Source organism: Jaculus jaculus, chromosome 1, assembly GCF_020740685.1.
Source record: "Jaculus jaculus isolate mJacJac1 chromosome 1, mJacJac1.mat.Y.cur, whole genome shotgun sequence".
Taxonomy (NCBI): domain Eukaryota; kingdom Metazoa; phylum Chordata; class Mammalia; order Rodentia; family Dipodidae; genus Jaculus; species Jaculus jaculus.
In genome coordinates this window covers 173,591,903-173,663,991 of record NC_059102.1, presented here as the reverse complement: position 1 = coordinate 173,663,991, position 72,089 = coordinate 173,591,903, and the positions used below count along the sequence as shown (strand labels likewise).

General features: G+C 38.3%; 4 protein-coding genes across 4 annotated transcripts; 3 read left to right on the top strand and 1 right to left on the bottom strand.

Moving 5' to 3' along the window:
- The first annotated feature begins 8 nt into the window (after nt 1-8).
- LOC101617449 (olfactory receptor 1052-like) lies at nt 9-947 on the top strand. Its single transcript, XM_004667636.2, has one exon. It carries the CDS (start codon nt 9-11, stop codon nt 945-947), a length of 939 nt encoding a protein of 312 aa, XP_004667693.2.
- A 23,423-nt stretch (nt 948-24,370) lies between these two features.
- LOC101617155 (olfactory receptor 8I2) lies at nt 24,371-25,303 on the top strand. Its single transcript, XM_004667635.2, has one exon. The coding sequence runs from the start codon at nt 24,371-24,373 to the stop codon at nt 25,301-25,303; it is 933 nt and encodes a 310-aa protein (XP_004667692.2).
- A 6,350-nt stretch (nt 25,304-31,653) lies between these two features.
- On the top strand, nt 31,654-32,595 carry LOC101609614 (olfactory receptor 8H3-like). The gene has a single exon (XM_004667756.2). It carries the CDS (start codon nt 31,654-31,656, stop codon nt 32,593-32,595), a length of 942 nt encoding a protein of 313 aa, XP_004667813.2.
- A 6,181-nt stretch (nt 32,596-38,776) lies between these two features.
- LOC101616868 (olfactory receptor 1094-like) lies at nt 38,777-39,748 on the bottom strand. The gene has a single exon (XM_004667634.2). It carries the CDS (start codon nt 39,746-39,748, stop codon nt 38,777-38,779), a length of 972 nt encoding a protein of 323 aa, XP_004667691.1.
- Nucleotides 39,749-72,089: the final 32,341 nt, after the last annotated feature.

The window sequence follows — 72,089 nt, the reverse complement described above, 5'->3', positions numbered from 1 at the left end:
GTCAGTTCATGGCTGATCAAAATATCAGTGTGGTGACTGAGTTTGTCCTCCTGGGCCTGACTCAAAATGCTGAGCTGAATGTAGTCCTCTTTGTGCTGTTTCTCTTGATCTACATCATCACTGTGGCAAGCAACCTGGGGGTAATCACAATGACTCTGGCTACCTCCCAGCTTCATTCAACTAAGTACTTTTTCCTCAGCCACTTGGCTTTCTTGGATTTCTGTTATTCCTCAGTCTTTATTCCTAAAATGCTGATGAACTACTTGACAGGACAGAAAGTCATCTCCCACCATGGTTGCCTCCTGCAGTACTCCTTTGTCAGCCTGTTCCTGACTACAGAGTGCTTCCTCTTGGCTGCAATGGCCTATGATAGATACCTTGCCATCTGCCAGCCACTGCATTATAAGAGTGTCATGACCCCCACTGTCTGTGTCTACCTGGTGGCTGCTTGTTACCTCCTGGGTTGTGCCAGCTCACTCACCCATCTGAGCAGCCTGCTCAGCTTGTCTTTCTGTGGGCCAAATGTCATCAACCATTATTTCTGTGATATTCCACTGCTCTTCCAGCTTTCCTGCTCTGACACCCATGGCAGTGAGGTTTTATTCATTGCTCTCTCTGGGGCAACATCGGTGAGCACCTTTCTGATAGTAAGTGGTTCCTACCTTGGAATTCTCATCAGTGTCCTGAAAATGCACTCCAAGAGAGGAAGATACAGAGCCTTGTCCACATGTGCCTCCCACCTAACAGTGGTGACACTCTTCTACGGAACAGTGATATTTACTTATCTGGGAACCAGTTCGAGCTATCCACAGGATAGAGTTAAAGTCCTGTCTGTGTTTTACACCCTATTGCTGCCAATACTCAACCTTTTAATATACAGCATTAGAAACCAAGATGCCAAAGAAGCCATGAAAAGAATAATCAAGAGGAAAATATTTGCTCAATGAATGTGAATTTCTAAGAAGAGACATTTGTTGATTGATGCACTGGACTGTCACAATGTTAAACACTTAAAGGACTTGTGGTGGGGGAAGGATCCATTTTTTTTTTTTTGAAAAGGCAACTTGTGTCATTTTATTACGTCCACAATATGATGGTCACATGCTATCTATGTGCTTATTCCCACAGCAGCACAAAATTTCTCCTTGCCTACAATTCATAGAAATACCTCCCAACTCCCAAAGTTTGACATTTGAGTAGAAGGCAAAAGAGTAGACATGGCAGAGTCATATAGTATACACATATGGAATTGGAAGACTCCTCTGCCCAAAGTAATAAACTTCTGAATTCCCAACCACCTCTAGACCAAGAATTTTTTCTTCTTTTTTTAAAATATTTTTTTTAAATTTTATTTGAGAAAGGGAAAGAGGAAGAGAGAGAGAGAGAGAGAGAGAGAGAGAGAATAGGCACAAAAGAGTTCCCAGCCACGACAAACAAATTCCAGATGCATGCACCACCTTGTACATCTGGCTTAAGTGGGTCCTGGGGAATTGAACTGAGGTCCTTTGGCTTTGTAGGTAGGCACCTTAACCGCTAAGCCATCTCTCTACCCTAGGCCAAGGATTTTGAAAAAGAGATTTTAGACTTCTACTGTGAAAACTGACCTTATGGAAAGTTATTTATAAAGCTAATTATGAGTCAAGGACATAAATTCTTCTATAAATTATTCAAAAATATATCTAAATATATTACCTGGCATGATTCACACTTTTGTTCAGGGTGACAATCTTCATATTCTTTGAGAGAATTGTAGTTCACATGTCTACAAATTGCTGAGCCATCTTCCCAGCCCAACCTTATTGAAAACTACTAACACACAATCCACATGTGCAAGAAAGTCTAATAAGGGAAAGCTTAGCCATACTTACACTGCATGGGAGAGTTAGCATGAACATGATAAAATCATTCCCACTAGGTACATGTGTGGTGAAGAGATATTAATTTTTCTTTAATCACACAAGGTATCAATTTTTTGGTAGTTACCATTGAGTATAGCAAATAATTAAATGCAGCTCAATATCTGTAAAAAGTTTATTGTAAATGTTGATAATTAACTGAAGATAATTTAATAAATAATTCTGTAGATGGACTGGAAAACATAAAATTGTTGTATTTTGCCAAAAGGTAAAATATGCACCTAGAACTATTGTAACTGCCATATGTATATTCCATAACCATGTTACTGAACATCTTTATTCAAATGCACCATATGTCTAAGGAACTCTGATTTTGTGACACAATTTGCTAGGTAAGGTCAGAGAGAAATGCTTACAATCCCAGTACTCAGGGAGCTAAGGAGAACTTGAGTTGTACACCAGCTAGAGCTACATGGTAATGCCCTGTCTCAAAAAAAAAAAAAAAAAAAAAAAACAACTGTGGGAGAATATAATGGGTTCTCATTTATTATTTCTTCTTCTCACTGAAGAACTTTATCTCCCACTTCCCTCCAGGAAGGTGGGGCCAGGGACTAAGGACAGGAAATTGGATGGCAACAGAAAGTGAAGCCTATCATTTTCAGGCTTAGTTCTTAAAGACATACTAAACAATCTTGTAGTTCTTTCCTACTATGCACACATTGGAGGATATATGTCAGTACATGACAGCTGGCCTGGCAACTATCACAGACAAGCATGTCAGCCAAACTTCATTATATTGTATAGGTTTAAGTAAACCACCATTTACCCCTCCAAAAAAAGAAACCATAGAAGATTGATCTTTTTCTTTTCCCTCTCTCTCTTTTCTCCTGCATACTTCCCTTCTTTCCTCCCTTGTTTTGTTCTTACCTTCCTTTCCTGAATCATAAACAAACCTATACAAAAAGCCGTGAAGAGTTTCAAAACTTGTGATGTTTATAACACTCTTTCAAGCCTCTCCTGAAACATCATTGCATTGTTTCAGTTATGGCACTTGATCAATTCATAGACTTTCTTTTTAAATTTAATTTATTAATTTTCATTTCAGTGAATACAGGCAGTTTGGTACCATTATTTAGGCTCATCTGTGATCTACCCCCTCCCATTAGACCCTCCTTGTTAATGAAAATGGGTCGTGCATTGTGGAGTTAGCCCCCAGTTATTAGTATGATAAATGTCTCTGCAAATCATGACCCAACACGTAACTCTGACATTCTTTCCGCCCCCTCTTCCGCAAGATTTCCATGAGCCATGTTGGGTTCATTTTTGGTCTGCTTCAGTGCTGAGGTGTTGGGGGCCTCTGAGGCTTTGGCTCTCTGATTTGGTAGGAGTTGATTTTTCTCTGCGTTGATCTCCTTCCCCTTTGTGATGGTATCCGGTTCACAGGAAAACATCACCCTTGCTAATTTCGCCAGTTGTCCTTAGTTTCAGTTGGGCCCCTTTTGAGGTATGTTGGGGCAGCTCTCTTCTTAGGATCTGCATCTATCTGGAAAAGAGAAGCAGATTCTCCAACGGAGAGTAAGTTAGCACCCGGAAAATTGAGATAACACTTACTTTTTTGATAGACAGTTTGATAGGTGTAGGCCCTCTTATACCCCGTGATTGAAGGTAGCTTGATATTGTAGAGTGGGCTTGTGTTTGGGTATGTTTCTGACTTGTTTCCCAGCTCCAGCTAAGGGTCTAGTACCACTGAGTGGATCAGTTAGCCAAATCAAGAGCAATTGATTCCTCACCATGGCTGTGTACCACTATTGCACTTGTGTGGGCATCACATCTGGTTATTTGTTGCTAATTAGGTTAAACAATGTGTTGCTTGGACAGATCTTGGTCATTTCCCCCAGTCGCCTATGTAGCACCTTCTGGCACTAGACACGCTGACTGTCTGGGGACTGACTCTCTCCTGGCTTCCAGCCATGTCATTCCATTTTACGCGTCAGCTGTGTATGGAGTCTTCAGCAATAGGGTCATATCACTGGCCTTTTGTGGGTCATCAAGTACTCTGACAAAAGTCTGTCATTGTTTTGGGAAACCTTGTAGGTTTCTCTGATCAAAAGCTCATTGTGGATGGTAGGCCCAAGCTGGAAGTGGGGTTTACAGGTCAGTGTCCACTAAGAAATTGAGGAAAAAGATAACTAATATACAAGAGTTAGAGAGGAGAGAGATAGAGGGGAGAGGGGGAGAGGGAGGGAGGGAAGATGTAGGAGATTTAGATCAGTCTTGATCCTACCCTCTCCAGTGTCTTGTGGTTCAGGTGTTTCCTGTAAGGGTCTAGTGAAGGTTCAGCCATTTGGTCTGTCTTTTAGGAAGTAGAATTTTTTGGTACCATTGCCATTTGGGTCCGGATTACTGTTTTCCACCCTTTGATTCCCTCCCCGCCCTCCCATCTATCTTATTGTCTAGTCCATGAGGTGCTTGCTGGGTATGTAAGGATCCATTTTGAAAGCAAATTATGTCTCAAGATATGTTCACTGCAGAGATTGAGTAGGATGTGAGCACACACAGAATCCCTGTGCAGCATGTTCAAATGGAACTCTTTCCTTCATCCTCTTGGGTCCAGTGTTTGGAAGTCTGTAAAGGAAAACAGGAAGAGAGAAATTGAGGATGAGGAAAAAATAAAACAAAGATATTTTCATACAAGTAGGGAAACACAAACAATCCAGATGACTTGTTAGAATCAGAGAACTGTCTGGCCAGTTTAGTAACAAAAATGCTTGCAGGGGAAGGACAAATGAGCTCTTAGTGGAACAATTAAGACATATGAAAAGTTTGCCAGATTGCCTGTTTCATGCTAATACAAGTGGGCTTTTCTGTATATATATATATATATATATATATATATATATATATATATATATATATATATATATATATGTGTGTGTGTGTGTGTGTGTGTGTGTGTGTGTGTGTGTGTGTGTGTGTGTGTGTGTATTTTTTTTTTAAATAAGAATCACCCACACTGCCAGAAATCTCAAAGAAATAAATAACCATAATTGCCAAAGTCTTCTCCTTCCTACTTCTTAGAAATATGTCAAATGATTGCTTGCAAAGAAATTACTACTAATTTAAATTTTCAATGCATTAAATAATCTCATCCTCTAAGAAGTTCCTATAAATGCGAAGACAACCTGCCACAAAGGGCAGGTAGGCAGAATGCCAATGGTTATTTCTATGAGACAAAGGAAGTTTCAGTTACATTTTGCTGTTAAATTCCTGTGCATATTGGGGCAGAAGCTGGTGAAATCCACAAAACAGAATGGATGTCATCAAATGGCTCTGCCTGATTGGTTAGTAGAAACTCACAAAACAAACATTATTTTTACAGATGTTATTAAAACATAGTGAGATTGAAGCCTGATACAAAAAGTAGAGAAGTAGGTACAAAGTTTACAGCCCAGAAGTAAAGGGGAATCTTAGAAGGAACCAGTAGAAACCTGGATAAAGCTTATTTCTTGCTGAAATTCAGATACCTTAAATGAAAATAACTTTAGGTTAGTGCTATAAAAATTTTGATTCTCTCAATTTTTAAATTAGGATTTTGAGAATAGAATGTGTGCTAAGAACCTAATGAAACAAGTTTCTATAGGTTGATTGATTAATTAGAGGATTTTCTGTTTTCATGAAGAACAGAGGAGAATGAGTAATAGAACAATTACACACACATCACACATTGGGTGTAGGATAGGTTATTAAATAACAAACTATATCTTTCTTTTTCACAACATCCCAATATGGGACCATTTTACATATGATAAAAATAAGGACTGAAACAACATTGAAATTCACTAAAGTTCAGGATTCATGAATGTCCTTAAATAGCTTTTCAAAAATGCTAAGTGGTTTTTAAACAGATTCTTACAACCCTACATTGCATAAGTTCATACATTATTTTGAGTCATATTTATTGTCTAGCTTTCTAGAAAGACATTGCAGCCACTGTCAAGTCTCAGTGCTTGCAATTGACAAAATAGCAAGTGCTCAGTTTGCTAACTGACACATTCGTAATGTGTAGTGAACGATGGTTTGAACTTGTAGAAATGATATTAATATTTACAAAATAGCTAACAGTTAAAATAATAATTTATAAATAAAATCTTTAAAAATGACTATGGACTTCTATTTCTTACAAATTGACAATATTTTTCTTCTATCTCTCTTTCTACTATTAAACTGGGTGTATTCTTATATAGCAAGATAAGTCAAAGCAAATTTTATTTCAGTTTCTATATGCCTATAGTTTCTTCCAGAACTATTCATTGACAAATATTTTGATCACAACTCATCATAAGTAAAATATATTTCTCTGTAAAAATACAGGCACTATTGGCAGCTGGAAAGATTGCGCAGTGGTTAAGGTGCTGGCCTGAAAAGCCTAATGATCTGGGTTTAATGCCCCAGTACCCATGTAAGCAAGATGAACAAAGTGGATCTGGAGTTCATTTCCAGTGGTTAGAGGCCCTGGTGTGCTCATTCTCTCTCTCTCTCTCTCTCTCTCTCTCTCTCTCTTACTCTCTATCTCTCTTACTCTCTCTCTCTCTCTCCTTCTTTGAAAATAAATAATTTAAAATATTTTTAAAATATTTAAAATACTGGCACTAGTATAAGTAAAATTTCAGAAAAGATTAGAATGCCTAACAAGGAATTCTTATCATAAGATTAAAGATTTCTGAATGATCTTTATATCATACACAAATTTAAATTTCATTCATATAATCAGCCATCCTTTTCTTGGTGTTAACTACTTATAATTTTATATCTGACACTGTAAAACATACCATGTAGAAAATATGCATGTTGATTGAAAAGGTTAATGAGTTTATGGGTCTCAGAAAGTATTGAATGCACCACATAAATTATTGGGACGTATTGGCTCTGGAACAGACTTAAACACAGAGAAAATTTCTCTGGGTTGTAAATAACTTTCCATACCACAGCCTGATAAATTAACCTGCTGAATAGGAATTATTGCCCCAAACAATGCAAATTGGTTTATTATTCAGAACTAGTCAAGGACTGGAGAAAATGCTTAGTGGTTAGGGCACTTGCCTGCGAAGCCTAAGGACCCATGTTTGATTCCCTAGAACCCACATAAGCCAGGTGCACAAGGTGGTGCATGTGTCTAGAATTCATTCATAGTGGCTAAAAGCCCTGGCACACCTATTCTCTCTCTCTCTCTCTCTCTGTCTCAAATAAATAAAAAGTTTTAAAAAAATGCTCAAGCCAGACCTAAGAATCATAATGGGAAAATGAGTCAGCAAAAAAGTAGCTCTGCTTATTCTTATTTTTTTTTTAAAACTTACACCATTTCCAATGAGTCCCTCTGTCATTTTAATGTCTTGTTCTTGTGTGCATGTGTATGACCACATTATATATATAATGTACAAACTTACCAGTACAAGAACCAATATACAAGAACAATAAAACAATGAAAATTAAAGAAATGAAGAACAAAATTATAGGCATTTGCATGGAATTACATGCCAGAAGTAATTATAGGAAATTATAAGTAGCCAGGTGTGATGGCGCAGGTTTTTAATCCCAGCATTTGGGAGGCAGTGGTAGGAGGATTGCCATGAGTTTGAGGCTACCCTGAGACTACACAGTGAATTCCAGGTCAGCCTGAGCTAGAGCTAGAGTGAAACATTACCTTGAAGAACAAAACAAAAAAAATTATGAGTAATTATAAGAAATAGAAATGGAGGGAGGAGGACTTAATAGGATGGTATTGTATATACGTTAGGAGAAGAATAGATTAATGTGGTTGAAAAGGTCCAAGTGAGGCCAGGGGAAAAGACTGAGTAAGGAAAAGTTGAGGGAGGGCTAATCAAATTCTAAGAGGATATAAATAAGTCATATGGAAGCCTACTTTTTTGGACAATGGTACACACAGGAACCATAGATTGTTACTAGAAAATTTTCACTGCCAGGGACAGGATACCTTCCAGTGAGTTGCTAGCCAGGGAGGTTCTTGATGGCCCCCAAACACTGCAGGCCATTGCCAAGGCCCTTGGTTTCCCACCAAGAATAGATGGTAAGACCATATTGCTGAAGACTCTACATACTTGGGCTGTAAGGTCAATGAGAAACCCTCCTGGAGCTGAGGTGAAAACCTCCTCCATGTAGACCAGCTGATGGAAAGCTGGAAAAAACCCAGGCTGCATGCAGTTCAATGGAGAGAGAAATCACCAGTGAAGATACCCAACAGTGGATACTGCAAGCCTTATATTTGGCCAGTTTAATTTCTACCTAAAAGTATATACTATGCTCACCAAACTGCCCAGTAAGCACTTCTCTTAAAATTCATACCCATATATTAATTCTACTCTCACTTTTGCATGTGGTTATCCAGTTTGTCCAGCACCATTTGTTGAAGATGCTCTCTTTTTTCCAGTCTATATTGCTTGGGCCTTTGTCGAATATCAAGTAGCTATAGTTGCTTGACCCAAAATCCGGGTCCTCAAGTCTATTCCATTGGTCTATACTCCAGTTTTTATGCCAGTACCATGCTGTTTTTTATTACTATGGCTTTGTAATATAGCTTTATATCAGGTATGGTGATGCCACCAGAGGTATTTCTTTTGCTGAGGATTTGTTTGGATATGCGAGGCCTTCTGCATTTCCATATAAAATTTGAGACCATTTTTTCTATCTCTGTGAAGAACACTGTAGGGATTTTAATTGGAATTGTGTTAAATCTATATATTGCCTTTGGTAGGATTGTAATCTTCACAATGTTAATTCTGCCTATCCAGGAGCATGGGAGGTCTTTCCATCTTTTCAAGTCCTCTTCAATTTCTTTTTTGAGAGTTTTTATATTTTCATTGTATAGATCTTTTACTTCCTTGGTTAACGTTATTCCAAGGTATGTTTTGTTGTTGTTGCTATTGAAAATGGGACTATGTCCTTTATTTCTTTTTCTGTGTTTTTGTCATTTGCATACAGAAATGCTACCAAGTTATGTGCATTGATTTTGTATCCTGCTACTTTGTTATGGAGTTAATCACCTTCAGGAGTTTTGGGATGGAGTGTCTCGGGTCTCTTACATATACAATCATGTCATCAGCAAATAGAGCTAACTTAACTTCTTCCTTTCCAAATTGTATCCCTTTTATTTCCTTCTCCTGTCTTATTGCTTGAGCTAGGACTTCCAGAACTATATTGAAAAGCAGAGGTGAGAGAGGACATCCCTATCTTGTTCCTGATCTCAATGGGAATTCCTCCAGTCTCTCTCCATTAAGTATTATTTGGGCCTTTGGAGCTTTGTATATTGTCTTTATTATGTTAAAATGTGAACTGGCCATGCGGATTCTCTGCAATGTTTTGATCATGAAGTGATGTTGTATCTTGTCAAAGGCCTTTTCTGCATCTATCGAAACGATCATATGGTTTTTATGTTTAAGCTTGTTTATGTGGTGTATTACATTGACAGGTTTTCATATGTTGAACCACCCTTGTGTTCCTGGGATAAATTCCACTTGGTCAAGGTGGATAATGCTTTTGATGTGTTGTTGGATTCAGTTAATGAGTATTTTGTTCAGGATCTTTGCATCTATGTTCATTAGGGAAATATGCAGGTGGTTTTCTTTTCCTGTGGCATTTCTGCCTGGTTTTTGGATTAGGGTGATACTAGTTTCATAGAAGGAGTTGGGTAGCTTTCCCTGTTCTTCAATTGTGTGGCACAGTTTTAGAAAGATTGGTTTGAGTTCTTCCATGAAGGTTGGATAAAATTTGGCTGAGAATCCATCTGGTCTTGGACTCTTCTTTTTTGGGAGGTTTATTATTACTTTTTCAATCTTCGTGAGTGTGATGGGTTCATTGAGGCGATTAATCTGCTCTGAGTTTAGCTTTAGTAGTTAGTAGTAGGAATTTATCCATCTCCTCCACATTTTACAGTTTTGTGAAGTAGAGGTTTGTGAAATAAGTCCTGATGATTCTCCCAATTTCACTTATGTTTGTTGTGATCTCTCCTTTTTCATTTTGAATTTTGTTGATTTGGAGTCTCTCCTTTTTTTGCTTGATCAAATTGGCCAGAGGTTTGTCAATCTTGTTTATTTTTTTCAAAGAACCAGCTCTTTGTTTTGTCAATTGCCTTAATTGTTTCCTTGGTTTCCAATTCATTAATTTCTGCTCTGATTTTAATTATTTCTTTCCTTCTAGAACTCTTTGGGTTGGATTTTTTTTTTTTGTTTTTCCAATGCCTTTAGGTGGCTGGTTAGGCTATTGATTTGGGATCTTTCTGTCTTTTTTATGAAGGCATTGAGTGCTATGAATTTTCCCCTGAGGACTGACTTCATTGTGTACCATAAGTTTTGGTATGATGTGTTCTCATTGTCATTCAATTCCAGGAATTTTTCAATTTCATTTCTTATTTCATCCACTATCCATTTATTGTTTAAGAGTGTGCTATTCAGTTTCCAGTTGCCGTTGGGGTTCTTGTTGGTTTTTTTGTTGTTGATTTCTAGGAATATAGCATTATGATCTGATATCATGCAGAGAATTATGTTGATTTTCCTAAATATGTGGAGGCAGTCTTTGTGACCCAGTATATGGTCTATTTTAGAGTATGTTCCATGAGCTGCTGAGAAGAATGTGTAGTCTGTGGCTTTGGCATGGAAAGTTCTGTAGATGTCTGTTAGGTCTAAGTGCTCTATGGTTTTGTTGAGCTCTCTTACTTCCCTGTTGAGCTTCTATTTGGATGATCTGTCTATTACTGATAATGGTGTGTTAAAGTACCCAGTTATGATGGTGTTGGTGGTTATTTCTCTTTTATTGTCAAGACGGTTTTGTTTTATGAACTGTGGTGCCTCTGTGTTTGGTGCATACAGATTTATGATTGTAATATCCTCTTGATGGATTGTTCCCTTTATAAGTGGGAAGTAGCCTTCTTTGTCTTTTTTGATTGTTTTGGTTTGAAGTCAATTTTATCTGATATTAATATAGCTACACCTGCTTGTTTTTTACTCCCATTTGCTTGGAATATTGTTTTCCACCCATTCACCCTGAGGAGGTTTCTGTCTTTAGTGGTAAGGTGGGTTTCTTGAAGTCAGCAGATTGAGGGGTCTGATTTTTTGATCCACCCTGTTAGCTTGTGTCTCTTGATGGGTGAATTAAGGCCATTAATGTTTAGGGTGATGACTGTGAGATTTGATTTGATCCCTGTCATGTTGTGGTGGTAGAGGTGTGTTGGCATTTCCATGGAATTTAAAATTTTTTCTGTCTACTCTGGGTTTGGTTGCTGTGATCTGCTTCTTGTAGGCATTTGTGTTTGGTTATTTGTTTCTTCTCTGTGGAGAATTTCCTGTAATACTTTCTGTAGGTTTGGTTTTGTGTTCATATAATTGTAAAGCTGAGTTTTGTCATGGAAAGTTTTCCTTTCACCATCTATTATAAGGGAGACTTTTGCCAGGTAGAGTAGTTTAGGTTGAAAGCCATAGTTTCTTAGAGTTTGGAGAGTTTCATTCCAGGCCCTTCTAGCTTTCAGGGTTTCCATTGAGAAGTCTGAAGTAATTCTGATGGGGTTTCCTTTGAAAGTGGTGTGCTGTTTTTCCCTAGCTGCTTTTAGGATTTTCTCTTTGGTTTCAATGTTTAGAGTCTTAATGATAATATGTCTTGGGGAGTTTCTCCTTTGGTCTAGTTGGTTAGGAGTTCTGTTTGCTTCTTGTATCTTGATGGGCCTTTCTTTTAAGAGACAGGGGAAGTTTTCTTCAATTATTGTGTTAAATAAGTTCTCCATGACTTTGGTCTGAAATTCTTCTCCTTCTGGTATTCCAGTGATTCTGATATTAGGACGTTTAAGTGTATCCCACAATTCTCTCATGTTCTGTTCATAGGAACTTTTGAACTTACTGAAATTTTTGGACTCTCGAACTGTTTCTTCCATCCTGTCTTCCAGATCAGAATTTCTATCTTCCACTTCGCTGACTCTATTTTTGAGAGCCTCTAGTGAGTTTTGGACTTGTTCAATTAAGTTTGCATTTTCTACTACTTTCCTATGTATCACTTCCATTGCTTTGTCCAGCTCCCTTTTCACCTCATTTTCTGATTTTCTTGATGATTCTTGGAAATCATCCTTGCATTTCTTTATGTTTTCATTTAGTGTGGCCAGCTGATTTTTAAGGTCCTCTTTTTTTTTCACTCTCCCTCAACTCTCTTAGCTCTCTTTGAATTCCTTCCAGTGTCTTATCATATTGCTCTAGCTTAGTGATGGTAGCATCCACATGATTATCTGTCCTTTGTAGCTTTCCTGCAAGTTCTAGCAGTAGTTTGGTCAGGGTTGCATTGCTCATAGCTCCCACTTGATGTTCTGATCCTAAAACCTCTTCTATGTTTTGGTTAGATGTAATCCTTGTTGGACCAGGTGATCTGTCTGAATTTTCTTGCATTTTATTTTTCACATTATTTCTTTTGTGCTATGGTCTACCCATGTCAGTGTATGGGCAGACAAGTGGGTGGAGCAGCCTGGGATCTAGATTAATGAGAATCCAAGGCAGCCTGGGGCAGTTGTCAAGCAGTGTGGGTTTTTGCTCTCTCTTGCCAAAGCCGCCTATCTATAGCCTGACAGGGGCGCCAAAGTTGCCTGAATTCTCACCCAGTAATGCACCAAAGCTGCCTGCTTTCAAGCTTTAAATGGGACTGCGGTAGCAGGCCCTGAAGCTGCCTAAACTCTGGCTGGGAATACTGGACCTGCAAATAGTGTGCTCTCCTGCCTCAGGGGAGTGGGGATGGGTGGCAGTGTACAGGTAGGGAATGGCACCTGCGCTGGCGCTAGTGACTCAGTGTGGACTTGTATGGCCCTTGCTGTGGGACTGGGCCCACTGCATGCATGTGCAATTGTAGTGCAGGGGCAGCTGATGTGGGTATGGGATCAGGAAACAGCAGAGGCTGGCCAGCTGGCAAGTGATGGGAGCACAGCAGCAGGGGATCTGGCAGCCACCTAATCATGGCAGAGGTGTTCCCCGCGGGCATGCGAACCGAGCACCACATGGCTGGCCAACTCAAAGGATCAGAAAACAAGGACAGAGGTTGCAGATTCAGTGCAGCAGGCTGGCAGGCGTGGCTGGTGGGTGCGCGATCAGAGCACAGCCACTCAGGGTGTGGGGCGCGTGGGGGGCATGCAGGGGGCGCAGGGAGCATGGGGGGCACAGGGCACGTGGGGGGCACATGAGGTGCAGGGGGCACATGGGGCTCACGGGGGTGGGCGAGGCATGTGGGGCACTCTGGTGCGCGGGGCATGTCGGGGCACGGGGTGTGCACAGTGTGTGTGGGGTGCGCCGGGGCGCAGAGGGTGCTGGCTGTGTGCCAGGGGCGCAGGGCGCACGGGGTTCATGGGGGGGGCACGGAGCACGGCCTTGCACGGTGGGTGTGGGGGGCACACAGGGGGCGCGGAGGGCATGGGGCACATGGGAGGGTGCGGGGCACGTGGGGAATGGGGCACGGGGCGCAGGGGTGTGTGCTTCTCTGTTTCTCCCCACTCTGTGCCCTCCCACTGGCAAAAAGACCCTAATAGCCCTTAAATAGTTGCCTTTTTTTTCCCTGGTATCTGGAGTGAAACTAGGGGGTCGCCATCTTGGCCGGAAGTCCCAACAAAACCATAGAATTTCCCTCTTAAGGCTGGATTCATTATGTCCCTAAGGTTTTGGTATGTTGTATTATCACCATCATTTGATTCTATGAATTTTTTTTTTTACTTCTTTTTTGATATTACTAGTGACCCATTGATCATTCAATAGTGTACACTTTAGTCTCCATGAATTTCTATATGGTCTGTAGTTTTGCTTGTTGCAGACTTGCAATTTAATCCCCAGATATAGTACAAGGGATTATTTCAATTTTACTGTATTTGTGGAGATTTGCTTTGTGTCCTAATATATGGTCTATTTTAGAGAATGTTCCATGTGCTACTTAGAACAATGTATACTCTGCAGCATTGGGATGGAATGTTCTGTAGATACCTGCTAGGTCCATTTGCTTCATGACATCATTGAATTCAGTTGTCTCTCTCTTTTTTTTTTTTTTTTTTTTGTTGTTGTTTTTTGTTTTTTGCCGGGATGACCTGTCAATTAATGAGACTGGAATACTGAAGTCTTCTACAATTGTGTTTGATGTTATCTGTGACATTAATCTTATTGTGTTTGTTTGATGAAATTGTGAGCCCCCATGTTAGTTGAATATATGTTTGGGATTGTAATGTCCTCCTGTTGGAGTGTTCATTTAATCAGTTAAAAATAACTTTCTTTATCTTCCCTTAGTAATATTGGTTAGAAGTCTATCCTGTCAGATATTAGGATAGCAACCCCTGTTTGTTCCCTAGGCCCATTTTCTTGAAACACTGTTTTCCATCCTTTCACCCTAAGGTGGTGTCTATCTTTTATTGAGGGATAAGTTTCCTGGAGGCAAGAAATGGCAGGATCCTGCAATTTTTTTTATCCAGTCTATAAGCATGTGTCTTTTGGTTGGAGCATTTATATTAAGAGTAATTTTTGAAAAGTATACATTTATTCTTACCATTCTTCTTATTTTATGGTGTTTCCTGTTTTCTCTTTACTCATTTGTTTTAACTGTTATTTGAGTGTTTTTTGTTTGTTTGTTTGTTTGTTTGTTTTTTTCTATTTCCTCCTGTGTGTGGTTTGGTTTCCCTTCAGCATGACAAATTCCTTCTAATATTTTCTGTAGAGCTGATTTAGTTGTCACAAATTCCTTTAGCCTGTTTTTGTTGTATAACGTCCTTATTTCTCCCTCAATTTGGATAAATAATCTTGATAAATAATCAGGATAAATTACTCTTGGTTGACAATTGTTATCTTTCAGAACTTGGAATATATCATTCCAAGCCCCTCTGACCTTTAAAGTTGGTGTTGAGTAATCTGCTGTGGTCCTGATGGACTTGTCTTAATGGGTGACTTGCTTTTTCTATCTAAGCTTTCAGTATATTTTCTTTGGTTTCCATGTTTAGTAGTTTAATAATAACATGACGAAGAGAGATTCTTTCCATGTTTTGTCTGGTTAGTTTTAAAAGCTTCTTTTATCTTCATTGGCATTTGTTTCCCAATTTGAGGACAATTTTTATATATGATTTGTTTGAAAATTCCTCCTAAGCCTCTGGATTGAAATTCTTCTCCTTCTACTATACCCTGATTTCTTACATTTGATCTTTTCATAGTGTCCTGGATATCTTGAAATTCCCATTCATACCTTCCTATTACCTTGTCTTTCTCTGTGTTGAACTAATCTGCCATCTGGTCTTCTAGTTTAGATATTCTTCTGTTCTCTCCTTCATCCATTCGACTGGGGAGACTTTCTACTCAGTAGTTTTTTGTTTTTAACTTATTTCACTGACTGTATTCTTCAGAGCTAGGATTTCAGCCTGGTTTTTCTTCAATATTTCCAGTTGCTTACATCTCTTGTAATGACCTCTTTATTTCATTATGCTGGCTTTTTGTATTATCTTTCAGAAGTTTGTTTTCTTCTTTAATTCCTTTGTTTTCTTGTTTGAATCCCTTCATTTCTTCTTTAATTTCTTTGAGCATAGATACCATCATTTTCTTGAAAACTTTGTCAGGCATTTGATCTAAAACAGTCTCATGGGTGATCATTTCTGATGGATTTATAGTTTTTGGTGGACTATATTTTCTTGATTCTTTGAGTTTTTTATATTACATTGTAGTGACTTTTGCACTGTGAATTGATTGGATGCTTGGGTTTTATACTTATCTTCAGTGTTCTCAGACACAGAAATCCACCTCTATATACCTTCAGGATATGAGTTCAAGGTGCCAGGGGTAGTTCTTGTCCCCCAATCAAGCCACAGAAGTAATCCTTGTGTTGAGTTTCCTTGCTAAGTAACTATTCTAGTGGAATTGGTGGAATAATTTACTAGAAAATTCTAAACTTCAACCAAGTAACATACACAACCAATGAAAACCAACACAAAGGATGTAATTTCAGGGATTAAAACAAACATTCTTATAAAGTCAAATTCCCTAAAGGTGTTTATCATTCTACACCCTTAATCTTGTCAGCAGGTGGTAGAGTTTTCTTTCTGTTCTGAATTGGGCTCAAAGTCAACCTGGTCCTGGATCAGATCCTGTCCGCAATAATGACAAAGTGTTTAACCTTGATTATGTGGTGTATTACATTGACAGATTTCCATATATTGAACCACCCCTGTGTTCCTGGGATGAATCCCTCTTGGTCAAGTTGGATAATGCTTTTGATGTGTCGTTGTATTTGGTTTGCAAGGATTTTGTTCAAGATCTTTGCATCTAAGTTCATCAGTGAAATAGTAGTAGCTTTTTTTTTTTTTTTCTTGTGGCATCTCTGCCTGGTTTTGGAATTAGGGTGATAGTAGCTTTATAAAACGAGTTGGGTAGCTATCCCTGTTCTCCAGTTGTGTGACATAGTTTGAGGAAGATTGGTTTGAGTTCTTCTATGAAGGTTTGACAGAATTCAGCTGAGAAGCATCTGGTCCTGGACTCTTCTTTTGGGGGAGGTTTTTCATTACTTTTTCAATCTCAATGAGTATGATAGATTTGTATAGAAGATTAATCTGCTCTGAGTTTAATTTTGATAGATGGTATGCATCCATGAATTTATCCATCTCCTCCACATTATCCAGTTTTGTGGAGTAGAGGTTTGTGAAATAAGTCCTGATGATTCTTCCAATTTTACTCATGTCTGTTGTGATCTCTCCTTTTTCATTTTGAATTTTGTTAATTTGAAGCATCTCTCTTTTTTTTTTCTTTGCTTGATAAAATTGGCAAGGGGCTTGTCAATCTTGTTTATTTTTTTCAAAGAATCAGTTCTTTGTTTAGTCAATTGAATCAATTTTTTTCTCAGTTTCTAATTCATTAATTTCTGCTCTGATTTTAATTTGTTTTTTTTTTTTTTCTAGAGCTTTTTCGGTTGCATTTTTCTTGCTTTTCCAGTGCCTTTACATGGATGGTTAGGTTACTGATTTGGGATCTCTCTGTCTTTTGTATGAAGGCATTGAGTGCTATGAATTTTCCTCTGAGGACCGCCTTCATTGTGTCCCATAAGTTTTGGTACAATGTGTTCTCATCGTCATTCATTTCTAGAAGTTGTGAAATTTCATTTTTTATTTCCTTCACTATCCATTTATTGCTTAAAAGTGTGCTGTTCAGTTTCCAGGTGTCATTGGGATACTTGGTGGGTCTTTTGTTGTTAATTTCTAGCAATATAACATTGTGATTTGATGTCATGCAGGGAATTATGTCAATCTTCCTAAGTTTGTGGTGGCAGGCTTTGTGACACAGTATATGATCTATTTTAGAGAAGCTCATGACAATTGCTGACAAAGATACATTCTGTATCTTTCAGCCATCACATGGCATATCAAATGACTTCATGAATTCTCTATCATGAAGACCTTTGAAAATTTCATCATGGAAAATCAAAATTTGTACAAATTTACCAAAGTAATTTAGAAATTCCAAAATCTTGACAGATTAATCAAATACTCAAAGCTCATACAAATCTTAAGAGCACATATCCTATGGAAGCATTTAGTGGAGATCTGACTGTAAAACTTCTGCTATAAAAGGTTAAAGTATTTTTTCCCAGCCTCCTTAAGAGCTTCTTCTTTCTTCAAGCAGGTTTGTCTGACTTAGCACTAATAACCTTACTCTACCTATGCTGTTGGGAAAAACTAATACTCCTGACTAATACAATCCTAACCCTAATTCTTACTCAGAAAAGTATTAGAGTTTTACATATAGAAATTCATATGTAAGTTGCTTATAATTTTTATACTTTTTCTTCTGGAATTTGTTTTGAAAACAATGAGCACTTCACAAACAAACAAGATATTAGCCTCTTTTCACCAAAATACTAATTAATTAATTTGAATTCAAAATTTAGTCATGGAAAGTCACTGATTGGCATGCATGCCATGCCAAAACTTTTTGTATTGCTATAAGCTACACTACAGAATTACAGCAATAAATTGTCAAAAGCCAAAGAGAAAAAAAAGTCAAAAGTCAAAGACAAAGGCCCTACAAATATGAAAACATCAAAGACAACAGGCAACAATATTCAACCACCAAATACAAGTTATTTGGAAATGGTACAGCAAACCAAGAATATATAACCCATAGCCTGCCCTAATAATGGAAGAGATATCAGCTCTTCCAATGCAGGCCTATGTACCTGCTTTTTTATATTTGTCAGTCAGCCTCGTTACCTTTTGGGGTGGCTTCCAATCATATCAATGCTGAGTGCCCACCTCAATGATGTGCTGTGGAGCTGGAGTTATGATTAGCTGTGTGGGCTGTGCCACCACTGGGGGCTGAATGGTGGAGGTTCATGGTCTGATGTTGGGGGAATGGGAGAGCCCAGACTTCTGGAGTTGCTTGCACTTTCAGTAGCTCTTTAGTTGATCTCAGCTGTCTTTCCTTCAGATTTCTTAACTTTGCAAGAAGGCTGATGAAGTTGAAAAGTCTGCTTTTTGTTTTCTGGTGCTGCTGGTCTGGTGCACCTGGCGAGGTGGTGCCAGGAGGGTGCATGCTCTAAATGCAGGTCCTCAGTGGGACTCTGAACATGTTTCACCATTCTGATGGATCTTGGTCTCTACAGTTTCTCTGTTGTGTGTAAGAATAACCTAACACCTTCACTTTTCAGAAGATGAGTGTATTTTGCTGGAGTTTTGCTTAAATCCCTTCCTAGGTTGGTTTGACATGGCTCCTATATATTGAATATTTCTTTATAATCAATGCATATTAAACATTAAAAGATGCATAAATAAGTAACACTAATTTTTTGCTATATGACACAATGTAAAGGTATAGCAATTTGCAATAATATTTAGAAAAGGACATAGAAGTATTAAAGGACCATGTAAGAAAGTATTCATACATACTAAAAAGATGGTGATGCACACCTTTTATCCCATAAATCAGGAGTCAGAGATAGGTGAATCATTGTGAGTTCAAGGCCAGCCTGAAACTATAGTGAATTCCAGGTCAGACTGGGCTACAGTGAGAACTTCCCTGGGATGGGGGGAGGGGGGAGAAACAAATATCTAAAAAGACAACATTTGCTGTATGAAATGTGGAGGCTTCAAAGATGTTATTATAGCAACTTCTTCCCAACTGAAACATTCCTCCTGGAGGAGGCTTAGGAGATAACAATTGGATAAGTCTGGGAAAGCTGAAGCTTAGAAAGTCAAGAAATCTCTCCTTGGGGTTGCAGAAGCAATAAACAAATGCTGGGGAAAGGCCATCCTTCCAGCCTCTCTGCCTGCAAGTCCTGCAGTGAGCTCCAGAGATTCAGTTTCCATGGGCTGCACCTGTGTTGGGCTAGGCTATTTAGTGACACAGCTGGCTTTGAGTCATCCATTCTTCTGTAAGTGACTTCTCCCCTGTGCTTCACAAGTAACCCGAATATACTCATTGTTTCACCAAAAATTGTTTTGGTGCAGCCATCCTTTAGTAGTCTTATGTTCTAACATGAGGTGAATTGATGTGAATTGAGTTTCCCCACAGAAAAGTTTCAAGCAATAGATACAAATGGTGAATGCAGTCATAGTTATGAGAAAACTTACAGGGCTAATGCCTATAAAAATAAAAATTCTCTATCCAGGTGTAGTGATGCATGCCTTTAATCCCAGTACTCAGGAGAGAGAGGTAGGAGGATCGTCGTGAGTTTGAGGCCAGCCTGAGACTACATAGTGACTTCCAGGTTAGCCTGAGTGAGAGTGAGACCCTACCTTGACAAACCAAAACAAACAAAAAGCAACAACAACAAAAATTCTCCTAGTCACTCCTATTCTCAGTAGCATATAGTTAAAAGTCATAGTTTTAACAAGATGTCTCATTAATAATAATAATAATAATAATAATAATAATAATAATAATAATAAACATTTAAGAAATGAAATAAAAAAGACATTTTAAGGGTTGGAAAGATGACTCAGTAGTTAAGGTGCTTGCCTGCAAACCCTAAGGTCCTGTGTTCAGTTCCCTAGGACACATTTAATGACAGATGCACAGAGTAGATCGTGCGTCTGGGGTTCATTTGCAGTGGTTGGAGGGACTGGCATGCCCATTCTCTCTCTGTGTCTGCCTCTGTCTCTATTTTTCTCAAATAAACAAATAATAAAGTATCAAAATGCAATTAACATTGGTAAAAGCATGAAATGAAATGCATACAAATGAAATATCTTTTCTGGAGAAGGATTTGAAAATATTTACTAATAGTTTAAAATGATTAATGTGTTGAAGACTCAGTACTCACATTTTGGAACTTTATAAGCAAGCACTTTTAACTGCTAAGCCATCTTCCTAGCTTTCATTTTAGGAGTTTAATTAATGTTTTCACACAAGGTCATGATATTTTATCCTGATTGGCTTTGAACTTGTTGTGTAGCTCATACTGGCCTCATCCTAGAGACAATTCTGCCTCAGCCTCCTAAGTGCTGGAGGTAGGAGCCACCATGCCCAAGTATACCTTTATTGTATTTATTTTTTTTTTTATTAAGCTTTTTTTTTGTTTTGTTTTGTTTTGTTTTTTGAGGTAGGGTTTCAGTCTAGCTCAGGCTCTCCTGGAATTCACTACATAGTGTCAGGGTGGCCTGGAACTCTCAGCGATCCTCTTGCCTCCCGAGTGCTGGGATTAAAGGCGTGTGCCACCACACCCAGCTATGCCTTTATTTTAGAGAGAAAAAGAAAGATAAGTTAAAATCCACACTTAAGGAAATTAATCTCAGTGATTTGCTTTTTAAAACAATATTATTTAAAAAAATGTATTCTTTTTTTTATTTATGAGAAAAAGAGAGACAGAGAGAGTGAGAGGGAGGGAGGGAGAGGATGGGTGCACCAGGGCCTCTGACCACTGCAAACAAATTCAAGATGAATATGCCACCTTGTGAATCTGGTTTACATGAGAACTGTCGAAGCGAACATGTATCCTTAGCCTTTGCAGGCAAGTGCTTTAAGTGCTAAGCCATCTCTCCAGCCCCCCCCCAAAAAAAATTATTCATTTGAGGAAAAGAAAGAGAAAGCTAGAGAGGCAGGAAGAGAGAGAATGGGCCAGTCCTCCAGCTGCTACAAATGATTCCAGATGCATGAGCCATCTTGTGCATCTGGCTTATATGGGTCCTGGGGAATCAAACCTATGTCCTTTGGCTTTGAAGGCAAGTCCCTTAACCACTTAGCTATATGTCCAGCTCATGATTTGGTTTTGCTATGATAAGACTGGAACTTGTGTAGGTTTTCAATAAGGAAGAGGGGGCAGAAATCCTGAGTGATTTCTGTGTTTCCATAACATTGACCTTTTATGTTTCCTCATGAGCTAGAAGGAAGACTTGAAATAGGTTTAAATAATTTTAGGGGCAATTATATATTTTTAACATGTACTTGACATATGTTTATGTGTGCATATATGTGTGTATTTCCATTAATTTCAGTATTTATGAGCAGTTTCTTAAAATGAAACACTAAAAGGAAAAAAAAAGTCATATTTTTTTCTTAGAAATTGTTTTTGTGAGCTGGAGGGATGGCTTGGCAGTTAAGGAATTTGCCTTCAAAGCCAAAGGACCCAGGTTCGATTCCCCAGGACCCACATTAGCCAGATGCACCAGGGAGCACACACATCTGGAATTCACTTGCAGTGGCTGGAGGCCCCGGTGCACCCATTTGCTCTCTCTCTCTCCCTCTTTCTCTGTCAAATAAATATATAAATGTATAAATAAAATTGAAAAAATGTTTTTGTTCTAATTCTTCAGCTAAATAAAATAAATTATTTACTTCATTTTGCTTATTTTAAAATTAGCAAAATGAATGTTATATAATTGCCAAACAGAAAAGCTTAATAAACATAAAATGTTAATTATGAAGCAGGTTTTGACTGTATACCTAATCTGTCCTCACATCATGTTAGATGCAATTTAACCCAACACTCACAATCATAGGAAGCAGGTGCTAGTATTGTTACTGTGCTGACATAGGCAGAGAGGATTCCAAAAGATGAGAAAGGCTAGCCTAGGTCAAAAGCTAATGTATGATAATTCTGGATGAAAACCCAAAATCCTAATTTCCAAATATTCACATTATAAAAAAGAGCCTACTCTTCACTTAAAATGTTAAAATCATAAAGTCATATAAACTTATTTTTAATTATGTAATATATTCTTAAGATAAAGTCCAAGTGCATGCACATGTGTGTGCACACACACACACATGCACAACAGCAGTGTAGTGTTTTATACATCCTGCCTTATGCATGTTATTGCATGGAAATTAATGGCAAAGGCCCATGGAGAAATAGTGTTTTCATTGGAGATAATTTCTATCCAATATAGGAAAAGACTTTGAAGTACAATTAAAACACAAACCTCAAGAGAATAAAGATGGTAATTGACAAATCCCTGTATGAGATGAATTTTAAGAGTGTGTGGAAGAGATTTTTGTATAAGAAGTCTGCTTAGCACACTGCATTTCAGAAGAAATTTTCTTTTGTTGTAGGTCTGCTTTAGAAATGCATTAAAAATAAAACAGATGCAAAAAATGAACCCAGGTTTGAAGTACAAATAAAGACTTGTGATTTGCAAAAGATATATAAAATAATTGGCTTGTCTAATGTGGCCTTTATTTATGCCCTCGTAATGCAAACTATAACACCCAGAACTAGCATCCAAGCCACTACTGTTTTCCTCAGTGTCACATTGTCTATAAGGGCTCACGATAGAGGAGGAAAGTTCCCGCTGTGCAAGGTTACATCCACAGCACCCAACAGACATCAGTGTATTGACAACTCATGGGACTCAGAACTGCAGAAGAAAGAACAATAATAAATCTAAAAGTGGAAGATAGCTGAAAGAGACCTACATGTCCTCTGGATAACTCTATTCCATGTAAGTCTGGTTAACATTCTAACCTTTCAGCAATTAATGGGCAAATATGCCATATATATATGTGTGTGTGTGTGTGTATGTGTGTGTGTGTGTTTTTCACCTTGACACTTTCTTTTAAATACCAACATATTCCAGGAGGTCTTAAGAAAACTAGTGACAGACAAGAGAATATGCCTTTGTTGAAAAAATGTGTATTGATAAATGAAGGGATGATGAAGAAAATGCATAAACATGAAGCATAGCAAATGATTAAGTTGACATAACCCCACGTAAGTGTCCGGGGATAATATGTTAAAAGCTGAAGCAAACTTGCTTTAACTGTGCTTGCCAGTTTTATTTGTTTTTATTATCTTACAATTGTTAATTGCATTAGGAAAATTACCTCCAATTTCAGTGAAACCACATTCCCTGCTATAAATATTTATTTGTAGCCTTTTATCACGATGTTGTAAACTACTCCTTAACAATGAACTGGTCATCACAGGAGGCCATATGCATTTTAAATTGCAAACAGTAATGCTTTCTAATCACACAGATGAAACAATTTGAAAAGTATTTTCAATTAAGGTCCACAAACGGTATTAGATCTCCAATAGAAAGAAATGTAAGTGCTGGAACACATTAAAAATAATTTTGTGCACCAGGTGTCGTGGCGCATGCCTTTAATCTCAGCACTCAGCAGAGGCAGGAAGAGCGCCATGAGTTTAAGGCCACCCAGAGACTACATCTTAAATTCCATGTCAGCCTGAGCTAGAGTGAGATCCTACCTCAAAAAAACAAAAATAATAAGAAGAATAACAATAATTGTCATCATCATCATCATTTGGGGCTGGACAGATGACTTAGCAGTTAAGCACTTGCTTATGAATCCTATGGACCCCAGTTCAAGGCTCGATTTCCCAGTACTCACGTAAACAAGGTGCACAAGGTAGCACATGCATCTGGAGTTCATTTGTAGTGGCTGGAGGCCCTGGTGTGCACTCTCTCTCTTTCTCTCTCTGCCACTCTCAAATAAATAAATAAAAATATTTTTTAAAAAAAGAAGTAGAAATAATTTTATTACGAATATGTAATGTGAGAATGATATTTTAGCTTTATTTTTAAAATAAACAGTAGCAAATTATAGTCCAAGACAATATTAGGCATGTTTACCTTGTTTGGAATGTTGCTAGTAGATGTTATAAAAAAATAAGACTGTAACAAAATAGTTATTATTAAATCTACAAATTATAGCTTCCTTTCTTAAATAGACTGCATTTTCTAAGCATATAATGCAATTGAGTACAGCAAACAAATTGATAGGTATATAATTTGGTACCCAAAGATAGACTTGGTTGAAAGATGATAGAAATGAGTTAGGAATGTCTTCTAATAATTTTAAACAGTGAATATTACAGTGCTAAAAGTTAGTTCTATGTAACTGTTAATTTGGATGGAGACATTAGTGGCTGTCATCTAAAATATAAATATCACACATAAATTCCCAACTAAGTTATGGTCATTATCCATTTGCTTCCCATTCTTCTCACAGTTGGAGTAACTTCCCTCATTGTTTGTTTTTCTACAGGTTAAGTCAAAGATTGAGTCATTAAAAATGGCTAAGAATAACTTCACTGTGGTCTCTTTCTTTATACTCTCTGGATTTGCAAATCACCAAGAATTACAAATCAGTCTTTTCTTGATGTTTCTTATCATTTATTTCTGTACTGTTTTGGGGAATGTTGCTCTAATTATGTTAATCAGAATTGACTCTCAGCTGCACACACCTATGTACTTCTTTCTCAGTAACTTAGCATTTATCGATATAGTATATTCCTCCACTGTAACACCCAAGACGCTAGTCAACTTCCAGTCCACACAGAAATCCATCTCCTTTGTAGGTTGCTTTGTTCAGATGTACTTTTTTGTTGGTTTGGTGTGTAGCGAATGTTTCCTTCTGGGCTCTATGGCATATGATCGCTACATAGCAATCTGCAATCCCTTACTGTATTCCGTGGTTATGTCCCAAAAAGTATGTAACTGGCTGGGACTACTGCCCTATGTGATTGGCTTCACAAATTCTCTGGTATCTGTCTGTGTGATAAGCAGTTTAGACTTCTGTGGTTCCAGCATCAATCATTTTTTCTGTGACACCACAGCTCTTCTGGCCCTGTCCTGTACAGATGCCTTCAGCACAGAGCTGGTGATCTTTGTGTTGGCTGGGTTCACACTACTCAGTTCTCTCCTTATCATCACTGTTACCTACCTGGCCATCATCTCAGCCATCCTGAGGATCCAGTCTGCAGCAGGCAGGTGGAAGGCCTTCTCCACCTGTGCCTCCCACCTCACGGGAGTCACTATCTTCTATGGCTCCTTGATTTTCACTTATTTGCAGCCTGATAACACATCAGCTCTCACACAGGCCCAGGTGGCCTCTGTGTTCTACACCATTGTAATTCCCATGCTGAACCCATTGATCTACAGCCTGAGGAACAAAGATGTGAAAAACGCCCTCCTGAGAGTCATACAGAGAAAAGTTTTACCATGACACAACTTACACATTGCAATTGAAATAACCCTGATGTTTCAAGCACTTGACCACTTTGATGATTAGAAAAATCATATAATAACCTCAAAAACTAAAAGAAATACTGAATGAGAATTTAGAAGCTTAAAATTTTGGAGGTGAGTTATTATGTTATTTTGATGACTAAGTTTGTTGACAGGTAATTTTAATGCAAGATTTTTTCATTTGCTAGGAAAATATAAGCATACATAAACATTCTTACATTGACTGATATTATAGCTTTACATTCTATCTTTTTATATATTATAAAATTATAATTTGAAAAGCACTAAGAAATTTTTGTTTGCTACTTGCAATTTGAAAATGGCAAAAACGATGATTTACATTTTGCTAGCAATCCTAAATGATAGATGATCATCTGAGGGAAAATAGAATAAAAACCCAGGCTGAAGGAAAAGATGGAAATCACTTCAGTGAAATCGTCAATGGGGAAACAGACATGAAGTGCAGATTTGAGAGGCAGTGTCTCTGTGCATAAGGGCCCAATTTGTGGCTCTAACAATCTTTCCGCCCCCTCTTCTGCAAATTTCCCTTAGCCATGTTGGATTTATTTTAGGTCTACTTCAGTGACAATGTCTTGGGAGCCTCTGTGTCTCTGGATATTTTGTTTGGTAGGAGTTGAATACTCTGTGTCTACTTCCTTCACCCTTGTTCTGGTACCAGGTTCACCAAGAAAGCAGCACTCTTGCTCATTTCTCCAATTATTCTTGGTTTCAACTGGAGTCCTGTAGCACCTTCTGGCACTAAATGAGCTAACTGTCTTGGGACTGACTCTATTCCAGATTCCAGCCAGGTCACTCCATTTTAAAACTGTTTCTTCATTTATTTTGAGGTGTGTACATATGTGTGTGTTTGTTAATGTCAGTGAGAGTGACCACGCTACAGTGAGTGTGTGACAGAGGACAACCTCGAGTCCTTGCCTTCCACCTTGTTTGAAGCAGTGTCTCTTATTATTCTGCACTGTGTTTGCAAGCTAGGCAGTCTGCGAGCTTCTGGTATATTCTCTTATCACCACCATCCTCACTACAGGTATGCAAGGATTACAGGTGCTTATAGTATAGTGGCTGGCTTTACATGGGGTCTGAAGATCCTGCACATTACACTGATCCATCAGCCAGCTCCCCTTTATTAAGGAAGGAGAACAGGTATATCCCTGTACTGCCACTGTTTTTCCTTCTTGCTTTCATTCACACTCATCTCCAATAGTGGAAACCATCCTGCTTTCTCTCCTTCCAGCCCCACCACCTCTCTAGAACATAATTCACAACACGGTCTCTCTTGTTATCCTTAACTTAAAAAATCATTTTTCTGCTCATATCAGTTTAAAACAAGCAGAGTAAAACATCTCAATAAATTTTCAAGACATAATTATAGGAGCCAAATTCTCACTATAAAGCAATAGAATTTAAAGGAATGTAACTAAAATGAAGTGATTTTAATTCAAAATTTAAAAATAAAAATAATGCTTTACTTTAGTCAAATATTGAATTTGAAAATTATCTATGTAAGGAGCACTAAGCAGACATGAAACTACTTGGCATTGGATAAGGAATGTAAATACAGACGTCTAGTGGTGCTAAGCAGATTAGTGCCAGATGAGCAGTAGTACAGGTGCTACGGAAATGACAATGACTTAGACCTTAGAAAGGAGCAGAATGATACAACTAAAGAGTTAGTAACTTTCAAAGGTGAAAGTTGCACATGATATTCAAATTTTAAAAATCACAGTAAAGGGCTGGGATAATACCTCAGTTGCTAAGGTTTTGCCTTGAAAGCATAAGAGCATTAGTTAGGTCCCCAGGACCCATGTAAAAAAAGCCTACTATAGTGATTGTATCCTTGTGATCCCAGTGCCAGGGAAGTGGAGGGGCAAACGTATGTGGCTTGCTAGCCAGTCAGTTTACCCTAATTGCAGAAGCTCTATCTAAAAATGTGAGAGATCCTAAAAAAGGTGAATGGCACCTAAGGATCAATACCTGACATTTTCCTCTGTTGTTCACATACATGAACACCTACACACATGTGCACATGCACCCACAAACATATGTGCATCAGCACAAATTTGATCACAATTATATACATAAGAATTTCAAAAAATTAAGAGTAACAGTGGGGTTGGAGAGATGGCTTACCATTTAAGGCATTTGCCTGCAAAGCTGAAGAACCCAGGTTTGATTCCCCAGGACCCATGTAAGACAGATGTACAAGGTAGCATATGCATTTGGAGTTCGTTTGCTGTAGCTAGAAGCCCTGGTGCACCCATTCTCTCTCTCTCTCTCTCCCTCTCTTTCTCTCTCTCTCAAGTAATAAAATAAATAAAAATAAAACAGGTTAAGCCTTTAAAAAAGAGAGTAGCAATGTTTTCACCATAAAAAATGTTAAATGTATAAAGAGTTAGATAAATTAGTTACTCCAAGTTAACACTACTTACTATGTAAAGGAATCTAAATATCACATTACACATCAAATATTCACAAATAGTCTGTTGTATTTAAAAAAATGAAATGGACAAGAGGTATTTTATTTTCCAATTAGCCATAGATTAAAAAATTAAAAGAAATAAATTTGTGTGATTAATCCAGAAGAACAATGGCAGAGTAAAGATGGGAAAACATAAAAATCATAGTATAAAAAGTGATGAAGTAGGAATTAAAACATCTCATTGCATATATTGAATATGAATAATTGTTTTTGATCAGCATTTACCTTCTGCTATGACACAATGCTTATATAATCCTGTCATGCCTAAATAAACAGCTAGGAATTTGACCAAAATGATTTTAATGTTAGGGAAACATATAAAAGAAAATCTTATTGTTCATAATTTCCTAACCATACTGCCCATGGAGTGATACTGCTACAGAAAGTCACAGTTGACCTACCCTGTTTTAAAGCTCAAGTTTGCCTGTCTTCTACATGCATGATGGCCCTGGTACCTTCATCTTAGACTTTCTCAGTGCCACATAAATCTGGGTGGGTAGAACGGCCACTCCACAACCTTGTCAGAGCTCTGAAACAGCAGAGCAGCTCATTTACCCCCATCAGCAGGACACTGTTCAAGAGTCTGCAATCTGAACTCACTTTCTGAGCAGAATGTTTATATCACTAGAAAAATTGACCATCTCATGATGCACAGTAACCTTTTCTTCTGATTCTCAAGGTATACATCAGCAAATTCCCCTTTCCCTCCTGTTTCTAGACATGTTTTAAATGAATAAATACAGCTTTATAACTATATTTTAATTTCATTTCCCTCTTATTTAGGAAGGACTTAATCTAATTATATGAATAGGAAATGAACGTTTAGCTATTATATTAATAGTATGTTGTACCAGACAGCTTCATGTTAGCTGAGATGAGCTTCCAGACCAGGCACAGTTATGGAGGAAGCGAAATTTATTGAAGCTTTCAGATCCAGGGGAAGTTCCATAATGGCAGAAGAAGCTGGCCTGCTTTCACCGGACCAAGCAGTGAGAGAAGCACAAGACAAAAACCAAAAGCCACAAAGCACAGCACAGCACACTTCAAGAACTCCAGCTAGGCACACTTTGCATATCTTTATATTGAAATCTCAAGCCCACCACAATACCTTAAGATCCACCCAGTGACACTGTCTCTAGCCAGGTGACTGCAGATGCAAACTACAAGGTTATAAAACACTGAATATATTAGGGGCCATCTATTCAAACTACCATATATGTTAATTATAAAATACAATATACTTACTAATATGGGAGCAATTTTTGGCATCCTATGCTCATTTTATTTATAAAATTTATTTTTAAAATGCATTAAAATTAAAATTATATTTGGAGAGATGGCATAGTAGTTAATTCACTTGCCTGTGAAACCTAAAGACCCAGGTTTGATTCCCCAGTACACACAGAAAGCAGATGCATAGGGGCACAAGTCTAGAGTCCACTTGCAGTGGCTGTAGGCACTGGAGCACCCATTCCTTCCTCACTCTTTCTCTCTTCTCATCACTAAATAAAAGGCTATTTAAAAAGGTGAAATTCAATGTTTCATATAACAGGTGACACTACCAAGCACAATGGAGAGCTCCAGTGCTCCTGAAATGTCTCAAAACATCTAATTCTCGTGGCTGAACATACTTAGGTAATTATGTGTCAATATGTAATCTATACTACATGAAGTTGTGGGGTTCATGAAATATTAACATAATATAGCTCATGGTATATTACAAAGCTCTATTTATAAAACAAGGATAAAATACTGAGTGTAAAGCACAATGAAATGATGACCATCTCTAAATATGTACTCAAATAAGCAGTTTGTACACAAAGAAGATCATTTATGGAAGTTAAAATTATGTTAATGAAATGTTAATGTTTTGAACAGCTTTCATTTTCTGTGTTGGAATTCATTGCATTATAACTTTGATTAATAGTTTCTACTTTTATGAGAATGGCACACATATAAATATTAAAATAATTATAATGAAAAATTAGTCTTCCATCCATAATGATATCAATTATAAAGTAATTTTTTCTCTTTCCTAATCTGATCAACAATAACTTTATTTTAAAACCATGCAATGTAAGCATTATAGTATATGAGTTTATACAATAATTAGCTCAAGTAAAATTTAATAAATATTTAATGTTAAGAGCTCCTCAGTAGAACACTGATCATGTTTTTCATCACACAGCTTATAAGGGAGGATGAAAAGCCTCTGCTTATTTGAAAACATGCCACAACCCTCTTCCTTGGAAATTGGTCCCTGAGGATATCCTCTTGCTGCATGATTCTCAGTACCCATTATAAGAGGTACCTTGAAACTATGAAGATCAGAGGACAGGCATACACTGTTCTGAGAAGATACATGGTAGCTCTTCTGAATCGTTTTGAGGTCAAATTTTCTGACCAAATATAAGTTTGACAAAAACTAACAAAAAATTTCTAGGGTGATTTAATTTTCTGATTTTTTTAAACATGAAGGCATTACTATGTAAAAGTAACTATTCCAAAGGAAATAAATATTGTATTATAGAAGTTTCTGGGTCCTTCAAAAATTTTATTATTTTATATATTCTAAAAATTTAATTTTGAAAATTATTTAACCATATAATATCAGAAGAAGCTTTGCAACAATATTTGCCTCACAGTAAGTATTTTTAAATTTAGAGTCTTAGATCAGATAATTGGAGACAATTTCAGAAAACATACACATGGATTATATAGACAACTGTGTTAGTATGGCAGAAATAGGAATGTGGGCTTGATGCAATCAAAGTCTACATTCAATATACACGTTCTGAAAATACAATTTGAAAAAAGCCTTGATTTTGTATGGTTAGGTTGGAAAACATATGTACTCTGGAAATTAATATTTATTCTGTAATTTTTGATCCTAATGTGCTGCCCTATATTAGGTTTGATTAAAATTTATTTATAATCAGAATTCAGTAACTTAGATAACCAAACAACTTTGAGTGATAGTTTTCCTTTTGGTGTGTTTTTTAAAATTATTATAACTAGGAATTCAGAAATCTGAGCATGTTCTTTGTAGTCAAACAATCCAAGTAGATTTATAATGTTAACATTTCATTTCTCTAATTTCAGATAAATTATATTAACTTCTGTGCTTCTTTTATTATCTAAAATGTATCAGTAACAAAAATGTCCATGGTGCCACACATTCATAAATATTAATTAAATATGTTCATTGGAAAGAATTTAGAATAGTAACTTGCTTCTTGTAGTTGTCTGATATTTCACATTTACATTAGTAAATATTTGTTTAAATACTTAAAAGCCCACTCAGTATCTAAGCTTTTAATAAATTTGAAACATAACAAGGAATTCACAGAGACTATGTGAAACATGCTGACTGACAATATTTCTTAAGATAGAGTTTCATTTAGGGAATCACTTTTCTTAAGCATATAATACAAAAGTTCAAAGTTATCTCATAGAGTCCTGGAGTGGGCTAAAGGGAAAACAGATATAAACAACAGTATCTGGGAGCTTTGATGATTCACTAGGTATGAAATTGAGTTATATATGAAAAGAGATTATTAAATTTGAGTCAATTTAAGTTCTAAATTTAATTGGAAGGAATTGAGACAGACATAGAGAAGAGAAATGTAGCTTTTTAGCATGTCATAATCAAATGTCAATCCATACCTGGATCAGGCATTAAAATTTTCAATTTTATGTATCATTCGTCAGTCTGTTAGAGAAACAAAATTAATTAGAAATCTCCTATGACATTTATATACACAAAACACTTTTGGAAATCATATCTGCAAAGTATTATTTTGATTCTCAACACTTTAGGACAGCTCACTATGAAGACCTGGAATCACACAAACATGGCTGACTTCATCCTGCTGGGACTGACAGATTCCAAGGAGATGAGGCTGGTCCTCTCCATGCTCTTTCTCCTGATATACATGATTACTGTGCTGGGGAATGTAGGCATGATATTGCTCATTCGCTTAGATGCCCAGCTTCACACTCCAATGTACTTCTTTCTCATCCATCTGTCATTCCTCGACCTCAGTTACTCAAATGTCATCACCCCTAAAACCATAGAGAATTTACTCACCTCCTCCAGGAATATTTCATACGTGGGCTGTTTTACTCAGCTGTATTTTTTTTTTGTTCTGTTTGGTGGTACAGAATGTTTTCTTCTCTCCTCCATGGCCTATGATCGCTATGTAGCTATCTGCAATCCTCTACACTACTCATCCATTATGTCCACACACCTCTGCTATGCCCTCCTCACTGGGTCATATGTGATTGGAGCCATGGATTCCTCTGTCAATATGCTTTGCATGAGCACAATGCAATTCTGCAACTCCAATGTCATCCATCACTTTTTCTGTGACACACCTGCAGTTTTAGCCCTGTCCTGCAATGACACTCATGCCATTGAAATGTTAATAATCATTGTCTCTGGTTCAACTCTGATGGTGTCCCTTATCACAATATCTGTATCCTATGGGGCCATTCTGTCTGCCATCTTGAAAATCACTTCTGCCTCAGGAAAGCAAAAAGCCTTCTCTACCTGTGCTTCACATTTCCTGGGAGTCACCATCTTTTACAGCACTATGATCTTTACTTATTTAAAACCAAAGAAGTCCTACTCCTTGGGAAAGGATCAAGTTGCTTCTGTTTTTTACACTATTGTGATCCCCATGTTGAATCCACTCATCTATAGTCTGAGAAACAAAGAAGTGAAAAATGCTGTCATTAGAGTCTTGCAGAAGATGGAGAGCTCCAGGTGACTGACATACAGTGAGGACCAGCCTGTCAGCTGCTCATTTCTTCCTCTACTCACAGCTATTTCCTTGCATACGTTCTAAAATCCATAGTATCTCTTGTTTATATTAGTGTGGGGCAGTCTTTTGCATGATCAATATGGTGATGAATAGTTACAAAAATTGTGTTTTAAAAATCATGACTGTTAGAATGTTATATTAATTCTATGGTTTAGACAAATATTTCTTTAAGGGCAAATAAAAATGGTTGTAATTCTTAAAATTAAATCATGTCATTTTCCATATTTTATTATTTTCCATATTATATTATAAAAAATTGCATAATGATAACTTGTCAGAAATTATTCCATTTATAATATCAAGAAAATATGATAGAATGTTTGTTTTGGAATTACATATCCACATATTTAGATTATAGATTTGTTCCATTTTTAAGCTAAATATGTTAATGAGACACTGGAAATTTAAGACCTTTATGTTGCCCAAGATGAATAATTCAGCATTCATCTAGTGCAAAGACAGATGTAAGCTACTTAAGGTAATAATTATTAAATCAAGCCATTATCAATACATGTCTTACATTACATAAAACTGTATGTAATACTTTATTGTACCTTTTGTTGAAGAATAATTATTGTGGCTTACATATTTAAGTTAGTTTAATTATCCAATGAAGAAATAGCTTAAAAGAAAGAAAATTAGCAGCTTGTATTTAACATAAAGTGAAATATCAAAGTATAATGAAGTTATTGAAAACAATATATATTAATGTTGATGACATTGCAGATAATGTTTAGAATTGTTAAGGAGAAGAGAATCACCAATAAGTGTTGACAACTTTTTGTGTTCTACCATGTGACTACTCTACTACATGTCTCTATGTGATATGCAGAAACAAAATTTCTGTAATTTCCCATTTACAGTTCAGCAGATTTCTGACTTCACTTAAAAGTTTAATACTTGAGCCACTATGTTATGAAACACAGCATGATTTCTTAGTGGCAAGGTCAAATCAAGGCTCTTGTTTTCCAATTCTTTGATCAGAAATGTTGCAAATGTACTAAGTTTAAAAGATCCAGGTATGTGTGAGTAAAGTATACACCCGAAAAACAATAACAAGCCACACATTTCTGTACATATAAAGAAGCGTCAAGCCAGGCGTTTGATTTAAATGCTTGACTCAATCTTTATTGTTGTTGTTTTTTAAACAGAGAGATGTAGAACCAAAGATACCAAGTGTGTGTAGATTTTGTGAACAGCATGAATTATGGTCAGGTTCAATATGAGATGTATTTGTTTTTAAATTCATAATATACATTGTGAAACTCATCATCTTTTTATTCTGAAATTTCACATTCAGTTTCCTCTGCCATTTAAAGTTTATATCAGATAGTGTTCTTCCATTGAAGTAATATGATTAAATAAGTTAATTTTACTTGTAAAATTATATTTTTCCTTAAGTGGTTTATGAGTGCTTAAATCTAATATTTTTCTGCAATTTAGAATGTAATAATTTGACAATTTACAACTAATGATAATGAAATTCTGTCAACTAATTTTTCCAAATGTTTAAATGTTTATTATATTCCTTTAGTTTACATCTATTTTAACATTTGTCTTGTCTTATGTCAATATAAGAATTGTGCCTTATATTTACTTTATGTTTGTGTTGCATGGGGTTTATTTGTATATATTTGTTTTATAAGGACATTTTTAAAGACAACCTAATAAATTTTTATTTTTTTATAACTTGCTATTGGGCTTGCACTAATAATGTGATTTTTTCCTGGCATTTTGTGCACCTCCACTTTTCCATGCACTTTTTAAAAAAAAATAATATTTTTAATTTTTTTATTAATTAGTTTTGTATTCAGCAAATACAGTCAGTTTGGTACCATTATTAGGCTCATCTGTGACCTACCCTCTCCGCTTGGCCCCTCCTTGTTGAGGTATATGGGTCATGCATTGTGGAGTTAGCCCACAGTTATGGGTAGGATAAATGTCTCTGCATACCATGACCCAACATATGGCTCTGACATTCTTTCTGCCCCCCCTTCCACAAAATTTCCCTGAGCCATGTTGGGTTCATTTTTGGTCTTCTTCCGTGATGAGGTGTTGGGGGCCTCTGGGTCTCTGGCTCTCTGATTTGGTAGGAGTTGATTTTTCTCTGTGTTGATCTCCTTGTGCTGGTACCTGGTTCGCCAGGAAAACAGCACCCTTGCTTGTTTTGCCAGTTTTTCTTAGTTTCAGCCTGGGCCATTTTGAGGTATGATGGGGTGGCTTTCTCCTTAGGATGTACATATATCTGAAAAAGAGAAGCAAAGATCTAATTTTTCTTAATAGTACTATTTTAAAGTGTTTCTGATGCTATTTTAAACAATAATGAATTAATAATTATCTATTATAAATACTTATCTTTCTAATACATAGGATTGAAATGTTCTTCAGAAGTTTTAACAGTAGAGACTGGTTTAACAGAGTTTAAATTATACAATGTAGATTAAATAGGAAGGAGATTTTAATATGGTCTGGAGTGACTGAGAAACTTCACTAGTGAAATAGTGATGTTCGGCAATTCTTCCATCACAGTGTTGAACGTAAAGAAAGGAGAAGAACTGAAAGATAGACACTTAATAGCCACCGTGTTTGTGTGGAGCCCAAGGAGAAGGTACCTGTAGCAGTTAGCTTCTTCTTGCTGGGACAAAGTCACCCAGAAAAGGCTAATGGAAGGAAAAGTTTTATTTCCAGCTCACCATTCTGAGACTTCATCAAGATGGGGAAAGCATGACAGGCGCAAACAGCGTGGCGGAGGAAGGAGAGAAAGGGACTTGAACGTGGCAGGTGGGGCTGGGCTATCCTGCTCCAGGGCCAGGCCCTGGTGACATGCCTTGTCCAGCAAGGTTCCATTTTCAAAAGGTTCCACAAACTTCCCAAATAGTACTACCCGATAGGTACACATGAAGCTGGGGGGACATTTTACATTTAAACCACCACACCACCCAAAAAACTTGGAACAAAAAGTTAATTTTTTAGGGTATTTAGAAAAATGATGACTACATAAGGAGATGGTTTCCAAAGAAAAGACATTATTCAGGACCCTGAATTCTTGGTACAGGGCCATTGCTGTAGGATTTCCTAGGAACTGAAGCCAAGGGATTTTGTAATTCAGATAAAGTCATGCTTTTCATGACAAATGAGAAATTTAAAATAATTTATAGTTTCTTATTTGGGGAATTTGTTCTGAAGGCCTTTCAGCTTGTTTACTACAGCTTGGCCATGGACGGTCACACCTCTGCTCGAAGGTCCAGATACATGGTTTGCCTATTCCTTTTCCTAGTTCCTTTTCTTTAGATAAGCTCTCATTATGTAACCCAGGCTGACCTTGAACTTACCATCCTCAAGCCTCAGCTTCCAGGTGCTGAAATCCTAGGTGTGTAATGCTTTGCCCAGCTTCTGAAGTTTCCAGATGTGCATTGCTAGGTTTCACAAGGTTGGGGATAGCTTAGACAATGTAGTAGCTGCAGCCCACCCTCCAGGAGCAGTAACATTTGCTAAAAGAGACTAATATTCTAATGACAATCACATTTTATTTTATTAATGTAGTTTATTTACTTATCTATTTGAGAGAAAAAGAGGCAGAGAGTGAGAGATAGAGAGAGAAAGAGAGAGAACGGGCATGCCAGGATCTCCAGCTGCTGCAAACCAACCCCAGATGCATGCGCCCCTTGTACTTATGTGGGTCCTAGAGAACTGAACCAGGGTCCTTAGGCTTCGCAGGCAAATGCCTTAACTGCTAAGCCATCTTTACAACCCCATATTTTATTTAAAATTTTAATGATTGAATTAAAATGCAATGGCAAGTTTAAGTGAATTGACTCTATAACCCTTAGAAAGAAATTTATTTTTCTCCCTCACTTCTGTCAAAGGGCCCCCCGAGGACACATAATACTAATAGGTGATGGGTAGCTGCTTTGGTAGTTTCAACAGGGCCTTAACATAGTGAACACTGTGGGTGAAGATTGAACTTCATGTGCAGAATGAACCCCATGAGGAGAAACCAGTGTGAGGTAAAAAATGAATTTGCTGTTCCAAAGCTTAGCAAATTTAGACTGACAGAAGGACAAAAATCCAGTAAATATTTCAAAGTAAAAATTAACCAACTATATCGACGATCACTTCCACGCACTTCCTGTGTGCCATGGATCCCCCAGTGTGTCCAGGGCTGAAAAGCTCACAACATTCCAAGGCAACTGATATTTTTTGTTTGTTTGTTTTTAAAGATTCATATGGGGAAAAAATGCTTCTCAAATTCAAGAGACAGCTGTTTTCTTGACATTTAGTTCATTAATCCAAGTTGTACTTTCTGAACCACAGAAGTGAATCCTTTGTGGAGACAACTTTTCTATGCACTTTTAAGAGATATATTTTAATCTCATATTTTTATGATTTAGGAAATTTTCTCTCATTTTGTGTTGTCTAGATGGTTAACAGAAACTATACCATTGTTGGTAAACCTTAAGTTGAGAAAATTCTCATTTCCTTATTAAGACTACCCTGCTTATAATTTCTATTGCAATCATTTATATATTATTAGTGCACATTAATTGTAAACAACATGAACTATATATGTTATTTGAATTTACCTTGTAATTCCATATTAGTGCTTACTATTTTATGCATATTATCTGAGGTAATTTAGGACATAATCTTTTTGGTGCATAGTGTCATTCCAAAATATGAAGAAATGTGTAACAGTGTTTTATTTGAGAGTGTAATGCAGCACAGAAAAATGTGGTTAGGGGTTGGAGAGATGGCTTAGCAGTTAAGGCATTTGCCTACAAAGCCAAAGGATCCCAGTTCTACTCTCCAGGATCCACACAAGCCAGATACATGTGTCTGGAGTTCTTTGCAGTGGCTGGAGGCCCTGGCACACCCATTCTCTCTCTCTCTCTCTTTCTCTCTTTCTCCCTTTCTCTCTCTCTCATAAATCAATGACAATGTGGTTAGGTATTTTTGTTTCTAAGTAATTGATGGATAGGTAGTAATAGTAAGCAAGCTTTAGAACAGAAGGAAATCATGCAAAATAATACAGATGGAATCTCAAGCTTAAATGAAATATTCTGTGCCTACTATTGCGTGTGTATCTTGTAAAATGATAAGCATCATAAGATACTTTCTTATAGAGCATCAAAACAGGGCTATGAACTCAGAAAACACCTTGCACATAAGTAAAGAATGATAGCAACAACATGCCAGCTACACAGTTAATTGAGTATCCATCTATAACAGTTATTTGTACTTTATTGTCTTGATATGATATATAATTATGCTTTACTGAAAAATGCTTTACTGAGCTTTGAATAAATTTAAAATATATTTTGGCATGTGCGTTGATGTGTATATGTGTATCTACCTGTATTTATGGGTCCTCATGTGACAATCAGAGGACAACCTTGGGACGTTAGTCCTTACATTCCACCTTGTGTGACAGAGTCATCTTTGTCTTCAAACTTCAGGATTCTTGTGACTCCCTCTCCTACCTCTCACAAATGTTACCATTACAGATGTGTGCACTGTTGGTCTTACTGTATGTAGGTTCTGGGGATTTTAACTTCAGTCCAAAGGAGTGTGTAACAAGCAAGCAATTTTATTCCAAAGCCACCTCCATAGCCCCTTTGAGTACATTTTAAAGAAACATTACTACATAGCATTGTATTAAGTTTGGAATTTCATTTCTGTGATTGTAATGTGGAAAAAAGACAAAAAAATTGATAATTTTATGCTGAAAATAGAACTCCCATTGGATGAAGCTACACCTCTTTTGGGCACATACGCTAAAGACTCTACTGTACACCACAGAGACACTTGCTCATTATGTTCCAGGAACATGATCAATCTGGGATAAATATCCCTGAAGAATTTTATGGAATATTCAAGGAAAATTAAATTGTTCAACACATGTTCATAGGAGTGCATGCTTCATTGATAGACATGAACTTGAACATAGTTACAGATATTTAAATGATATAATACATAGGCATTTCTGACCTGCTATATTTCATGGCTGATTGATAATTTATTTGGCAATATAAATGGAACATAAGGAATGTTAATGAAAATCAAGATATTTCCCCTAATTTACAACTATATAGATACAAAAGTATTACAATATGATATACAGGATAAGTCAATTTGACACATGTATTTTCTTAATGAACCAATTTCTCTCAAAGATTTTTTTCATTGCCTTTTTCACATCATTGTTCCTTAAACTATAGATGATAGGATTCAACATGGGAATTATAATGGTATAAAATGTTGAAACTATCATGTCATGCTCCAAAGCATAGTTGGAACTCGGTCTCACATACATGAAGAGGATGGTCCCATGATAAATGGACACCCCTGTGAGGTGAGCTCCACATGTAGAGAACACTTTTCTCCTCCCTTCAGCTGAGTGCATCCTCAGAATGGCCAACAGGATAAAGCCATAGGAGACCAGGACAATGAGGATGGTGATGATCTCAATGGAGCCCACGCAGTAGAAGAGTAGAAGCTGGTTTATGTGGGTGTCAGAACAGGAAATTGCAAGCAGTGGAGGAATATCACAGAAGACGTGCTTGATTTCATTTGAGCCACAGAATGAAAGGTTAAAGGTAGCCACTGTGTGTATGGTAGCATGCAGAATTCCACCAGTATAGGAAGCAATAATAAGTGGCACATAGACCCTGGGAGACATGCTCACTGAGTACAGAAGTGGGTTGTAGATGGCGACATAGCGGTCGTAAGCCATTGCTGCCAATAGAAAGCACTCTGTGGTCCCAAAAGTCACAAAAAGAAGCATTTGTGTTGCACATTCAACAAATGAAATGGATTTATCCTTGGCAATGAAATTGACTAACATTTTTGGAGTCAGTACTGTAGAAAAGCAAGCATCCAAGAATGACAAAACACTCAGAAAATAGTACATGGGGTTGTGGAGCCCAGAATCTCCAATGACCAAAAACACCAACCCCAAATTTCCAATCACAGTAAAAAGATAAATGATAAGAAATAATAAAAATAACAAGACCTTCATATCAAAATCATCTGTGAATCCCATCAGTATGAATATGGTGACTTCAGTCACATTGTTTATCTGAATTCCTTGTGCATCCATATATCATGCAATCCTCAACATCCTTGTGTTGTAGAGAGATATCAAAGACAATGCCCATGAACATAGAGTCCACCCTACGTCTTCTTGCTCAGATTTTAGGATGGCATAATGAAACACTTGACTTTGATGGGATCAGCTGTGATGAAGAAGTTGAATCCAAGTTGATGCATTTGTATGTTTCAATTAATTGAGGAAAATATTTTTGAACTATTGGTTAAATTTGTCAGTTTTTTAAAAATCTAATAGAATTATTTTATTTGCCAGATGATTGTCTCTCAAATTCCTCATCTGATTTAATAGTGTAACATCTTAAAAATTTAGAGAGACTGAGAACATATCTTAGTTTTCCACACTGAGCGATTATCCTTACTGTTCCATTTCCAACAACCACATTAAACTCACAACATTGATTTCAGATTAACTGAGGAAAGAAGTAGCATAATTATTAAATAAGTATTATCTATGCATTATAAATAAGTAGATTATACTTATACCTATGAAAATGATTTGATCCAACCTGCCTCATAAGACAACTGAAGCCCTGTCACCAGACAAATTGTCATATTTTAATAGTTCTAAGGGATGAACATCCATGAGTAGAGAATAGACAGTCTTCTCAAAAAAGATGATTGCTGTTTAAAATTTTGAGAAAAAAATAAGTTTTATTTATTTTGCTGTACTTTTTGTTTTGTTTATATATATTTTTTCATTTTAGAGACAAATATCAGCCATTAATTTTTATATTACCTTTGTGGTTTTTAACTCAATCCTCATATATAATGTATGATTTCATATGCTGATTATGCACACAAAGGGTTTGAAATGTAGTTATTTGAAAAATAATTCATGGTCAATGTATAAAAATATTATAGCTTTCATGGCATATGTAAAAACACTATAAACAAATGATCACCCAATAACAGCTAACATATTTGCTTATACAATATATTGCTAAAAGAATAAAATTATAACACATTCTGCAAAAATGGTTTTAAGTTAATGAAATGTCTAAAAATGAATAAAAAATGTTCACCTACCACCTTTATTGGGGGCCAGAATGTGTGAAATGTGAATATTTGATGTGCCATAATTTTGCAGTGAGACATTTGGAATGAAGATTAAAGGTAAGAATCAGTAACTGGGTTCTCAGCCTGGCAGTCATGGAACTTGAAGTTCATTCCTTAGCATGGTAGGAGGTGGAAGTAAATAATAATAATAATAAAAACAGAGAAAACAGGTAGTTCAACATAGTAAGTTTCGTTATCCTTTCAGCATGTTACGCTCCAAACTGAAAGGAGTGAAATACCTGTTATGCCAAATGGTAGTTGAAGTAACATCCAATATTTTATTCAAGATGAGAAGCTATGCAATTTTATCAAAATAAAAAGTTATAGTGTACATCACAGAAGACATAGTCCCTGAACACCTGTATTCCTTACTTTAGCCTAAGGAAGCTATATTGAGTTATTGTGCAAGTAGAGGTCATAAAGAAAAGACCCAACCTCCTGTTTCCCTGGTAATATTATAAAGGGAGGAGCCATTTCCTCTTGACAAAAAAAAAATTCCTATGGTTATGAAAACATGTCAATCACCTGGTTAAGACACCACTCAATTACAGATTCAAGAGGTAGAAGGAACAGTTCTCCCCATAATTAGACAATATATGTAAACCTGCAGATGCCCCTCCCTTTATTCAGTTGTTCAAAGACCCTCACTGCTTGAGTCTGCCTGCTTTTCTGAGCACTAATTATGTTCCAAATCATGTCTCAGTAGAACTAATATATAATTCACCATGGAGAAATTAAGGAAGGTACTATAGAAAAAAAAATTGTCATGTTCTCTTACTTCTTTCAAGATCTTCAAAACGCAGACATTTCTGTCAGTTCATATTTTAGCATATTAGAGTGACTGTGAGACGTTTAGAATGAGCTCTTCAGAGAGGGAAATAAATTTTCTAGGCAGCTCAGGGCATCAGGGACCCCAAAGTATATAGTCCTTTTTTTTGGCTAAGAGAAGAAAATGTCCTTGAATGTACAGGGAATCTAGTTTTATCTTTGTCTCTTTCCCTCTGAGTTTTCCTTCCCTTGAAACCTGATAGGAAGATGTGAAGAAGTTTACAAAGCAACTGGGCACTTGGCATGGGAACTGAACTCATGAGATCAGCTCCAATCTATCACAACCCCATAAAAGATCCCAACCAGAGTAACCAAGAGGGTTTTACTCATTCTGGGGACCCCACTGCCTCACAGCAGGCATGCTGCCTTCTTTCCTTCTTCTAAGCTCCAGAACAAACTCAGAGTTTACCTTCTAGGGTCTGACTACTGACTCAGTGGAGATTTTGTATGAATCTGATCATCTAGCACCCTAACTCCTGAGTTGAATCCCAACCAAGAGAAAAAAAAAAATGGTTCTCGGATGTCAAATATACCCCCAATTCCCTTATCAATTGTTTACACATATCAAATTTCACTTTGACAATGGCCAGGAAGACATAAAAATAAACAAAAACTTTTTTATACATTCAATCATGAAGATTAAGGAAAAATTATTTTCTTAATTCCTTCAGTCAGAAAACAGATTACCAGGTATATGCAGAAAAACTATTATGAAAACTGAAATCAAGAGGGGAAGAAATCTAAAAATGGCAACTACCCCATTATTAGGATATTACTAGTAGTAAGACATGCTGTGTGCATTTTCATATGGATCTATATAAAATCTGTATGATAAATGATTCAGCATTAATTCACCGATAAGAAAATGATACATGATTAGAATTAGAACCTGACCATATCATGCAGTTCACAGCAGAGCAAGAATACATGCCCATGGATAGGAGACAGAAATTGGCTAGGCAGCTGAGGGTGACAGGACCCCTAAGTGGATAGCATTCTCTTGATTAAATTCAGGGATTGTCCTTGGGCCTGCAGGGGAAAATCTAGGTCATTACACTATACACTTAATTACAGGGAAGAAAAATCCAGAAGGGTCAAGTTCTTCTTTCTCCCAACCACTCAGGGTGTTCTTCTACTCCCTTCTAAGGAGGCCCTTCCTAGAAAATTAAGTTTGAGAACACTATTGCTTTCTTCTAGAAATCCTGCTTCCATCAAGACTAACTGGCTAACTCAGACACCCATCTCTGGAACTCCTAAAAATCTCCATCTTGAGTCTGGAGATGGACTTCTCAAACTACCTCTTGCCTCCCTGCAGAAAAGCTCTGCCCTGCTTCTTTCTCTCATGTTCAGAGCTTCTTGAACCCCATCTTGCCTCCTCAGGGATGAGCTATGACTTCCTTCTTCTCCTTAACCTTCTGTTTTCTGAAAGCTATCCATCCTAAAGTTCTAAGCTATAATACAGATCTTCCTGAACCTTAATTTTATTCTGTGAATTTTGTTCTTCAAATTTTTAAGACAAGGATACAAAACACCCCCAATTATTGGCATGTTAGCATATATTGGGATATTGACCGAAGAATAACCCAAATCCCTCTATCACATTTTCTCTGTGTCCATACTTGTGCAATTTTCACTACATTGTAGACTCATCATGTTATACATAATTCTTAAATCATTATCTTTCCTAGAAATAATAGTCACATTTTGGATATTTTAATTCTTTCATAAGACAATTGGGCTTAAATTGACCATGAAACTGGAAAAAAATGAAATAAAATCTTGGCTTCTAAATTTCCTAATGGGAAAATGAGCCTAACTGCATTTAAACTCTTTTATAAGAAAAAAAAAAAAAAAGTCCTCTAATTGTATGACTCAAGGACTGGATGAAAGTTAATTTTTCAGTATTTTGAAATTTTTCCAGATTATAAATATAATTTATTAATTTTACTGGTCCTATTATGCTGGATTTTCTCAAGTATACAAAAGTAAATGCCTTTCTTAAAGCTATATTGAACAAAACATTACTGGAAAGGTATATGATTCCATTTCAGGTTAAGAAGAATCCTCTATTTTACTTAAATATTTAGGCATATGGTAAAATTTCAAATAAAATGTTACAGTTTCTAAATACTTTGTATTTATTAGAAAGTTCTTATCCTTACCTTTAGAAAATATTTTCTCAGGCAATGGGGCACAGCATGAATATTGTTCATTTGCTCTTTATAAGAGGCCTGAGAACTCGTCATATGTCCTTAGGGATATACTAAAGAGAAAACATACTAATATTCTTCAGGGACAGAATAACACCAAAGTAATTTTGTTTTTCCCAGAGTAAGCATGTGAATAATTTGCAAAAATGAATTACATGATGAAAATGACAAACTGAATACAGTAATGTAAATTAATTCCTCATAAAATTAATCCTCAAGACAAAATAATGTTGAAAATAAATGCATTTAATCAAAATATAATTTCTGTTTGATTCAAACTATGTGTCATAGGCTTAATAAATATTTTGAAATCAAAGTTTTTCCTCTTGAAAATATAATCTGCTTCATTTATTATCCCAATAATTTAAAAACATGAAACAATATATAACCTTTCAATAAAGACTACTAACTAAAGAGCTAAATTTTACAATGTATAATTCTATGTGGTATGATAGATAGATTTAAATAATATTGCAAGTTTAATGGTAAGTAATATATGAATGCATCTAATCAAGTTAAATACCTATGAATATGAAGTGTTAATAGGAAATTTGTCAAAACTGTAATATTCTACATAATGGGATATTGTAAAATTAGAAATCTGGCAGTTAGCTCCCACCAATCATTGGTTAAAGGGGGGGCTTACACCTATTAACTTCTCTCTAAAATAATAATAATTATCCCATTTATCTGGTGCTGACTTAACTCTCCACTGGAGAATTTGTTTCTCTTTTTCCGATAGATGCAGATCCGGAGGACAGAATCAGACCATTGTACCTCACCAAGGCCCTACCTGAAACCATAGAGTAATTGGAGAAATGAGCAAGAGTGCTGATTTCTTGGTAAGCCTGGTACCAGCACAAGGGCGAAGGAGATAGACACAGAGAACACTCAACTCCTACCAAACCAGATACCCAGAGACACAGAAGCTCCCAAGACATTGTCACTGAAGTAGACCTAAAACAAACCCAACATAGCTCAGGGAAATTCATGGAAGAGGGGGAGGAAAGATTGTTAGAGCCACATGTTGGGACATTATGCACAAAGTAACTGATGGTAAACCCCACAATGTATGACCCACATTCCCCAACAAGGAAGGTCCCTGCAGATGTGGGAGGACAGGCAAAGGGCTGCCAATGGACCAGCATGGCTGTATATACACTGTGTATGTAACTAACAATAATAAAAAGGTAAAAGAAATAAACAGCTTTCTAAAAAAAAAAAAAAAAAAAAAAGAAAGAAAGAAAAAGAAAAAGCTTTTTCATTCCTCAAGCTCTGCTTCTGTAAGGCACCAGCACAGGTCTAAGCCTCTCAAACCATCTGTATTCCATAGATTTTTATTCCTGAGTGGTTACCAAAATTCTCAAATAAAACCCAGTCTTTGGTAAAAAGACTGTATATATATGTTAAAGTCAAACTTTTAGTCCTCTTGTGCCTTTTATTTTCTCAAGGTTTTCATATGCCAATCTCTACACTTGCACGTGTCTATTTACATAAGAACTTTTTCAAAAAAAATTGTGAGATACACATGAATAGTCAAAGAAACAAGCAGAGGGCTGAGGAAAACTATTGGTAAAAAACATCGCAGCAAAAGAACTTCTCTCCAAAATATGAAAAGGATGTTTGAAACTCAGCAGCAATTTGTCAGGCTAGGAGTAGGAGCAGCATTCATCTTGCCACTTCCTTTGCAATTTATTCCAGGCTCTGGCATGACTCATGGTGGGCAGTTGGCTATTTTCTTGTGGTATAGATGGATCTTGGTTTTCCTTTGTTTTCTCTGCCATCTGTACAATAAAGCAGATTCTCCAAACCAGAGTGAGAGGAGCTTGGGTTAAAGGGGATATGTAAGGAGAGATTTTTTTTGTATGAAAGCCCACTCTTCTTCAGAGAGCAGTGGGAGCTTCTCTCTGAAGGTTGGGTTTTCTGACCATGGGATTCTGACTTGGTACAAGATGTGAGTGCTTTCCCACTGAGCATGTCTCATGTTCAGGGTAATGGGAGCTGGGTTTAAGGGACAAAAGAGTATAACCTGTTGTAATTGACATTAAAAATAAAAAAAATAAAATTTTGCATGAAAACCTTAAAAAAATAATACCTCTAACAAAAAAAAAAAAATAGAGAGGGAAAAAAAAAAAACCCTCACACAAGAAGCCAAGTATGGTTATAGCCCATAACCCCAGTTCATGGGAGGTGGAGGGAGGCGAATCTATTGTGTTCAATATCAGGATGAATTGCATGTAGAAACCCTGTCACAAACATAAGAAAAACAAGCAGAAGCCTATGAAAAAGATGTTTCATATTTCAAAGATAAGCAGAGTGCAAATTAAAATAGTTGCAAGAAACCCCTATCTATTAGAATGACCAAATTTTGAACCCTGAACATATGTAAGATGATGATGTGAGACAAGAGGAACTTCTGTGTAGTGTAGAGGGGAATACAAAATTTTAAACCTCAGAAGATATGGAAGTTTCTTACAAAGCTGGCCAGCTTTTACTTGTGATATAGTAATAATATCTCCTGCCCTACTATTTACACATATGATTGGGAATCTTCTATACACATACGTCCTACACAGGCATTGATGTCATCTTTACTTACCATTAGTAAATGTTAGAAACAATTAGAATGTCTTTCAATAACTGAACAAATTACTGAAATGTGGTGCATTCAGGCTATGAAACATTATTTTCTTTTCATCACTTATAAGAAATGGTCTTCTAAGTTATGAAAACATGCAGAGGAAGATCAATGTGCAATAGTGAGTAAAATAAGCCATCACCAAATTAAACAATCACTCATCCAGTAGAATCTCATCAGCTAAAAGCTTTTGTACAGAAAAACACATGCTAACAAGGGCCAACAGAGGGCTGGGGAGATGGCTCAGTAGTTAAGGTGCTTGCCTGCAAAGCCAAAGGACCCAGGTTCAATTCCCCAGGACCCATGTAAGCCAGACACAAAAGGTGATGCATGTGTCTGGAGTTTGTTTGCAGTGGATGGAGGTGTCCATTCTTTCTTTCTCTCCCCCATCACTCTATTACTCCCCCCCTCTTTCTCTCTCTCTCTCTCTCCAATAAATAAAAAAATATATTTTTAAAAATAATCAACAGACTACCCACAGAATGGCAGAAAATCTTCCACCAGCTATACCTAATATCTAAAATCTACAAAGAACTAAAAAAAAACCTAAATAATAAAACATCAAAAAATCCACTAAGAAAATGGAGTAGAGAACTGAATAGGGAATTATCAAAGAAAGAAATACAAATGGCTAATACTCACCTAAGTAAATGTTCAGCATCCTTAACCATCAGAGAAGTGCAAATTAAAACAACTATATGATCCCACCTTACTCCAGAAAGGATGACAATCATTACAGAATCAAACAACAGGGGCCTGGAGAGATGGCTAACTGGCTAAGGTGCTTGTCTGCAAAGCCTCAGAATCCTGGTTCAATTCTCCAGCACCCACATAAGTCAGATGCACAAGGTGGCATATGCATCTGGAGTTTGTTTGCAGTGGCTGAAGGTACTGGCATGCCCATTCACTCTCTGTCTGTCTGTCTGTCTGTCTCTCTCTTAAATAAATAAAGTCAAACATTACATGTTCATTTGTAGGCAGGAAAAGAGGAACCCTCATTCAGTGCTGTTGAGATTGCACACTTGCACACACTATGAAAATCATCATGGGGACTCCTGAATAGAGCTACCAACTGACCCAGCACTTCCTCTACTTGGCATCTACACTAAAGGCTCTACTCTTCAGTGCAGAGATATTTTCTCAACCATGTGTATAGCTAATAAATTCACAAAAGCTAAAAACTGGAATCAACACAGATGTCCATTGTTTGAACAATGAATAATGAAGATGTGGTACATAAACACAATAGAATTCTACTCAGCAGTAAAGAAAAATGATATAATGAAATTTGTGTGAAAATGGATGAACATGGAACAGATTATACTAAGTGAACTCACACAAGCACAGAAAGACAAATGCCACATGTTCTCTCTAATCTGTGTTTCCTAAATAGGAACAGCTTGAGTTGACAGCATACCTGACAGACAACTCAAGGAACTGATAAGAAGAATGGGAGGGCTTGGTGGGGGGAAGGGAAAAGGAAAGGAGAGGGGAGATATACAGAAAACCAAATCCAAAGTGAACTGGCACCATAGAAACCTTCCTCCAAAATAATAGACTACAAGATATAACCCTCAACACAAACATGTAAGGATCTTTTGGTAAGAAGGTCCCTGGAGAGGATGTGATGAAACCTAACATTAAAATACTTGGCTCTGACTTGTAACTCTACTACCAGAGTTGGTTACAATCCATATGGAGCTATTTATGAGACAGCTTTTGTCAGAGCGCTTGATTACCCACCTGAGGTAAATGCTAAGACCTTATTGCTAAATACACCGTGTACTGTTGATGCAGAATATTAAGAGATCCGGCCAAATCTGAAAGATAGCTAGTTTCTTGATGGTTAGCCTATATGGTGCTGAAAAGCACTACATGAGCTGCTGGAGGAAAATTGCCAACAACATTGTGAGAGAGTAGGGGCCACTGCTATATGATAGCAACCTTCATGACTAGATGTACACATCTGTGCAATAGTGGCATGAAACCTAGGAGGGTAACCAATGGTTCTCTGATTGGCTTTGAGCTCTTCTCAGTTGAAAGAAACCCATAACTGGAAATGGGAACCAAGTCAGAATCCCTTGGAGACAAAGATTATAATGAGAAAGTCCCACTAACTTTTGTCCAAGTGAGGCTATATCCATCAAAATCTATCTAAATTAACAATGCCTATCCCCTTTAACCTATCCAGATCTTGCTCTTGACTGGAGAATATGCTTTTCTTTTCCAGAAAGCAGTGAGAACTGAGGACAACCAAAATCTGTCAAAAAGGCAAGGATATCAGGAGATGAACCACCCCTGGCACAGCAGCTAGGGCCCAGCTGAAGCCAGAGGAGCTGGTGAGATGAACAACAGTGCTGTTTCCACAGTGAGCCTCACAATCTGTGCCAGGCTCATAGACACAGACACTGAGGATAATTAAAATGCACCAAAGCAAAAATCCAGAAGCTGCTCAGAGCTCTACACTAACAAAGACTTAAAGTACACTCACCAAGGCTCAACAAATTTTGTGGAAGAGAGGGCAGAAAGAATGTAAGAGTCACAGATTGGGAGGGAATATCCAGAGACATTGTTCCCCCAGGAAAAATGATCAATTGCTGCTCTCACAACTCATAACCCACAGCTCCATGGTGAATACCAGAAATCCCATTAAGGAGTGTCCTCCATGTAGTGGGGATATTGAGGCATGAAATGATGATACCAATATACAATGTGTCCATACAAAGTTTCTACTTAATAAAAAAAATAAGTTAAAAAATAATTTGCAAACATTGTAATTGCTATTGAGTGTTGTTGTGTAGCCGTTTGCTTTAGGATGGCCATGACCATTGCTGTCAGGAAGCAGAGCAGCTGTGATCAAGGAAGCCCTGGGAGACAAGTCTGTTTATATCCTCTTGGGTAGGGAAAGAGATTCTCTCGGGGTTCACAAGCTTTCTGGAAATCCCACCGGAGGTAAACAACTGAGTGGGAACGCTTCACTACTGCAACATTCCACAAACTTAAATTCTCCAGCAGTTTCCCTGGGGGACTTCCTACTAGTGGGACTGCCTTGTAGTCCCCAGTGCTTCTCAATAAACTCATTGGTTTGTCAAAATAAAAGGAAAAAAGAAGTAAGGAAGAGAAAAAGAAAAAAAGATATAAGCCAGTATCATGGGAGTAGATCAAATAATTACAGCAAATATACATTATAGAAAACCCTTCAGTCATTTATAGGGACAAACTATTCTAGTCACTTACATAGGGATGTGTTTTTAGCACACCTTGCTAGTTGAAGAATTCAAATTCAGTAAGTTAGACATTATGTGTTTTCAAGTATGTCACATTACAAATGAGGCAAGATTACCCCAATGAACACATCTTCAGCTGCCAACATTGGGAACTGTTGAGACAGTGCCAGCTTTATTAGGCAGTTCAGGGAAAAGGCTTATGAGAGCAAAATCTTAAGTCACGCAGTTGTCCTGTTGCAGCAGCAGAAGTGCACCTAACCCAGGTGTGTGTGTGTGTGTGTGTGTGTGTATTTCTCTTCTAAGCCCAAGCAAATAGGCTCTCCCACTGTATCCAGGAGTGCCACTATCTTCCAGATATAGCCCCCTGATGCCAACTAATCGAGACTAACTGGGAGTCATGCTTACAAGTCCTTTCCCAACGCCTTGGCCATGTATCTCTCAATACCTGAGTCTCTGGGACCCGACACAGGTGACACCATGTCTCTCCCGCTCTAGCAGGCTGCCACGTTGTTAAAGGATGTTCTTTTCTTACTCAATTTATGGCCTTTGAATATTTTAAAACCCCAAGCCTTTTTACTTAGAAAATCCTGTTTCTCAGACTGTGTACTTGTGTCCATTCCCCTTTTCTTGGTTAGCAGATTCTTCCTCATTTCTCTGACTTCCCTGAATAAGTGTAGTCATTTATAAACTATCTTTCTTGGTCTTCTAATTCCAGTTGTTTGTTAAAAGCAAATATGAACTATGAACTCAGGCTTTGGAGGTTGGGACTTTCACTGAACACCCCAAACCCTGTTACAGCTTTATTTGCTTAAACAAATGCATTTATTTGCCAAAAGGCATGCAACAGATTGTTTAAGTGGTAAATTTTTGTACTTATATTAAAAGTTTAAAATTTTAACTAAAAGAAAGTCACCATTCCTTTGGAGTGGGAACTATGTGAGACATGTTTCTGATACCCTCAGATCCAGAGCACCATTTATTTTTTTCTTTTTTGTCAGTCACATTCTTTGAGAACAAATATACAGTTGAGCCTGGGGAAGGTTCCTAGAACTCTTTTATTTACAGTTTGAAAGATACAATTTGTATTTGCTTATTTCCCAGCTTTGTCTTGCTGAGATTCCTTGTGGGCAATTGTCCCTTCCTTTACCTTTGTAAATGACCTCCCTGTTCATAGTGACTCTATCTGTGCTTTCACTCTGGGCAGAGGTGTTTATTTCAGTAAGAATCAGCTGTGTTGGGTACCTATGCCCTTAAACCTCACTCCCTGGCTACTGGAGGTTTTGTTAAAGTAGCTTTTATTTATTTTTTTAATTTTAATTTTAATTTTTCTGAGAAGAAAGAGAGAGAGGCAGAGAGAAAGAGAAAGAGAGAAAATATGGGTGCACGAGGGCCTCCAACCACTGTAAACTACCTCAAGATGCATGCACCACCTTGTGAATCTGGTTTACACGGACCCTGGGGAATTGACCCTGTGTCTGTTGGCTTTGAGAACAAGCACATTGTTAGGTAAGCCATCTCTCCATCTCACCTTTTATTATTTTTCCCCTTCATTTTCTTATTTACAAATTTTGGAATGTGTACTTATTATGTCTATTTTTTTTTTTTATTTTCATGTTGCACATGTTAGCAAGGGTTTGGTGTAGATTCTGGTTTTATTTATATTTAAAAAATAGTTCAGTCATGAGTGATGTTGTATTTTGTCAAAGGTCTTTTCTGCACCTACGAAAATTATCATCATGTGGTTTTTGTGTTTAAGATTATTTATGTGGTGTATTATGTTAACAGATTTCAGTACATAGAACCATCCCTGTGTTTCTGGAATGAAGCCTACTTGATCCAGGTGGAAAATGTTTTTTGATGTGCTGTTGATTTTGGATTGTGAGGATTTTGTTCAGGATCTTTGCATCTAAGTTCATCAGGTAAGTAGGCCTATAGTTTTCTTTTCTTGTGGCATCTCTGTCTGGTTTTAATATTATGTTGATACAAACATCAAAGAATGATTGGGGGAGCTCTCCATGTTCTCTGATCATGTGGCACAATTTGAGAAAAATTGGTTTCACTTTTTTCATGAAGGTTCAGTAGAATTCAGTGGAGAAGACATCTGGTCCTGGACTCTTCCTTTTTGGAAGGTTTTTGATTACCCTTTCAAACTTGGTGGTTGTGATAGATTTGTTTAGGAGATTTATCTGCTCTGAGCTTCACATTGGTAGATGGTATTGTCCAGGAACTCATCCATTTCCTCCATATTATCCAGTTTTGTGGAGTAGAGGCTTTTGAAGTAAGTCCTGATGATTCTCCCAATTTCACTTATGTCTGTTATGATCTCTCCTTTTTCATTTATAATTTTGTTAATTAGAGTTGTCTCTTCTTTTTGTTTGATCAAATTGGCCAGGAGTTTAATCAATCTTGTTTGTTTTTTCAGAGAATCAGCTCATTGTTCCATTAATTTTCTTTATTGTTTAGTTAGTTTCCAACTCATTATTTTCTGCTCTGATCTTAATTATTTATTTGCATGTGCAATTTTGGGGTTGGATAATTCTTTTTTTTTTTTTTTCAGTGTCTTTAGGTGGAAGGTGAGGTAACTGATTAGGGATCTCTCTGTCTTTGTTATGAAGTCATCACTTCATGATCAAAACATTGAAGAGTATAGGCATGGAGGGTCTATAACTCAACATAATGAAAGTTACATATAAAGATCCTAAAGCCCAAATAATACTTCATGGGGAGAGACAGAAGAAATTCCCATTGAGATCAGGAACCAAACAGGGGTGTCTACTCTCACCTCTGCTCATCAAAATATTACTGAAAGTTCTAGCTTAAGCAATAAGAGAGGAGAAAGAAACAAAAGGGATATAAATTGGAGAGGAAGAAGTTAAGGTAGCCTTATTTGCAGACCACATGATTCTAAACATAAGTAACCTGTGAACCTTTATCTCAAAACTCTTAAAAGTGATTAACTCTTTCAGTAAAGTAGCAGGATATGAAATGAATTCACAAAAGTCAGTAACTTTCTGTATACAAAAGACAAAGATACAGAGAAATAAATAAGTGACATTGTCCTATTTTCAATAGCATCAAAAAAATACTTTGGAATAAATTAACCAAGGATGTAAAAGACATTCACAATGAAAACATAAAAACACTCAAGAAAGAAATTAAGGAGGACTTGAGAAAATGGAAAGACCTCCCATGCTCCTGGATAGGCAGAATTAACATTGTGAAAATGGCAATCTTACCAAAAGTAATATATAGATTTAATGCAATACCAATAAAAATCCCAACATCTTTCTTCACAGAGACAGAAAAAATGATCTCAAAATTCATATGGAATGGCAGAAGTCCTTGGAAATCCAAGCACATCCTCAGTAAAAGAAACACCTCTGGAGGCATCACCATACCTGATCTAAAGCTATACTACAAAGCCATAGTAATAAAAACAGCATGGTATTGGTTTAAAAACAGGATCATAAACCAATGGAACAGAATTGAAGACCCAAAATTTGGGTCAAGTAACTATGGCTACTTGATATTTGACAAAAACCCTAACAATGTAGACTGGAAAAAAGGCAGCATCTTCAAAAAATAGTTCTGGACAAACTGGATAACCATATGTAAAAAAAAAACGAAACTCAATCCACACATCTCACCATGCATAAAAATCACATCAAAATAGATAAAAGACCTCAATATAACACCAAAAACTTGGCTACTATAGGAAGAAAAGTTATAAGGAATATTCCATGGTTTAGGAATGGGAAAAGACTTCCTGAATGAAACCCCAGTAGCACAGCATCTTACATAATCACTCAACCAATGGGATCTATGAAGCTGAAAAGTTTCTTCACAGACAAACATGCCATCAGCAGATCCAATAGATTGCCAACAGAATGGGAGAAAATATTTGCTGGCTATCCAACTGACAGAGGCTATTTTCTAGAATCTACAAAGAACTCAAAACTTAAACAATAAAAAGTCAAACAACCCACTCACAAAATGGGGCAAAGAACTAGACAGGCAGTTCTCAGAGGAACAAATACAAACGACAAACACACACTTAAGAAAATGCTCAACATCCCTAATCATCAGGGAAGTGCAAATTAAACAACTATGAGATTCTACCTTACACCAGTAAGGATAACAAACATTAAAAAATCTAATGACAAAAAATACTGGTGAAGTTGTGGAGAAATAGGAATTCTCCTTCACAGTTGGTGGGAATGTAAGCTGGTCATTTAGCTGTGCATTTCTTTGTTTTCACATACTCCATTGCCAATAAAATAAATGAAAAAAAGATGTTATATTTGACCACGTAAGTAGCTCATTCAGTAGAGTGCCTTCCCTGCAAGTATGAGGACATGATTGCAATTCTTAATGCCCAACAAGACACTAGGTGTTGGGAGCCCTCCCCCATGATGAGCGTGATGGGGTTAGTTGCCACTGTGGAAAAATACCAAATACCTTCATCCTTGCCCCAGGTCAATGATTGGGTAAGGCGTTCCGGGACTTTCCGCCCCGGCAGCTGTTCTGGGAAAAACCACCAGATGTTCCCTTATGATAGGGCCTCACAACGCCTTCTTGCACTTTTACTTCTCTCCCTTCTTTCGCTCAATAAAAACCCTCTGTTCCTCAATAAAGAGAGACCTTCACAACCATTTGCTTGGTCTCGTTCTCTTTCTCGCCCATCTGCAGACAGGCCATAACCCTCCTCGCTCTACGTGTGGTCTAAGTCCTGCGGGTCGGGGCAAGTGGTGCCCAACGTGGGGCTCGAGGCACGGGTGAACGCCGGACAAGCAGCAAATCGTCCCGCCGCGACGCAGGGGGACCACCTTCATCGGCCGCCTGACTCATCACTAGTGGGAACGGCTGCTGTGGTACGGTAAGCGTTTTTGAGGATCCTCATTTTTTCATTTTGTCCGATTTTTCAAGATAGGCCATAAATTAAGTAAAGAAGCTCTCTTCATAAAAGATTTAAAAGCTTCACTCAGGGAAAGAGGAATCAGAGTTAAGAAAAAGGACCTTATAAAATTCTTTATCTTTATTGATGAAGTCTGTCCTTGGTTTATTATTTCTGGACCTGAAATTCACCCGGGAAAATGGCAAAAGGTTGGTAGGGACTTAAACTCTCTCACAATTGAAGGGGCCAGAAACTGTCCCTGATTCTGTCTTTTCTTATTGGGGACTCATTAGAGATGTGGTGGAAGGAGCTAATTCTGATCCACATAAGAGCCACCTCCTCTCTGTAGCCGAGTATTGCCTAAAACCGCTTTCGTGGCAGGCTTCTTTGGTTTCACTTTCTCCTCCGAATAAAACATCGCCTTGCCCATCTGTTATTATAGATATAAATAGGACCATTGACCCCCCTGAGACACAAATTCCCCTCACAAATATCTATCCACCCCTCCCAAGCCAGGAAGAGACCCCAGATGTCCAGCTTATACACCCTGTCTTCATAGAAAAAACGGGGTCTGATCCCGAACCCCTTGACACGGGAGATGCCTCTATTCTGGAGGATGAGGCTGCTAAGTACCATAACCATGACTACCCGCCATTGGCCGCTGTTCCCCCCTGTATACCTCCCCCATATTTTCCCCAAGTATGTGCACCCACCTTACTCCCCTTGGGTGTCCCCCAGCCTACTCTTACCCAGGCTAAGGCAGAGCTAGAAACCAAAATCAAGGACCTAAAAGACGTCCTCTCCCTCCAACAACAGTTTGCCACTCTGTCCACAGAGTTGGCCTCTGCAATCTTCCATCAGGGTCACCATCCTAGGCAAGCCTGTCGACCCCCTCAGCCCACTACCCTCTGCCCTCACTATAAGAGAGGCAAACATTGGGCTAATATGTGTATATCTAAGACTGACAATCTAGGAAACCCACTCCTCCGTTACAGGGAAACGGGATGAGGGCCCAGTCCCGGGCCCCACAACCTGTCCAATTTCTGTCGGCCTCGGGGACGGCCTACAGCAGCCTGCTCCCCCTCCCCACAATCCGCCTCTCTCCCTTCAACAGATACCCTGCGAAGAGCCACCTCAGGCAGCGCAGGACTGGACTTGTGTACCCTCTCTGGCATCTTATTAACCCCCGAAGATGGGGTCCAAGTCCTCTCCACCGGCATTCAGGTCCACCACCACCAAACACCTTTTTTCTGCTCCTCGGTGGAGTATCCTCCACTCTCCGAGGGTTAATAGTTCACCCTTCCATTGTGGACAATGACTATACTGGGGAACTTAAGATCTTAGTCAGTGCCCCCTAAGGTCCCGTTTCTATACCTGCTGGATACCGCCTTGCCCAGGCACTTCCTTTACCCATAACTACTGTTCACCCATCGATGGGCCCCCCTCGAGGTCCTTCTAAGCCTGGCTCTTCTGATATTTTTTGGGTCCAAGAACTCTCTAAGAGCCGTCCTACCCTCAAACTCAAAATAAATGGTAAAACCTTTGAAGGAATTTTAGATTTCGGGGGCAGATTCCACTGTTCTGTCTCATAGTGTTTGGCCATCGTCATGGCCCTTACAACCATCTATGACCCACCTTCAAGGCATATACAAGTCGTCCAACACTTTACAGAGCTCCCAAGTTTTAAATTGGGAAGACTCAGAGGAAAACTCAGGTACCCTACAACCCTTCATAATACCAGGGCTTCCCATTAACCTTTGGCGCCGAGACATCCTTACCCAGATGAGGGGTTGTGGCTAAACAAATATGTTCCCAGGGGTTTATCCCTGGCTTAGGACTGGGTAAATACAATCAAGGCCGTCCTGAACCCATCCAACCCTTGGCAAATACTGATCGTTCGGGCCTTGGCTATAACAAAAATTTTTCCTAAGGGCCATTGTTCCTCCTGCACTACAGGCAGACAAAATCACCTGGAAAGACAACACTCCTGTCTGGATTGATCAATGGCCCCTCCCCTCCAAGAAATTAGCTGCTGCCATCAAGTTGGTGCAGGAACAATTACAGGCAGAGCACATAGAACCTTCTACCTCACCTTGGAACACCCCTATTTTTGTCATTCACAAAAAGGGAAACAAATGGCGACTGTTACAAGACCTAAAGGCCATTAATAAGACCATGGTTCCCATGGGAGCCCTACAACCTGGACTTTGTTCCCCTATAGCCATCCCTAGAGGATATCATAAAATAATTATTGACTTAAAGGACTGCTTTTTCTCTATACCCCTCCACCCTGAAGATCATGAGCGCTTTGCTTTTATAATTGTATAGGACCCTCCCCCAGGTTTCAATGGAAAGTTCTACCCCAAGGTATGGCTAATAGCCTGACCCTTTGCCAAAAATATGTGTCACAAGCCATTAATCCATTCCGTATAGAACATCCCAACATTTACATTATTCATTATATGGATGATATTCTCCTTGCAGGGCCAAAAAAAATCAGCTTCTGATCCTCAGCCAACAGCTAATCAGCTCTTTACAAACTCTAGGGCTCAAAATCTCTCCGGAGAAAATTCAAACCTGTCCTCTCCAATTTTTCTTAGGATTTGAGTTACATCCTAATAAAATTCTTTCTCAAAAGGTAGCCCTTAGAACTGACTCCTTATGATCTCTTAATGACTTCTAATAGCTCCTGGGAGATATTAACTGGCTCCAGCCCTACCTTAAATTGACTACAGGTGAACTCAAGCCTCTATTTGACATTCTTCGTGGAGACTCAGACCCTTCCTCTCCATGCTCCCTGACACATGAAGCCAGTGCTTCCCTAATTAAGGTAGAAAAAGCAATTCAGTCCCAAAACATTGGCTACTACTCTCCTACCCCTCTGCTTTGGTTACTCATATTCTCTACTCCCTTCTCTCCTACTGGTCTCCTCTGGCAGACGCAGCCACTCTTTTGGCTTCATTTGCCTGCTTCTCCTTCAAGCATATTACCCACATACCCTGTCCTGGTGGCAGATATTCTGACGCTTGGTAGAGAAAGTTCCCTTAAACTCTTTGGTAGAGATCCTGATAAAATAGCTGTTCCTTATAGTGTTACTCAAATTCAATGGCTCCTTCAAACCTCTGATGAATGGGCTGTAAACTGTGTCTCCTTTCAGGGCCAAATAGATAATCACTTTCCCGCAGATAGACTGATTCAATTCCTATATAAAACACCTGTAACCTTCCCCAAGATAACAAAAATCAACCTGTTGTAGGAGCTACCTTAGTATTCACAGATGGCTCCTCTTATGGCATGGCAGCCTATAGTATTAATGGACAAGTTTCCCGATTCCAGACACACCTCACTTCTGCCCAACTTGTGGAACTTAGCGCAGTTATCAAAATATTCTCTCTCTTACCTAACCTCCCCTTCAATCTTTATACGGATAGCTCCTATGTAGCCCTGTCTGTGCCATTACTTGAGACTGTGCCTTATATTCGCCCCTCTACCAATGCTTCCCCCCTTTTTTCAAAACTACAGCAATTGATTCTTACACGAAATACTCCTTTTTTTGTTGGACATATTCGTGCTCACTCTGGGCTCCCTGGTCCTTTGACTGCGGGCAATGATCTGGTGGATAGAGCCACCCAGGTAGTGGCCTTAGGCTTAGACATTGACCCTTTTTCAATCGTGCTACAGGCACACCGATTACATCATCTCAATGCTCAGACTCTCCGCCTTAGATACAAGATCTCCAGGGAACAGGCCAGGCAAATTGTCAAGGGTTGTAAAAACTGTCTCACCCTCCTCCCCAAACCCCACCTAGGTGTCTACCCACGAGGTTTAATCCCTGGGGAGCTTTGGCAAATGAATATCACTCATATTCCCTTTTTTGGAAAATCAAAATTTGTTCATGTTACTATAGATACCTTCAGTGGGTTTCTCTTTGCGACAGCTCAAGTAGGTGAAGCCACCAAGCATGTAATTAATCATGTACTTCAGTGCTTTACTGCCATTGGGCAACCCAACGTCATTAAAACAGACAATGGGCCAGGTTATACTAGCCAGTGATTCAAACAATTTTGTGCCCAATTACAAATAAAACATATCACTGGCATCCCTTATAACCCTCAGGGACAAGGAATTGTAGAATGAGAGAACGAGCTCATCAAACCCTCAAAAACATGTTCTTTAAACTTAAAGACGGCCCTGAGGTCTTATTTCCAAAATTGGGTAATCACAAAAATACTCTCAATCACGCCCTGTTTGTCCTAAATTTTCTGACCCTAGACGTTCACGGACAATCGGCCGCTGATCGCCTCTGGCATCCACAGACATCCAAAAATTACCAACGGGTCCTTTGGAAGGATCCCCTCACCCATCAATGGCAAGGGCCTCACCCTGTACTTATTTGGGGCAAAGGCCATGCCTGCGTCTATGATATGGAGGTACAAAACACCAGGTGGTTGCCAGACCGACTAATAAAATTATATAACACTTCCAGGACTAGTCCTGAGAATGATGCTCCCTTTTGTCTTTCAGATAATGATTCCTTTGCCCTTCCTGATATTCCTGATGTTCCTGCACATGGCACTAACGACTTCCAACCATCACCTGTTTAACTATACTTGGTCCATTATAAATGGAGCCGGAGATACAGTTAACTCCACAAGTTATGTGGGGTTAAACCCAAATTGGCCAGACCTTTATGTTGATCTTTGCCAGCTAGCCCTTGGAGGGGACCCAGATTGGGGCACCCCAGATCTCTTTTGGCCTCAGCAATAGGCCCCTGAGTTAACTGATTCCCTTACAGAGGGAGGATGTAGTAATTCTCTCTGTAGGGCTACCTTAGCACTCTCCTCCTATGGCTTCTATATTTGCCCTGGGGATCACAGGAAGAGAGAAACAGCCCACTTCTGTGGTTATCAGTAAGATTTCTTTTGTGCCAAATAGGGCTGTGAAACAGCTGGGGATACTTATTGGAAGCCCTCCTCTAGCTGGGATTACATAACACTCCATTGTACACATCCCAGAAAACAGGTCTACTCAAAAACAGACCCCAAACCCTTAAATACCCTCTGTGCTTCAGAGTCACAATGAAAGGGTTGGTTTAACCCCTTAAAAATCTCCTTCACTGGACTTCCGGTTAAGATGGCGGCATAGGTACCACGCCAAAGCAGCCTGGGGGGGGGAAAAAGACCAAAAAACCTCAGCAAAATACACACTTTTACTAAAAAGTGAGGTGTATAGGAAACTGAAGCGGCAGTGGAGAAGTAGGAGAGATCCAGAGCATCCAGAGCCCGCACAGGCTGGCAAAAGAGGCCCCCGGCAGCTCCGCCAACCGCAGCGGCGGCGGGGCGCACCAGAAAGTCACCACGCTCAGCTCCAGCTGCAGGAAAAGCCAGGTGTGGGAGCTTCCCCTCACACTGCACTCTCTGCAACTCAGGAAATGTGAAGGGAGAGCAGCAGTGAGCAGCAGAGGAGCAGAACGCAAGGTAGAAGAACATGTGGAGCAGCAAGAAAACCAGAGCAGCTGCAGCTCCCTCCCCTCCCCCACCGCCTGAGCCCAGCTCCAGCGAACAGAGCAGCATCCGGGGACCCGGCCATGCCAACTTGAGCTGAAGCGGGACCCAAGCAGGAGCCGAGTTCGGCAGCAACATCAGCAGCTCCGGAACCGGTACCAGCGGACCCAGCAGCAGCAGACCCAGGAGCGGCAACAACAGCAGACCCAGAAGCAGCAGCAGTTCCAACAGTGGGGCTTCTGATCTGCAAGGCCACAGTTGCCAGGCTTGGTTTGTCCTGCAGGAAAAGCCAGTGCCCAGCTCCAGAAATCAAAACAACAGCCCAACAACCAGGCAGCAACTTGACTGAGACCAAACTCATCCAAGGTAACTGAGTTTGCACCAGAAAGTGTCTCACTTGGTCACAAGCTGACTGGGATCCCTTAACAGACCAGAAATCTTAACCTCTAAGTTGATAGAGGATCTGGTTGTTATACTAACTACTCTGGCATACATACTTGGGGCTGTTTTTGACTGAATAGGTACAGTGTTTAGTTAACTTTTAGAATCTACCTGTCTTTTATTCCACTCAGCCTACTTGAATACTCCCATAGCAGGGAAACTCAAACCCTAGAAGCACCTTTGTAGATACTCTCAGAGTCATAAGAGCCACATCTACCACCTTAAGATCCTACCCTGAAAATATATAACATCAAATCAATTGCTACAGCTAAGAATACCCAGCTAGCTAGAAAATCCAAGCATTAACTTAATCCAAGATGCAAAAATATATACATTATAACACAAGAAACACTAAAAAGCAAGACGATATAAATCCACCTAAAAGTATTAATGCATCAGAAATGACCTCCAGTGAGACCAAGTTAGAGGAAATGCCTGAAAAAGATTTCAAAAGAATGATTGTAAATATGTTCAAAGAAGTCAGAGAACAAATCAAAGGAGTCAAAGAGGAACTTAAAGAGGAAATCAAAGGAATCAAAGAAGATGCAGGACACCAATTTCATGAAATAAAGAAGGCAATACAAGACATAAATAAGGAAATAGAAATAATAAAGAAAAACCAGACAGAATTACTACCAATGAAGAACACAGTTAATGAAATAAAAAACTCTGTAGATAATCTCACCAGTAGAATGGATGAAGGAGAGGACAGAATATCGAAACTAGAAGACCAGGTGGCAGATCTAATACAGTCCAACAAAGAGAAAGACAAACTTATAGAAAAGTATGAGTGGGAATTTCAAGATATTCGGGACACTGTGAAAAGATCAAATATTAGAATTCAGGGCATAGTAGAAGGAGAAGAATTTCACTCAAAAGGCATAGTAGGTGTCTTCAACAAAATCATAAAAGAAAATTTCCCCCAAATTGGGAAAGAGGTACCAATACAGATACAGGAAGCCTTTAGAACCCCAGCCAGACAAAACCTAGAAAGAACCTCTCCTCGCCATATTATAATCAAACTTCCAAACACACACACCAAAGAAAAAATATTGAAAGCAGTTGGAGAGAAAAATCAAGTTACCTATAAAAGTAAGCCCATCAGGATTACAGCAGATTATTCGACACAAACTTTTAAAGCCAGAAGGGCTTGGGGTGATATATTCCAAGTTCTGAAAGATCACAACTGTCAACCAAGGTTACTTTATCCTGCAAAGTTATCCATTCAAATAGATGGAGAAATAAGGACATTCCATGACAAAAGCAGGTTAAAGGAGTATTTGAAGACAAAACCAGCTCTACAGAAAATACTTGATAGAATCCTCCATGCTGAAGAAAAGGAAAAGCAAACATATAAGGAACCTAGAAAAACAAGCAATACTCAAATACTAGTTAACAGAAGAGAGCACAGGTAGAACGAGAACCACAAAATTTTAAAAAAAAAAAAAAAGGCAAACATAAATACACACCTTTCAATAATATCTCTTAATATCATCAGCCTCAATGCCCCAACGAAAAGACATAGATTTGCAGACTAGGTTAAAAAGCAGGATCCTGCAATTTGTTGTCTCCATGAAACTCACCTTTCTACAAAGGATAGACATTATCTTAGGGTGAAAGGTTGGAAGACGGTGTTTCAAGCAAATGGGCCTAGAAAACAAGCAGCGGTTGCTATCCTAATATCAGACAGGGTAGACTTTAGTCTGACGTTAGTCAAGAAAGATAAGGAAGGTCACTTTATATTGATTAAGGGCACACTCCAACAGGAGGACATTACAATCCTAAACATATATGCACCTAACATAGGGGCTCCGAAATTCATCAAACAAACACTATTAGAACTAAGGTCACAGATAACACCAAACACAGTGGTGGTGGGTGACTTTAACAACCCACTCTCATCTGACAGGTCATCCCGGGAAAAAATAAACAGAGAGACATCTGAACTAAATGAGGGCATAGAACGAATGGACTTAACAGATATATACAGGATATTCCACCCAAAGGCTGAAGAATATACATTCTTTTCAGCAGCACATGGAACATTCTCTAAAATAGACCATATATTAGGACACAAAACAAATCTTAACAAATTCAGGAAAATTGAAATAATTCCTTGCATTCTATCTGACCACAATGGAATTAAACTACAAATCAGTAGCAAGAAAGCCGATAGAGCATACACCAAATCATGGAAACTATACAACACAATACTAAATGATGATTGCATCAATGAAGAAATCAAGAAGGAAATCAAAAAATTTATAGAGTCAAATGATAATGAGAACACAACATACCAAAATCTCTGGGACACAATGAAGGCAGTTCAAAGAGGTAAATTTATAGCCTTAGGTGCCTATATTAAAAAATTAGAAAGGTCTCAAGTAAACGACCTAATGCTTCGCCTTATAGCCTTAGAAAAAGAAGAACAAGGCAAACCAAAAATCAGTAGACGGCAAACAGAATACAAGAGTATATCAAAAAGATCATTTACCCTGACCAAGTAGGCTTTATCCCAGAGATGCAGGGATTGTTTAACATACACAAATCTATAAATGTAATACATTACATAAACGGATTGAAAGACAAAAATCACATGATCATCTCATTAGACGCAGAGAAAGCATTTGACAAAATCCAACATCCCTTCATGATTAAAGTCCTACAGAGACTGGGAATAGAAGGAACATATCTCAATATAATAAAGGCTATTTATGACAAGCCTACAGCCAACATATTGTTAAGTGGGGAAAAACTGGAAGCTTTCCCACTAAAATCAGGAATAAGACAAGGGTGTCTACTGTCCCCACTTTTATTTAATATAGTTTTGGAAGTCTTAGCCATAGCAATAAGGCAAGAGGCACACATAAAAGGGATACAAATTGGAACAGAAGAGATCAAGTTTTCATTATTTGCAGATGACATGATTCTATACATAAAGGACCCTAAAGACTCTACTAGCAAACTGTTAGAGCTGATCAAAACCTACAGCAATGTAGCATGATACAAAATAAATACAGAAATCAGTAGCCTTCATATATGCTAACAACAAACACACAGAGGATGAAATCAGAGAATCACTCCCATTCACAGTTGCATCAAAAAATAAATAAGTAAATAAAATAAAGTACCTTGGAATAAACCTAACCAAGGAAGTAAAGAATCTCTACAATGAGATCTTTAAAACACTCAAGCGAGAAATTGCAGAAGACATTATAAAGTAGAGAAACATCCCTTGTTCCTGGATTGGAAGAATCAATATTGTGAAAATGGCAATATTACCTAAAGCAATCTACACATTTAATGCAATCCCTATCAAAATTCCAAAGGCTTTCTTCATGGAAATAGAAAAAACAATCCAAAAATTCATTTGGAATCACAAAAAACCTCGAATATCTAAAATAATACTGAGCCACAAAAATGAGGGTGGTAGTATCACCATACCTGATTTTGACCTATACTACAGAGCCATAGTAACGAAAACAGCATGGTACTGGCACAAAAACAGACATGTAGATCAGTGGAACAGAATAGAGGACCCAGATGTAAGCCCAAGTAGCTATAGCCACCTGATATTAGATAAAAATGCCAAAATTACTCATTGGAGAAGAGACAGCCTCTTCAGCAAATGGCGTTTTGAAAACAGGATATATATCTGCAGAAGGATGAAAATAGATTCTTCTCTCTCACCATGCACAAGAATTAAGTCCAAATGGATTAAAGACTTTAATATCAGACCTGAAACTCTGAAACTGCTAGAGGAAAAAGTAGGGGAAACCCTTCAACATATTGGTCTTGGCAAAGACTTTCTGAATACAACCCCAATTGCTCAGGCAATGAAACCACAGATTAATCACTGGGACCTCATGAAATTAGAAAGATTTTGCACTGCCAAGGACACAGTGAAAAAAGAAAAGAGGCAACCTACAGAATGGGAAAAAATCTTCGCCAGCTATATATCTGATAGAGGATTAATATCTAGGATATACAAAGAACTCAAAAAGTTAAATAATAAGGAATCAAACAAGCCAATCAAAAAATGGGCTATGGAGCTAAATAGAGAGTTCTCAAAGGAAGAAATATGAATGGCATATAAGCATCTAAAAAAAATGTTCTGTGTCACTAGTCATCAGGGAAATGCAGATTAAAACTACATTGAGATTCCATCTCACTCCTGTCAGATTGGCCACCATCATGAAAACAAATGATCATAAATGTTGGCGGGGATGTGGAAGAAAAGGAACCCTTCTACACTGCTGGTGGGAATGCAATCTGGTCCAGCCATTGTGGAAAACAGTGTGGAGGTTCCTAAAACAGCTAAAGATTGATCTACAATATGACCCAGCTATAGCACTCCTAGGCATATATCCAAAGTACTCATCTCATTTCCTTAGAAGTACATGCTCAACCATGTTTATTGCTGCTCAATTTATAATAGCTGGGAAATGGAACCAGCCTAGATGTCCCTTAACAGATGAGTGGATAATGAAGATGTGGCACATTTATACAATGGAGTTCTACTCAGCAGTAAAGAAAAATGAAGTTATGAAATTTGCAGAAAAATGGATGAACCTGGAAAGTATTATACTAAGTGAGGTAACCCAGGCCCAGAAAGCCAAGCGCCACATGTTCTCTCTCATATGTGGATCCTACTTACTGATGATTGGGCTTCTGCATGAGAATGAAAATACTTAGTAGCAGAGGCCAGTAAGGTAAAAAGGAGACATCAAGGGTAGAGAAAGGAAGGGAGGAGGATACTTAATAGGTTGATATTGTATATATGTAATTACAATGATTGTAATGGGGAGGTAATATGATGGAGAATGGAATTTCAAATGGGAATGTGTGGGGGTGGGGAGGGAGGGAATTACCATGGGATATATTTTATAATCATGGAAAATGTTAATAAAAAATTTAAAAAAAATCTCCTTCACTGCCAATGGAAAAGAGGCGTCCTGGATCACCGCCCTTGGAGGCTATGAATGGGGTCTTAGATGGTATAAGGAGGGGAAAGATTTTGGGTTAACTTTTAAAATAAAGTTAACTAAAACCTTACCCAATCCCCAAGGTGTGCCTCTTGGCCCCACATCATCCTTAAAAAACAACTAGCTCCCTCCCCTCCTCGGGCTGTTACACCTAATGGCAACCTTTCTCTACCAACCCAGATTCAACTTACACTACCCCCCAAACATTCTAGTTCTGCTGATCTGGTCTTACAATTGGTTAATGCCTCAGTTACTGCCCTTCGCTCCACTAACATATCCACAGATAATTATGAGGAATGCTGAGTGTGCTATTCACCCCAGCCTCCCTTTTATGAGGGGGTGGCCACCCTCTCTTCCCCTCTCTTTATCAACCTCACAGAAGCCCTTCGCTGTTCTCCTGCAGAGACACGCCTTACAATTGAAAGCGTTTCAAGCCTTGGCCTCTGCCTGAGGGGTCCTTACATTCGCCTTCCCCAACAAATTGCTAAGCTTTGTAATCAAACTATTGTCGCCAATTCTTCCTTTTTGTATATTGCTGCCCCTAATACCGCTTATTGGGCCTGCTCCTCTGGCCTCACCACTTATGCAGTGACCTCCCTTTTATTACAAAACCAAGAATACTGTGTCCTTGTCTTTCTTTTGCCTAAACTTACTATTCATCAACCAGAGGACCTTCTCTCCTTTCGGGAACATGGTTCTGCCTTTTCCCTCTGAAGAGAGAACCTCTTACTGCTATTACACTTTCAGTTATCCTTGGGCTGGTGGTCACTGGAGCTGGCACAGGCATTGCCTCTTTGATTACTTCAGAAAATCATTTCAATCAATTAAGTATAGCCATAGATCGGGATATTAAAGAATTACAGAATGGCCTAGAAGCACTTAAAGAATCAGTAATCTCATTGTCAGAGGTCGTTCTTCAAAATAGACGTGGCCTAGACCTCCTCTTTTTAAAGGAGGGGGGATTATGTGCAGCCTTAAAAGAGGAATGCTGCTTTTATGCAGACAAAACAGGTCTAGTTCAGGATAGTATTGAAAGGATTAAAACCAACTTAGAGGAAAAAAAAAAAAACAAAAAAACGTGAACAACAGGAGTCTTGGTATCAAAATTGGTTCTTTACCTCCCCCTGGCTTTCTACCCTATTACCTAGCATTCTTGGACCACTTGTAGGTCTCCTCCTATTAATTTCTTTTGGACCATGGGCCTTTAACCATTTAACTCAATTTGTTAAACAACAGGTAACCTCTGCAACATCCTTACAGCTCCACTATCATCAACTGCAGACCTCAGGAGAAGATAGCCCCATCTGTGCATATGAGGACATTTAACATTTATCATTTATCACACAGCCTGGCACCGCCCTCAAGTTCACCCTCCCCTCCCCTGGGGGGAGACCCCCTTGGCTTCGTCAGTGGTGGAAATAAGGGACTCCCAGCTATTGGGGCTTTTGTTTGTGTCAACAGCCTCGCCATTAAAATGCTGCAAGGTAACTCCATGACAGGATTATTGTGGTGCCATAGACCAGAGTAATACCATATGCTGTGAAGTGTCTCAATGGCGGGATTATTGCGGTGCCCTTAACCAGAAGCCCACTGCTCACAGAGTGACCCATTGAGGGGCATGGTAACCACCCTTGGCCTTCTGTATTTCCGGTACAGATAGACAAGGGTAAGGTACACTTAACTGTTTGCAGTGCTGGACACGGGGTCATACCACATAGCCTAAGACAGAGGCTTTACCAATGGAACTGGAAATAGAGTCACACCACATAGCCTAAGACAGAGGCCTTGCCTTTGCAAACAGAGATCTTGGCGATGCTAAACAGAAAACGAAAAACCTAATCAAAATCCCCTTGTTTTTTTAAGAAGAAAGGGGGAGATGTTGGGAGCCCTCCCCCATGATGAGCGTGATGGGGTTAGTTGCCACTGTGGAAAAATACCAAATACCTTCATCCTTGCCCCAGGTCAATGATTGGGTAAGGCGTCCCGGGACTTTCCGCCCCGGCAGCTGTTCTGGGAAAAACCACCAGATGTTCCCTTATGATAGGGCCTCACAACGCCTTCTTGCACTTTTACTTCTCTCCCTTCTTTCGCTCAATAAAAACCCTCTGTTCCTCAATAAAGAGAGACCTTCACAACCATTTGCTTGGTCTCGTTCTCTTTCTCGCCCATCTGCATACAGGCCATAACCCTCCTCGCTCTAAGTGTGGTCTAAGTCCTGCGGGTTGGGGCAACTAGGCATGGTGACCCAGTCCAGTAATCTCAAAGCTGGGAAGATAGATACAGGGGTTTGCTGGCTAGCTAATCTGGCATAACAGTGCGTCCCAGGTCTATAAGAAGCCCTTTCTCAAAGAATAGGACTGGAGTACCTTAGGATGACTCCCAGGATTATACAGAAGCCTTCATGTGCATTGTACACAGGCTAGTTCCTCACACATAAATATGTAAACACACATATACCCATGCTAAATAAAGGTAAATACATGTGTTTTGATTTGCAGAATTCTTCATTGTTTTCATAAGAGCATGAATAGCTTCTTCTGAATATCTTCACATCGATTCTACCAGATGTCAGCATCTTGAATGTCATTGCCATTAGTCTATTTAAACCAAAGAACTTCACTGAGAACACTGAGCTGAAGATTCCTCTTGTCTTCCTGTTTCTAGCAATTTACCTTTTCACTCTCATGGGAAACCTAGGACTGATTGTAGTGGTCATTGGCTACACAACCCTATGTACTATTTTTTGAGTGGTTTTTTTTTTTGTTTGTTTGTTTGTTTCATTCTTAGATGCTTGCTTTTCCACCATTATTATCTCAAAAATGTTAGTGAATTTCATCTAAAAGAAGAAAATTATTTCATTTCATGAGTGTATAACACAAATGTTTCTTGCTGTTAGCTGGGGACCATAGACAGCTTTCTTTTGGCATCAATGGCTTATGACTGCTAGCCGCCTGCAAGTCACTGCTGTACTCAGTGAGCATGTCACCCAGGGTCTATGCTCCACTCATCATGACTTGCTAATCTGGTGGAATCATGCTTGCTACCATCCACACAGTAGCCACTTCTACACTATCTTTCTGTGGATCAAATATTTCTTTTGTGACATTACTCATCTACTGGCTATTTCCTGCTCTGACACAAAAGTCAGTGAGCTTCTTCTCTTCATCTTCATGAGCTCCATTGATATTGTCACCACCCTGCTTGTCCTGCTCTCATATGGCTTCATCCTATTGGCCATTATGAAGATGCACTCTGATGAAGGGAGGAGAAAAGTGTTCTCTACATGTGGCTCCCTCCTCACAGGAGTGTCCATGGAACAATCCAATTCATGTATGTGAGACTGAATTCCAGCTATGTCTTGGAGCATGGCATGATAGTGTCAACATTCTACACCACTGTCATTCCTATGCTTAATCCCATCATCTCCAGTTTGAGGAACATAGATGTAAATGAAGCAATGGAAAGACTTTTAGGAAAAAATTATGTAGGAATAAAATGAATGTTTTATTAAACAACTGAAAAAAATTAAGATACATTTCCAGGGTCTTCTTGTCACCAATTCTGGGAAAATATTATTTTTCAGTAGTTCTTTTATTCATGTGATTGAAAATTTTAAGACATACAATATAATTATCTCTCTATGCAGTTTTTACATATGGAAAGCATATTCTTTTTTTGTTTTCATCCTATTCAGTTCATACATACATACTGCTCCTGAGTTCATTAGTTTCTCCTGTTGCCACAACAAAATGGCATGGACAAAGTCATTTAAACAATAGAAATTTATTTCCTGTCCATCTCAGAGGCCCAAAATCCTTGAGTAAGGTTTTCTTAGGTTGCTTTATTCTTGGGCTTCTCTCTGTGATTTGTAGATGCAAAAATTTCTCCAATGTCTTCTCAAGTATATGCATGTGCATGTATCTTAATGCATGCTTATAAATATAAATACACTAGAAATTATATGTAATAAAAATATAAAACTCTCTATCATTACTTTAAAATTAGCAAATTCCACATATATCATATTCTTAAATAACTAGGGAATTTAGATTCTAACATATGGATATAGGTGTATATTTAATATACACAGGCATACAGAGAAACCTGTTTATTTTAAACTTTGAAGCATATTGTATTAGTATTCATGACCATGGAATTAGATGATATGTCTCATAGTTGAAAATGGTACATAATTTTATATTTATATCTGACTCACTTGTTATACTACTTTCAAATTGATAAGATGATAGCTCAGATAAGAACACATGCATCTTGCTGACTTCACTCCATTAATGGTTTCTGTATTCTCTTGAAAGCAATCTGCTTCCTCTTCATCTCTATGCACACTATGGGTCTGCTGCAGAGCCTGCATCACAGACACTTGGGAATATTAGATGAAGTTCAAGTGTCTTCATGGTGCTAATTTGTGATGTTGTATTATGTTTCCTTTTCCTTGCTAGTGCTTTGCATTGATATAAAGAGAAAAAATAGGTATTGCAAAGCCAGAGTTGATGGGACATGCCTATAACCCCAGTATTTAGGAGGCAGATACTTGGGGATTGTGAACTGAAGCCAGTATGGGGAAAGTACTAAGACCCCACCACTAAAGATTTATAGTTGGCATTAATAATTATCAAGATTCTACTCAAACTCAAGCATACCAAAAATAAAAGAACTTCCACTGGATCTGTAAGCTTCAATAAATATCCCTTCTTCCATAACTGTGGTTGGTTTGAAAGTTCATCTCAGTGAAGCTGTAGCTGTCTATTACAGAAATTGGTTCCAGAATGTGGGGTGAGATGAATCTGACCATGTGGATTTTGGTCTTTTGGAACTGTTGTTTTGGAGCAATGGGCATGGACTTTTTGCTTGCAAATTAAGATGCCTTCTGGGGGCTGGAGAGATGGCTTAGCGGTTAAGCGCTTGCCTGTGAAGCCTAAGGACCCCGGTTCAAGGCTCGGTTCCCCAGGTCCCACGTTAGCCAGATGCACAAGGGGGCGCACGCGTCTGGAGTTCGTTTGCAGAGGCTGGAGGCCCTGGCGCACCCATTCTCTCTCTCTCCCTCTATCTGTCTTTCTCTCTGTGTCTGTCGCTCTCAAATAAATGAATAAAAAATTAAAAAAAAAAAAAAAGATGACTTCTGGATCAGGAAACCAAGTTTCATGGACTACTCTGATAAGAGTTTGCAAATTCTAAGTTCAGTGAGAGCTGCATTTGGAAGCTCAGCTTATGAACTTTGAGGGTTGGCTTGTGAGCTTTCTAAGAGAAAGGAAAGACTGAAGAGGATTTCGTTGAAATTGGGTTGCTGGCTGCGTTCTGCTTCCCAGGTCCAGGGAGTTTGATCAAGGTTAAACTTGTAATGGAGTGATGTGTTTGGCTAAAGATATTGGACTGAGAGTTAAGATTTTAAATTGGAAAACCTCAAGCAAGTTAAAATTACAGGCACCAAGGATGGTTTTAGGTTACTGAAGCTGCTATTGTCAACACACTAGCACTATTAAGGAAGATGGACCAACTGCTTTACATTAAAACAATGGAGAGGATGCCTGAGAAAAGACTATGATAGAAATGCAAATTCTTTTGGAAAGAGCTGCCTGGAGAAGGAACATACTTTTCAAGGTAATGGTTTATTTTGTCCTTGAACTAAGAATATGACTATGTCCTGCACACCTGGTATTGGTTTGGAAGCAAGAAAAATGCATGGACTGTTCATGAGATGCACATGGTATCCGAAGCTGCTGCTGAGACATAGCACATTGACAGAGCATGATGACCCTCACAGACAGGCTGGAATAGCCTTTCGATGATGGACTGTGGTTCACATGGAGACCCTAAGTTGTTTTTGGTATACCAGGACTGTGCAAAGGCTGCCATGGATGGAAGCTTTCCCTGGCTACTCTGCAAAGCTGGAGGGGTGGAAGTGGAAAATATGGAGACTTTCAGTCCCTGGTTGTATTGAACTTGAACTGCAGAAGTTAGAAGTTTGTTTGATGGTGGTTGAGTTTGTATTATTTCAGTCTCTCCTTGATATGCCTTATACCTGTTGAAAACATCTGCTCTGTACCTTTACATGTAGAAAGCATCTAACTTGTTTGATTTTACAGGACTTATAGCTAAGAGACAATCTTAAATCTTAGATGAGACTTGGAATTATGGATGTACCTTAAGTTGATCAAGACTGTGGGGACCTTTGAAATTGGACTGAATACAATTTACAATGTGTAATGGTTTTGAATCTGTTGGGAGCCATGGAAATAATGTGGTAGTTAAAATATATGGCCCCTGTATATTCAGTGTTTTATTAGTTTGTAGTTTGGATCTGCAGCCACCTGACTGGGGGTGTCACTGGGAAGATCTGGTGATAGCTTTGAAATTACAATCTGAAGATATGAAAAGTGGTTTATTTTGGCAAGAGGCCCTGGAAAATGCGACCCAGGTTATAAGAATTTGTAAGCAATTTCCTTTAACACTGAGACACCCTTCAGCCCAATCCTTTGCAGTCTTATTTAAGAAAACAGCTGACCTAACTATATATATGAGTTTTGAA

Coding starts and splice junctions, on each gene's coding strand:
- LOC101617449 (XM_004667636.2), top strand. CDS start 9: ATGGCTGATCAAAATATCAGTGTGGTGACTGAGTTTGTCCTCCTGGGC.
- LOC101617155 (XM_004667635.2), top strand. CDS start 24,371: ATGGCTAAGAATAACTTCACTGTGGTCTCTTTCTTTATACTCTCTGGA.
- LOC101609614 (XM_004667756.2), top strand. CDS start 31,654: ATGAAGACCTGGAATCACACAAACATGGCTGACTTCATCCTGCTGGGA.
- LOC101616868 (XM_004667634.2), bottom strand. CDS start 39,748: ATGGATGCACAAGGAATTCAGATAAACAATGTGACTGAAGTCACCATA.